Source organism: Choloepus didactylus, chromosome 3, assembly GCF_015220235.1.
Source record: "Choloepus didactylus isolate mChoDid1 chromosome 3, mChoDid1.pri, whole genome shotgun sequence".
Lineage (NCBI taxonomy): Eukaryota > Metazoa > Chordata > Mammalia > Pilosa > Megalonychidae > Choloepus > Choloepus didactylus.
The window spans coordinates 189036880-189108968 of record NC_051309.1 but is presented as its reverse complement, the minus strand read 5'-3'; the positions used below and the strand labels follow the sequence as shown (position 1 = coordinate 189108968).

Here is a 72089-nt window from a genome sequence, read left to right as displayed (position 1 = left end):
CAAAGGAAAAGTCGAATAAAAACTAAGGCAAAAAGCCCACTGCGAACTGTTTGATTATTTTCTCTTACTTTGGCGTTTGATTTGAACCTGCCTCATCAGAAATAAAAATAAATAAGAACACTAAACTTTGGGTCTACAGCACTGAATGTGTGCATGGTTGATAGAGAAAAGAAAATAAACGCTGGTTACTTAATGAAAGGAAGAAGAAAGTAATTTGTGTAAATAGAGGTTTAGGAAAAGAAATAGAACACGCAGGAAAAGGCTGCGGTGACCAACGGTACCTTCGCAGACGCGCGGGGACTGGCAAGCCCAGCGAGGGCGTCATCGCGGACGCCGCAGTTCTCCCGCAGCCTTTTAAGAAACTGGACCGAGCCGCACAGTTCATAACGGGGAGCTAGACTTAATTTTATTTGATCATCAAAGCAAAGGCTACCTCAGCAAAGTATCTGATGTCTGCAGCCTTAGAGCTGAGAACTTTAGAAAGGTGTTTGCACGTGGGAGTGGCTTCTGAACATGAGGAAAATGTGCAGAAGAGAAGGCACTTACCTGCAAGAAGGCATAGCTGTTCCTTGCGTGGACGTGATCACGCTACATGCGGTAGACAAGGGTGCGCTCGGACACGCGCACAGTCGGGGATCTGCAGGGCTGTGGACACGCGGGCGGAGACCCTTCCCACGGAGGTGGTGCCTGCAGAGTGTTGGGGACCCAGAAGGCCGTTCTTCAGCTTCAAGTAGCATCCTGGATGTCTCTCTGATGGTCTGACAGTGTTCTGGGATCACAGCCTGCAGAAATGAGAAAATGCACGTGAAAGCACTTTGTCAGCGGTAAAGGATTAGATAGCAGTAATACTATGGCTATATGAGAATTCCATATATAAATGGACAATTGAAAAAAATAAAACAGCCACTAGATAAAATTCTGGCTTCCTATTATATTGGTTCTCTACCACCCCATCGTTTAGCTCCCACTCTTATTGGAAGTGGATATTTACTGTAAAATAAAATACAGTGTTGCTTTCTTCTTCCTTTGGTAAAATAAGTTGCCTGAAAATTTGGCTTTAGAATTAACCAGACATCACCCTCACTACAGGAGCACAAAATGACTGTGTGTATGGGGGTATGCTTGAAGGAAACTGCCTTTAGTGCAGGCCTCTATATGTGCAATAATAATTTGTACATAGTGAGTCACAGCTATTCTTATCGCTTTAATGAAGTGATGAAGCTAGAGCCAGTAGTCTTTTTTTCTCTTCACTTTGCAAGTTGTGGAAGTTAAATAAATCCTTTGCCCATACCTTGCTATAGGGGAGAATATAATTAGGGAACTTACAACATAGCATTTTACCTTAACACCCAGATGATCCGTTATTGGCAACTTTCTATGCAAAAAAATAGGGGCATAAAAGGTCAATGTATGTAACAAATTTTGTGCAGAGATTTGGGAACTTTCCTGCCTGGGATTTGGGGAAGAAAAGGAACTTGTTTTATGAAAGAGAACTCAGAATATATGTTAAGTATTATTATTACCTAACAAGGTATCAGTGACAACTGAAGCCTTTTGGAGTAAAATTCAGTTAAAGCTATAATATTCTTAGTTGACATGATCAGAAGAATAAAGGACTCATATTGGAAAAGGAAAATCTATATTGGTCAGGAGGTATGAGTTCTGCTGACAAAGAGGAGGGATCAAATGAAGACAGCACCCCTCCCCATCCTTTATTATGCACTCAGCCCCTCCTCTCTATTGGCCCACAAACCTCAACTCTGACAGCCTAAGTTTTTATCACTGCTGTCTACCACTCAAGGTTTCATTCTTTCTCTTCCTGTCCCTTCTGCTTCACGTCCCAACCAGAGTAACGTACTGTTCCCTGCAGTGATGACCCAGGAAACATTTCTTTATCATTTACCCTACAAATCTTAATGGGGTTTTCCTGGACCCCATTGGGTCCCAAGAGCTAATAGACATTTATTTATATAGAGATGCTAACAGATAGACTTAATAATGGGTTCTCCCTATCTAACCCACTACAGCTGCATTAAAACTGTTTTCATTGCCTTAAAGAAGAAGGTGAAGCTAAAAGTGGAAAGTTTAGGCAGCTTTGCCATGAGGGTAATTATTTTTTGGGCAGAGAAGTTTGCTTGTAAAGGTCCTGTAAGTTCCCTGTGTATGAACTGGCCTGAGGTCACCTCTAGTACAGAGCAGTTATCCTCTAGTTCATTAATGAAACCTTTCTTTAAGTGGAATTTTTCTTGGAAGTCCAATACATGGAGCAGATTGAAGAAGAGCTTCCCTGGTTAAAGGTAGGGTAATGGACCTAAAACCCTGAAAAACCAAGCTAGTAGTAGAACCCTACCCCTCCATCTTTCCTATTACTTTCTCCTGGGGTCCTGGGAGTACAGTTTGAAATTATTGCTTTACATGAAGTCAGTCTGGAAAATACAGACATAATTATAGACATAAGAAATAGCTAGATGAAGGTAGAGAGAAATTGGATAAGTAGAACTATCAGCAAACATAAATGAGATTAATTATATATGTACTATGTAATATGCATGGAATTAACAAATCCCATATTCATAGATTCATAAATATATTTACAAACAATGATTACTGGAAAAAGTTCACTTTTATATATTCCTTGAACCAAGGATCTAATAATGTCACCATCTGCGCTGAGGAACGTACACTAGAAAATCATAATGCAAGGTCTGGGAAGAAAGCCACAAGAATGAAATGCTGTGGAAGTTGTGGAGATATTTTCTCCTGTTATCCCCATTCACAACAGATCAGGCTGCACTGATAACAGCTGCAGAAACAATTGAATACTTTATTCATAAAATCAAAGGCAAAATGCCAGATGGCAACCAACCAAAGGAATTGAGGATGGAGAGGATTACTAAATGCTGGTGAAACAGGGAACAGATCCCTTGGGGAATAAGCATATCTCTCTCTCTCTCTCTCTCTCTCTCTCTTTCTCCCTCTCTCTTTCTCCCCCCCCACCCCATGTTTTTGTGAAATGTAGAAAATATTTTTTTTTCAAATTTGTCATCAGTATAGTATAAAATAAAAAACAGTGAGTTTTATAAATTAAAAAGGTTATCCTTGGAGAAAAACAACTTTCTTAATACAAAGTTTGATGGGCTGTTCAAGCTGCTGTGTCATTTTTCTTGTCCCTTTTCATAATCTCCATGTAATCCAGAAACAGTAAAAGAAGAGAATATCTGCTTCTTTAATTACTTCCTGTAAATTCGACAACTACCTCAATCTCACTGGCTATTCTACTTATAAATAGGCCACTCTTTCAAAGGCAGCATAATTATTTTGGTACATTTACTTCCCTAGCTATATACATGATATACATGTCATGCCTATCAAATCTAAGCTCTTCCAACCTATCTTAACAATGTCTTAACCATCTCTTTCAAGCAATATGTTTAACTACTAAAGGTTCCTTAATTTCTTTGTTGGTAAATATTCAAATCTTTTATGATAATATATATCCAAAATTAGTATAAAACCCAAACCAAAATTTATCAAAATTGAGGATACAAAATTAGTCAATCTTAGGGATTAATCATAATAATTATTGATTCTACTCAAGCTCACTCACACCTGAATTGCTTGTAACTTACTATGAATTTTACACTTATGGGGTTCATCTGGATGAAAGGCCCAACTGAGACAAAGTAAACTTATGAAAATCATGTTTTATGTCATTAAGAAAAATAACATATATCAAACTATGTTAATAATTCTGGTGTTTAATGAATCAAGTCTCAAATCCTATTATTTTGCAAAGAGATCTGAGAGAAACATTTTCACCTTTTTTAAAAGTATCAATGTTGTTATAGATAAAAATAATCTAGATGACTATATAAAAACACAATTTTATTTATTGGGTCACAATAAATTTTTCTAAGAAAAATTATCTTTGTAATTAATATTTAAACCTTGGAATTTGATTTAACTGTAAGTCAAAATTAATTGAAAAGAAATATCCTAATTTAAGGACATGCATGAGCATCCATTAAGATTCTGTTTTGTACAGTGTGAAGGAAAGGGAATATCTGGCACCTGTCCAATTAGTTTGACCATGAAAAATAGCCAATTTGATAGTTAAAGATTCTTTAATGAATGGATTTTGAGTGATTCTAGCCTATGTGGCTTGGCTCTCTATTAACCAAATAAACCATTTGATTCCTAACTTATCCAGTTTATTATACACTGTATAATGCTTTAAATTTGCACTACTAGGTATGATTTTAATTATGAAGAGAACTTTCTTTCCCTCCAATTCTTGACTCTTCTTAGGTATTATTACTTATATTAAAAATCTTATTGGGGCTTTATCAATTCACAGTTTGGTATATACATTTAAAATAATTATAAGAAACTATAAAGCATTTAAGAAGCTGTGATAAGGTGGGTGGGCTCATGTCATTTCAAATATGTGTTATGTGAAATGGAGATGGATGCAATTATGGAAAAAAAACTCAATACAAAACATACCGTCAGTGAACTCGGAATGCTGCGAGAATGGGTGATTTCTAAAATGAAACAGAATCATCCATTCCAAGCCAGTAATTCTGTTAATCTTTGTATCAGCATGTGTATCAGAACTAAAGGAAATATGGTAAAGTCTGCTTGTATCTGGAATGTATTAAACTATCATAGTAAGATAAAGTACATCTGCATATGTGATTAGTCAGGCTTTAATTTTCCTTTAAAAGTTGTGTATATGGAGGAAGTGTTTGAGAAAGCCAACTGCTTACTTTCTTATCCTTTTTAATTGAAGAGGAAAGTGGTGGATATTCAGTCTTAGTTTTGAATAGTCTGTATCAAACTTGAAAGAAAGAATTACACAATCAATCAAGGAACAGTTCTGTGACAGACCTTTCTATAAAGAAGCCAAGGCACACAGGATCTCTGTAAATGAGAAGATATGTAAGTACATGAAATGCTAAATATCCACAGAGGGAGTAAATAAATGTTTTCGTTGTTTTGGCTGCTAAAGCAAATACCACATAATGGATTGGCTTACACAATGGGAATTTATTGGTTTTGAGGCTAGCAGAAGTAAAAATGGAGGCATTATCAAGGCAATGCTTTCTTCCAGAAGACTGTGGTGATCCTTTCTTATAGAAGACCAGGTGATCCTCGGTCCTTGGATTTTCTGTTACATGACAATGTACATGGTGGCCTCTCCTGGCTTCTATTGGTTCCATTGGCTTCCTGCTTCTGGCTGCCCCCTGTCCAGCTTGCTTTCTATGTATCTGAATTTCATTCTGCTTATAAAGAACTCCAGTAATAGGATTCAGACTCATCCTTATTCAGTTAGGTCACACCTTTACTGAAGTAACCTCATCAAAAGGCACTACTTAGATGGGTTCACACCGACAGGAATGGATTAAGATTAAGAAAGTGTTTTTCTGGGGTTCATAGTTCTAAGTCACCACCATAAATGTATACTTATTTGGGACAAAATGCTAGATATATTGAAAGTTAGTAAGTTATATTTGCTTCTAATGAATCTCTCTGGTAGGAAACACAAGAATCTGATAACATTGGTTGTTTCCAGGATAGAAATGAGGTGGCTGGAGGACAGGGATAAGAAATAGATATACATACTTTTTTTCTTTTTTTTGGTAAACATTTTGATATCCTTTGAATTTTGAAAATAACTAAATGATTGGTTTCAAAGTAGTGGCTGATGTGGACATCATTATATCTTGGAATTCTGTGGATGCCTTAATGAAGAAATAGTAATCAGGAGTAAATTTTGGGAATCTCCCTAAATTTATGTGAAATAATCATTTACAGTTTACTGAGGAAAGGATACAGTTAAGAGTTTTTGAAGTAGCTACAGTGTGTTTGGAAGGTGTTTGGGAGGATAAGAAGGACTCAGGAGATGGAGTCATTATAGGCTTGAGTCAGGGGATGGAGTTGGGTTCCCAAGCCTGGTTTCAGATAAAAGCAACCGGGAAATGGGAAAATACCTTTGTGACTGATCGCCCCCGGTAACAGACAAGACTGATATATTGGGAGTGGCAGCAGTAAGGTCTGCTCTGGGGCAGCTGTGGGTATAAAAAAGCAGACAAGCAGCAAGGTTACCAAGACGTCTGATTTACACTGCTTTCTCCTGGCCAGGGGCAGCCTTCCTTCTTTACGTGGCCAAATTAGAAAGCCCACCTCTCAGCAGGCCTGGGAGGATATAGAATGCGAATCCCAAACCGTGTAGATGATAATTGGGATTTGCACTAGTACACTGAACACATTTCATAGTTTGGGGAGTGTAATCCAGATTTGAGTATTTAGAAAAAGGATGTCTGGCTAGAGACAGAGAGGTATAAATCAAGCAATTCCCTGAAACTGCAGTGTTGATGGGGCCATGGTAATCCATGAATAGATATTTTAACGAGAAAAAGCTACATATTATATCATATGCTTTCTGCAAAAATATCTTTGTTATTTAGTTGCAAATTTATTTCCATTTTATATCATTTTATCATTGTATATTGTGATAAACTGCAGTTAGATGCAAAGAGTTATTGCAATTTAAAAAGATATATAATTCTATTATTGCCACATTTTACAGGGCATCAGAAGTCAGTCTGTCCTTGTTATTTTATTTTTTTAAATTGAATCTGTCTGTCAGATAACCTAAGCCTTTAAAGCCATATATCCTATTTTAATTAAAAAAATTCTGGTTGTGATCATTGTATAGAATTAAAATTCCACGTAAAATATGGTACGAAGGGAGGTAAGGGGAGGTCATATAGTGTTACCTGATAAAAGAGACAGTAATATTTAAAATGAGGTAAGTGTTGCACCGATTTATGATGTATTTTATCTGCAGGAGAAACCATAGTTTATTGTGGTGTCATTCAGCTCGAATCGTCAACTGTATATCTTTGACTTTTTGAATGTAACTGTTGAAAGGAAAAGACTTTCAGAGATGTGAGCTATGTGACAGATCAAAAGCTTAAAACAATTTTGCTTTGCTAGTTCAAATATATTTTTATTGAAACATATTTTGTTGTCATGCATGCATACATATTATATGGTATTAGTTAAAGAGAGTGAAGGTCCCAGAATTGCTGGGTGTTGTTAACAGAAAGACAAGTAAGAATTTAAATATCCCTATAACTTAAATTCTTTGCTATATATTTCTTTATTTTAAAATCTAATTTTGCAGTATCCATTCTTATCCATAGATACTTTCAACTGTAGAAATAAAAATAAGTTTGTGATGTTACATTCACAGACTAAATTTAATAGTTAATGTAAGGAATATAAATCCTTATGAAATAATGGGAAACACTGATTAGAGTATCTTAGGAAACTGATTATAATTTCATATCCTATATGAGCCAATATATTTAACCTGTACTGTTAGTTTTTGTTTTTTAGTTTATTTTTGCTGTCATCATGTTTTTATTTATTTGTTGTTTTCAACTGGCAGCACTGTAAATAATCATGAATCAATTAAAACTTGTTAATCAATACTTTGATTTGACAAAAATTTGTAAATTTGAGTTCAGTCTATTATCTTAACTTCAGTTTCGGATTTTACTATATTAGCATTTCTTCCTCTTTAAATATTTTTAGAAACCAATAAAATATTTTTCTTCAACTATTGGGATATATTTTTATACTTAACATTTCCTTTCAGATGTCAATTTTAGCTTAGAATTGAATAATAAAAATAAACTATTTAAAAGAGCCCTTACAGTTTTTAGGAGCAGGTTTGAACTAGCAATATGGTAGTCTGAAGACAGGAAGGAACTTAAGTTCTTTAAACAGCTTTTGCATAAATTTATTAATCCCAAAGGGTTTAAATTATTTAATTCAAAAATATTTGACAGGAAAGACAGGTGAGAGTAAGATGAGGTGTGCTCCTGTATATTTTATACACAAAATCTATCATCTTTTCATTTTAGTTTTAAATGACTACAGTTAATAATTAGAGGATAATTGGCTTTTCTGTGTCCCCTTTACTTAATAAATGCCTAGGATGTGCTCATACTTATATCTTTGCTACCCTCAATAGAGTTGATGATTTGAGGTTTTGAAGAGGGGAAAACAAAGAAAAAAAAAGACTCATAAATTAAGTATAATGACCCCTCTCTCCAAAAAGCATGAGCTTCAGGTAAAGTATCTAGTCTTCATTTTCTATGCTCGAACTCACCTCCCTTGTAAAGTGGAAGTTTAACAGAGCTTTTCTTCAAGGATTTTTAAAAAATGACAAAGCAGGCTGGTGTTTTGAGTTGGGTAGCAATTTATATAAGGAACTTAGACTTTCATATAGTTTTTAGTGTTATTTAGGGAACAGCAGCTTAAAGGGTTCTGATGCCTTGTATATCTTACCCAGGCTTTATTAAAATGTTTACAAAAGGGCTCACTTCATAACTCACATCCTTTCTTAAAGCAGTAACTATAAAGCAGCAAACATATGACAGACATATGTTTGTGTGTCTTTTCTCCATTGTTTAGCTTTTCTAGAAAGTTTTTTTTTTAAAGAAAATCATTAGTGGAGGATCATTTCACATTAAAATGCTTTCTTTTATTTGCATTCTTTTTAAAAATATGGTTAAATATTATATTTTCATTAGGTCCATCAGAAGAAATATTGTGTAGCTCTATATTTAATTTAGGCCACTCTAGGCTAAATTAATATTTACTGCAGCTTATGGTAATGAAATACTTTGAAACATTTTCACCATATTTTATGCTTTACTGTTTCAAATACTTCTTTTAAAATGTCCCTTTGTCTTTTTTTTCTTTTTTCTTTTTTCTTTTTTTTCTTTTTTTTGCACTTAGCAAGGTGAACGTCTTATGGAACAGAGGTTTTTAAAACCCAAAAGCATCTTATGAAAAGTCTTAGGGAAAATGAGTCCCAGAATTTCTTATATTTAAGCAGACTATTATAATTAGTGTAAGTGTCCTATATACATACCGAATAAAAGCAGCGCATGAGGGTAGAGTAAATGCTAAAAGTAATGCTGAATACTAGTTTCTAATAAAAAATCCATCTATTAAGAATGAATTTATTCATTCATGAAATTTCTTAAATGTCTTTTATGTGACAAATGTTGCATCAAATATTTAAATTTCCCAACATATACAAAGCTATCAACTATTTTTATTTTTTATGTTTTTCAGATAGGAATTGAGTACGCCACAATGGTAACTATATAACCATATTCTACTCATCAATGCCATGATTGGATTCAACATCAATTAATTAGTTCCACTAATTGGAATTACTAACAATTCAGAGCAAAATAAGCCTATTAAAATGATTAAGATGGTTAAAAAACTTAATTTTGTGAAAATGTTTGAGTCCATGTCTGAAAGAAAGGAACAGAAATAAGAAACAAGAGGTTTCTGCCTTGTGCTCTCAATGTTGGGCTGTAGCACACTTTTTTATATTACAAAAATTTTGTGTTAATTATATTGGTTACAGTACATTCAATTCTAATGTGGACTATAGTATTTTATTATAGCATACTTATAGTATCATTTTAATATTTCATTATATATTTTAATATATTAATCTAATTTGAATTATTAACAATCATATAGTGAATTTTACTGTATTCAGGAATCATAAATAGCCACGATACAATTTTGACTTGAGACAATTCAACTGGTGTTGAACCTAATTTTTCCTTTCTGCTCTGCATTCTTCATTTTTTAGGGAAGTAATTTTTCTTTGTTTTTATCATCCTCATTTCATTTGTAGGCTTTTGCTTTCCAGATAAATTTAAAAGTTTTCTCTCAGTAAATTCTTCTAGGAGATTATATAGTGTCAGTTTGCATTCTGTTTTTGAAACTTCTTGATGGTTTAGAAGAGAGATTTTCTGAAATCTTCCTAACTTTCTGATTAACTGAAATCTCCAAATTTTTGATAACTTTTTAATATAAGGGAGTAACACTTTCTGTATGATTCCACTAAATGGAAACATTTTTAAAAAGTAAACATTTTAAATAATAATAGGTGGTCACAATGATTTTAATGATCACGTTAATGTGTCTAGTGATTTGTAATCATCTCTTGAAACATTTTTCTTAGAACTTTCATTTGCAATTACTTAAGAGACATATAACAGTTATAACATATGACCTGATACTACAATTACGCTGGTAGACTTATTCTGAATGGTTTCGGGTAATTAAATTAAAAATGCTATCCACAAATGGAGGCTTTGTGAGTAATCAAAAGGAAAAAAAATGAATCCAAATGAGGAATTTTCAAAGGATGCTTTTAAAATCCATCTGATTTTGCAGCATGTTCTCCAACATTTCTTCTGTTTAATAGTTTAAAGTTTATAGTTATTATATTCTAAAAAGAAACAAAAAGCAATGAGGCTGTCTCATCTTTATCTCCATATCTATCTATCTAGTCATCTATCTATATTTATGTCTATCTATCCATCCATACATCCATACATCCATCTACTTATCCACCTACCTTGCTATCTATCAAAATCTATCATTTACTAATATGGACAAAGATGATTCTAGGAATTATGGCTGGCCAGTTCTAAATGCCAACTTTATATTATTTGCACTTCAGTTTAGTAGTGACTACATTTGAGGCAAATACCACACTATGCCCTCATATTTCACAACCATTAAAAAAAGTAAAACTGTTCTATTTTAGATAGCATTAAAATTGCATTATTTGAGTTTTTAAATAACCAAAATAAAATATTTGTAACAACTAAGCATGCTTCCAATTAAATTATTAATAAGTTTATATTAGTACTTAATGTCAAAGTAAAAATTCAAGTCTAAAAGGTACAAACAGAAAAGTTACCTGAAACCAACCAATTTATTCATTATTACAGGACTTATTATCTTTTCCTAGGAGCCAAAATGTCTTCATGCTGATTTTATGTTATCATTATTAAGCATATTTTTCTACTCATTCAATATAGTTGCTTTAAAAAGGATGGCATTTTATGAATTGAAATAAGTCATTGGTGAAAGGCAGAAGACATTGTCAACTTTTATTCTATTTAATAATTGAGAACAACTGCAAAAATGTATTATCATTTTGAATTTTGATCATGTACTTTTTATTGCTGTAAAAAACTAAGCCTTTGTGCCTCTTACATTGCTACAATTTTTCCAGCAGTAGACAGGACTCTGAAAATCTGCAATAGCCTTCAATGTGAGTTGATGAATAGCAAGAGAGCTTAGTGGAAATGTTGAACTCCTTCATGATTAAAAAGCAAACCTTTAATGTAGTTTTTGTTTACCATGTCATAAGTGCAGTGTTGGAAGTTACTGCCAAAGAGTCACTGGAACAGGCATCAGTAAGGCAATGTCAGCCAGCCAATGCTTTGAAAATGATTCAGTTCCTCTAGCCTTATGACTAAAATAATATCCAGTGGCTCCAGCCCCAAGCCTGGTTAATGCATCTGTCCAGAACACATAATTACTTGGTCATAACATTCCCCCGGCCACCAGCCAACAAACCAATCAGCATTTCTTCCTAACTCACCAGAATTTTTGCTGTGTCAAACTGTTTGATCTCTAGGTAGTAAAAATGCAAAAAATGGAAGGACACTGCACTGGAAGGTTTTAATTTAGAATAGTTTCTCATGGAAATTAAATTTGAAGAGAAACATGTTTTTGTTGTCATGACTGAAGTTGAAATTTTAATTTAGTATCCCTTCACATATTGTGTAGTTTGGTTTTTCATCATAGGCTACACTTTTAATCATTTTAGTGAGGAAATATTCTAACACCAGAATAATGGCAAAAATATCTCCAGTTATTATTAAAAATGCTTTTGGTTCCCAAACGTTAGCAAATATAATGGTAAAGACATTATCTTTTTGGTTAATACAATGTACTGCATGTGCATATATTTACGTGTATGTGTATGTATAGAATTCCTCATATCACTTTCAAAAGAGCAAGGATGTATATATATGTGCTCCAGGTTTTTACACAAGCTCATTCGATTTTCATAATTGTTCATGAAATTCTTGAAATTGCTCTAGACTAAATTGAATTATTTTACCATGTTTCCTACACTCATCTAAAAATGTTAAAAAATGGATTACAAAAAGTCATTTTTCTGAGGTGAGGGTTCACTGAGTATGTGCAATTTTAGCTTAGTTATAAAGAGTAAATAAGATTTAAACAATCAGAAGAAGTGAGGAAGAACCCTCCGAAGGAAAAGGATGCTGGAAGGAGTGTAAGTGTGAAAGAAAATGGCATGCTCCAGAAAGCAAAAGAAGGTTGATCATTCTGTAGTGAAAAGGTCTGGTGTGAGAGTAACGAGAGAGGAAGTTGCAATGGCTGGCATGGGTTAGGCTGTGAATCATCTTAATATACAAAACTAATATTATGGGTTGAATTAAGTCCCCCAAAAGATATGTTGAATCTTAACCCTCTGTACCTGGGAATAAACCTTATTTAGAAATAGTGTCATTTCAAATGAGTTAATTAAGTTAAAATGAGATCATATTCAAGTAAGGTAGGCCCTTAAATCCAATATGACTGGTGTTTTTATAAGAAGAGGAAATTTAAACACAAATACATAGAAAGAAGATAGGCATGTGTTGGTGGAGGCAGAGGTTGAGTTATGCTAGAAGCCAAGGAATGCCATGGATTTTCAGCCACTGCCAGCTGCCAGGAGAGAAGCATGGAAAGAATCTTCCCTACAGATCTCATGGTCCCTTTGACACCTTGATTTCGAACTTCTATCCTCCAGAGTGGTGAGAATAAATTCTCTTGTTTCAAGCCATTCAGTTTGTGGTACTTTGTCAACGGCAGCCCTAGGAAACTAAGATAGAAACTTGAGATATTGGGACTGGTTGTCTGAAGAAATGACATTGGAATACTTCAAAGAGTTAATTTATGGACACATGAAAACCTTTTCTCACATTTTTTATCTCCCCTTGACCTCACCTTCCTGCACCAGTTTAGATGCAATGTGCCCACTGGGTTATATTTCTGGCTTCATGCTTGAGATGAATAGAAAGAGTTATAGAATTACTTTGTTTCTACAGCTGGTAAAATTTATGTAGCATCATTTTTTTGTCTCAGGCACACTGACCTGGAAGAGAATAGAGCCTGAAATAAACATGAACATAATGACATGGAACACATTTTGCCTTCCAAATAGCTGGTTACTGAGCATTTACAAGAAGGAGCATAGCAAATGTCTTTTTGAGCTCAAGAGAGGAGAACTGTACATATGCAAACACCTATACATGTGAGCACAATGCTATCTACCTAGTTTCTCCCTAGGATCTGCAGCATTGTCATGCATGTTTGTGTGTGGATGTTCACATTTACAGTTTACGGGGTGGTCTTCATGTCTCATTTCATCTCCCAGTGACAGTATTGTTCACATGTCAAAATCTTTGACATATGTGCCAAGAAGCTGTAATAAGTAACAAACATGAGCCACCTGTTCAGCTCCCTCGTGGTAGACCCTTAGCAAATACATGTGGAATATTGATTAAAGACATGCTTAGCAGAAGAGTATTTGATAAAGACAATTAAGCAATTGAAATTTAGAGTGGTAGAAATAGTTAAGATTTAGTGAGAATTTACTATCTGCCAGACACGGTGGTAAGTTCTTTGCAACTGCTTTCTCTTTTAGCGTTTCTGATAGTCCGATTGTTTGGTACTACCACAGACTCAGTTTTCCATATGGGGAAGCTAAAGCTTCAAATGGTTTAACACTTCTAGAATTCACTGACAATACTTAGGTTCTTAAAAACCAACTAACTGCTCTGCCTCTCCAAAGCCTTTTTTTTTTCTTTTTCTTTCTTTCTTTTTTTTTTGTATTTCTATTTTATTTAGTTTTGTTGGTCATGCTATTATTATTCCTTACTCTTTTAGATCTAGGAAGAGCATCTAGGGAAGTTATGGTTTTCAATGTCTTCATCTATCTGCTCATTTCCCTAACAGCTTCTTTTATAGGGCACTTCTATTATGTTCCTGTCTCCATTTAGCATTACTGTTTTTCACAATGCTAGCAATGTCATCTAGCTCTTAAAATCTAAGGAAAAAGTCTGTAGTTTTTTCTGTAAGGGATGCAGAGAAAAGAGGAATAAGAGTTAGAAACTTAAAAAAAATTGTACAGCACTGCAATTTAAATCACAAATATGGAAGAAATGTCTACTCAATGGTCCTGACACTAAGAAAGTATAGAAAATATGTTTACTCTGTTCCACCTCATATACTGAACAACTGAGAAGTATTTAAAAATGTTAAACATTGATTATTACTGGAACTAAAGAGAAAAACATCCTGTTATTTCAGGTTAATTATCAAAATCAATAAGCTGATTCTCTCCTGAGGAAAGAAAAATGTGAATTCAAGTAGACAGTTAAAAGCAATACCTTGTAAAATATCTTAATCATCTCAGGAAATAATATATGATTTCATTAGATTATCTAGTATATCTAGCCTGTTTTTTTCACCTTCAAGTCAGCTGACTGAAACAGATTAAAGTTTAAATCAGAAAATTAAAAAAAATGACATCTGTTTGTCTGAAACAATGAAAGTGGTACCATCATATTGACTTTACTCTTTTTACTAAAAATATGATTTAAATTGACATCATATTTAGCAAAATGCCTCTAAATCAGGAAATGCATGGCATTTAAATTACAATCAGAAATATTCTCTGAATCCATTTGCCCTTAAAATGGATTTTAAGTGGGTAGTCATGTATCTCAGTAGGAAATCTGACAAGTCAGCCATATGCATAATTAAACTGCAACATTCAATGCATATCTATCTTGTGCTTATTATTTGCTAGGAAATATTTTAGCTGCTAGAAATATGAAAGTGAACAAGACAGACAAAATCCCTGCTCTCATGCAGCCTACATCCTAGTGAAGGAGACAGTAAAAATATAAATAAGTAAAATAAATTTCAATTTGAGATGAGTACTGTGAGAGATAATAAACCAGGGAGGGATGACAGTGCTTGATGAGGTGGTGGCTATAGGGAGTCAAGCATTTAAGTCAGAAACATCTTTTTAAAGAATTCATATTCTCAAGTACAAAATGTTTTTGATGATCAGGACCTAAAGATTTACTCTTAAGTGCCACGGACCTCCACGAATATAGATCAACACAGAATCACAAAGGTGGAATGGTTTTCATAAAGTACCTTTTCTAACCTCTTGATGTTATAGTGAGAATGTAAAATTTCAGTTGATTTTACCCTCATTTATACATAGGGGCAAGGCAAGTATCCTTTTCTTTTGCACTTTTATTCACCCTGTTTCTGTGTTAATAAAGGAGAATGATGAAATTCCAGTCATCCATAAACTCAGGTCTCATACTCTTGAGATCTTCATTCCAACTTCTCAATCTTTTTCTGCTACTTTATCTAAAATTGTAACCCCACTACATGTTGGGAGATAATTCTCCAAGAGTTGCTTTCATTTTGGAATGTCTTGCAAGAGAGGCACTGCCTGCCTTTTGTTCCAGACTATCCTTTCAGGGATGTCCATGAAAGATAGAGACTGTGTCACCCTACAGAGCAAAGGGCTTACAACCTTGGAAGACAGAGGTATTATCTCCCTCCGGAGTAAAGGGCAAACATTCAGGTTCCTAAACTCAGCATCCCTCTCTTTAACACAACCCAATGCATGTGCAGTTGTCATTAGGCTTTATATGCTATGGAAACTGGGGCTTGGGGATCAGTGCAAAAATTCTGATTGTCTAGCTACTGCTGTTGTAAAAAAATTGTTCATCTCTGACCCAGGAATCTTGGGTTTTCTACAAGTATTAATGAAATTGTGGCAGGCTAATAAGTTAGCCTGCAAGTAGGGTAAATTCTCAGATCTCTCACCATTATTGACAGTTTTTGCAACATGAATAGGACGCCAACAGAGATATGATATTCTTAAAGTGTAAAGAAGAGGGATTCATAGGCTAATTGACAGAATTAGCCCATGGAAATTGGTAGCAAACTGTATGGTCAACCAGGCAATAAAGGGTCCTCTCCTTTACTGCCAGCTAATGAGGAGGACTTGGGGAGGTGGTTACAGGCTGAGTACCAGGAAGCAGACTTAAAGGCAGTGGCTCAAATGCTGCCCAGGTTGTTGCTAATTCTCCTCCCTGCAGAGTGACTTCCTCACTCATCTCATTAGCCGTTGGCCTCGGGTTCTCCCCACAGTGACAAAATTCATTTGGGTGGCCAGAAAGTTCCACCCTCTTTCAGTTACAGAGATGTGCACTTACACTGAGTGTGAAAGGAGAGAAATTCACACTTACTATGGGCAGATAGTCAGAAACCAGGTGATGAGTTAGAATTCTGGCTGGTTCATTTGATGAAGGGACAGAGTGCATAATGCTCCTCAAAGAAGCGCGACGACAGCCGAGGTGTTTTACAGCCCAGCCTCTTTCACATTCTCTCAAGCCAACTTAGATCCATTGAGAAACAATGACAAAATGCCCCAGAGATTTTTAAAGTCAGTCCTGGTTGCTACAAGAGAGATTTGGCCCCTTTGGGGAGATTTCCCAGAGACACACAGACTCATTTGGGAAGCCATCGGTGAGGCATTGACTAGTTAGTATTTGGGCCCTCGCTGCCCTATGTTGGGTTTGCAGTGCTAATGAAGGTGACTTATAGAGAATGAGAAAATGACACAGATGAATCTGGATAATTTCAAAGGTCAGGGCCACAGCTTCCCTGGAAAACTCTAGCATTTATGTTAAAACTAGGCCCAAAATAAGAGACATTACCATGATAATGGGGCAGCAAATGCCCAGGATTAAGGTGAATTCCTTAAAAAAAATAAAAAATAAAAAATCACTGCCAGTGCAAGTAAAGGTTGCAAATTCCATGGAATCAGCTGGAAAGCAATGTGGCTGTGGCTGCTGTGTCAACGACTCTCTAAAGCTGAAATAGATGGTGCTGTTAATGATGACTTTGCTGCCTGTTATAGGTTTTGGGAGGATTGAAAATATCGTTAATTTGTTTGGTTGAGCTTCTAGCAGCCACTGGACTGCACCTTAATTACTTTTGTGGAGATGCTTTCTTACTCCTCAACCACAAGCTCAGTTGCTTTAAGGAGATAGATGGTTAGGTTGGGCTGAGGTCTATCCATATTCAAGGGGGACGAAAGGCAATATGTACTCATTTGAGTATGCTGAGGACTTTTTTTTTTTAAAATTCAGTTTTATTGAAATATATTCACATACCATACAATCATCCATGGTATACAATCAACTGTTCACAGTATGATCATATAGTTAGGCATTCATCACCACAATCTATTTCTGAACATTTTCCTTACATCAGAAAGAATCAGAATAAGAATAAAAAACAAAAGTGAAAAAAGAAAACCCAAACCATCCCCCCCATCCCACCCTATTTGTCATTTAGTTTTTATCCCCATTTTTCTATTCATCCATCCATACACTAGATAAAGGGGGTGTGATCCGCAAGGTTTTCACAATCACACTGTCACCCCTTGTAATCTACATTATTATATAATCGTCTTCAGGAGTCCAGACTGCTGGGTTGGAGTTTGGTAGTTTCAGGTATTTACTTCTAGCTATTCCAATACATTAAAACCTAAGAGGTGTTATCTATATAGTGCATAAGAATGTCCACCAGAGTGACTTCTCGACTCCATTTGAAATCTCTCAGCCACTGAAACTATTTCGTCTCATTTTGCATCCCCCTTTTGGTCAAGAAGATACTCTCAGTCCCACGATGCCAGGTCCACATTCATCCCCAGGAGTCATATCCTGCATTGCCAGGGAGATTTACACCTCTGGGAGTCGGGTCCCACGTAGGGGGGAGGGCAGTGAGTTCACCCATCAAGGTGGCTCAGTCAGAGAGAAAGAGGGCCATATCTGAGCAACAAAGAGGCACTCAGGGGTAGACTCTTAGGCACAACCATATGCAAGTTTAGCCTCTCCTCCGCAGCAACAAGCCTCATAAGGGCCAGTCCCACGATAGAGGGCTCAGCACATCAAACTGCCAGTCCAGGTGAGGAAGTCCAACACCTCTGCACCTTCCCCCAGCTCCTTGGGGCTGGGTGGGTGGTGGGGCTGTAAATATATTTCTTATTATCTGCCCAAATTACTTTGGGATGTGTCACTATTTCACTCTAGCCTATACTAACCTACCTTATCTCACTTCCTATTCAAAGTTCCATGTAATAGTGGTGTTTGAACAAACCGACTGTAGAGTTGTACTGTTTAGAAAATATAGATCCTGTACCAAATAGATATCTCTTCCCTTGGTCTCATATGGAAGTTGAAGTTTTAAAACACAGTCAGTTTCGACCTTTACCCTTTGGCCGGATTTGCCCTAGTCTTAACCAGACCTGCTCCTTTCATATCACTAACTGAAGTCTGGGCTCTTTTTCAGCTTTTTTTTTTCTTTTTTTTTTGACAGTGGCTGTATGCACTAATACTGACATTCATATCTGCCGAGCTCTAGCTCTGAGTTTCAGATGTCTCAGAGATATACATTGTTCCAGAGACCAATCAGGTTATACACTAAGGGATCATGCTGGGGACTTTTTAAGGAAGGGAGAGACTCAAAATTTTATGGCTTTCTTGGGCACAGAAAACAAAGTCACCGTCCTACAACATACCTTAATGTGGGGGACCTGGTGTCACCCAGCTTCAGCTAATGGGCTTAAGACAGGGTTCCCTGTGGTAAGGGAATATAATGGGACCTTTTGGGCCAATTCAGTACACTGTTGTTTTTGCTTCTACATCTAAATGTACAGTAGGAATTGATGTGTTATATGATTTCCAGAGGGGATTCTCCAAATTGGTAAGAGCCAAAATATACAGAAGTTCTAGAGATACTCTCTTGCTGTTTGCCAACGAGCAGATGGGTCAGGATTTAGCTCAAGTACCCCTACCTTCTGATCTCCAAAGTTTTCATTATAAAGTCCTGTCCTGTTCATTGGCAGGACAGAAGCCTCAGTCTCAAAGGCCTTAATTGTGGGATTTTCATACCTGCTCTAATAGGGGTGGCTGATAAACCCTGACACAATTCAGGGGCCTGTTCACCAAGTAAAGGTTCTTGTTACTCTGTGGGTAGATTCACATGCTCAGTCCTTGTAGAAGTCAAGAAAAAAAACTCGCTCTTCAGTTCCTTCACCACCAAAAAGGAGACCCAGTATCTTATTAGACTCTTTATATGTTGGAGCGAGTATGTGCCTCGCTTGGACATCCTACTTAGTCTTTTGTATTGCTTAACCCGCAAATCAACATTCCTTGAATGAGGCCCAACCAGCAGTCTGCTTTGGAAGCAGTACAGCATGTTGAAGCATACTTTCTACCTTTGTAGTCCCATAACCCAAATGCCCCCTTTAAGCTACAAGTCTCTGAGACAGATGATTTCATTAATTGGAACCTCTGGCAAAGGGAAGCAGCCTCTATCAGAAGGTGTGCCTTGGAATTTTGGACTCATTACCTCCCTGACATGTCTACCAGATACCCAATTTTGAAAAGCTATTAGCTTTTACTGGGTTCCTGTCAAAACTGAAAGCCTGGTGCATGTGGTCTTGAGACTCTCTAGTCTGACATTCCCATTTTGTGGTGGGTCAAATTGGATTCAGTGACTAATATGCTGCGAAGGGCCCAGTAAGCCTGTTTGTCAAATGGAAATGATATAATTAAGAATACCACTGGGCAGCCCCAGTGGCATCTGTGTGAACAAGTGGTAGCTATTTGGTGGAATCTTTAAAACCACTCCAGCACATGAAACAAAGTTCCTGGCTCGGTGGTGCCCTGGATTTCACAGAGTCTCCTAAATCCTAGGTCTGGTTCATTGATGGTTTGACTAAGCAGAAAACAGATGGGCTGCTGTATCTATTCAGTTTTAGCTATGCGGTTCCTAAAGGGGTCATGGTCAGTCCACTCAGTGAGCAGGATTCAAGGCCATTCTCATAGCTTTTATCAATACTTCCATTGATGAACCTTGTTATATTTTTACAGATCCTTAGGCTATTACCAGTAGCCTAGCAGTTTGGTCTGTCACTTAGAAAACTACAGACTGGCTGATTAAATAATCCCTCTTCATAACTGCAAACTCTGAAATAAATGGATCCTAATCAAAATGTCTAGGTTGCTGGTGAGATGCCTACAGTAAGAATGTTTTGTTTGTTTTGCCTGTCTTGTTAGAGAAGTTGTGGGTTTAGAGAAAAATCACGCATAAAATACAGGATTCACATATACCACCCTATTAAGATTTTGTATTGAGGTGGTACATTTGTTATAATTGATGAAAGCACATTTTTATTATTGTGCTATTAACTAAAGTTCACAGGTAAGCTTAGGGTTCACTGTGTTGTGCAGTTCCATGGAGATAAATTTTTTTTTAATTCTAGTAACATAAACACAATCTAAAATTTCCCCTTTTAACTGCATACAAGCATATAATTTGGTGCCGCTAATTGCATTCACAATGTTGTGCTACCAGCACCACTATCCCTTACCAAAATTTTTCCATAGTCCCAAAAAGAAACTCTGTTAATTTTAAGCATTAATATCCCATTCCCTATTCCTACTCCATTCCCTGGTAACCTACATTTTAGATTCAGACTCTACGAGTTTGCGTATCCTAATTATTTCATGTTGGTGAGATCATACAATATTTGTCCTATTGTGTCTGGCTTATTTCACTCAACATGTTGTCTTTAGGGTTCATCTATGTTGTCTCATGTATCAGAATGGCTGAATAGTATACCATTGTGTGTATATAACACATTTTATTTATCCATTCATCAGTTGATGGACACTTGCACTGCTTCCATCTTTTGGCAATTGTGGATAATGCCACTATGAACACCAGAGTGCCTGCTTTTAATTCTTTTGGATATATACCTAGAAGCAGAATTTCCAGTCATATGGTAATTCTATACATAACTTTCTGAAGAACTGACAAACTGGCTTCCACAGTGGCTTTACCATCTAACATTCTCAGCAACAATGAATAAGTGTTCCTATTTCTCCACATCCTCTCCAACACCTGTAATTTGTCATATTTTTAAATAGTACCCATTCTAGGGGCATGACAATGTATTTCATCATGATTTTGATTAGCATTTCCCTAGTAGTTAATGATGTTGAACATGTTTACAGGTGCTTTTTGGCCATTTATATATCTTCTTTGGAGAAATGTCTATTCAAGTTTTTTGCCCATTTTTAAATTGAGTTACCTTTTATTGTTGAGTTGAAGTATTTCTTTATAAATTCTGGACATTAAGCCCTTATCAGATATGTGGTCTCCAAATATTTTCTCTCATTTTGTAGGTTATAATTTTACATCCAAGATAAACTTCTTTGATTCACAAAAGTTTTTAAGTTTGATGAGTCCCCATTTATCTATTTTCTTTTCATTGCTTGTGCTTTGGACATAAAGTCTAAGAAACCAATGCCTAACACAAGGTCTTGAAGATGCTTTCCTACATTTTCTTCCAGGAGTTTTATAGTTCTGGCTATTATATTTAGGTCTTTGATCCATTTTGAGTTGATTTTTGTGTATGGTATGAGGTAGAGGTCCACCTTCATTCTTTTGTGTATGGATTTCCAGTTTTCCCAGCAACATTTGTTGAAAAGACTATTCTTTCCCAATTGAGTGGTTTTGCTCCCTTGTCAAAAATCAGTAGACCATAAATATGGGGGTGGGTTTCTGAACTCTCAATTTGGTTCTATTGGTCTATATGTCTGTCCTTGTCCTGGTACCATGCTGTTTTGATTACTGTGGCTTTGTAAAGAGTTTTTTTGTTTTTGTTGTTGTTGTTTTTAGCAAAGTGTTCAGCTTTTTATTGAACATGTTACAAAAGGAGGTTAGTAAAAAAGACCAAAGCCCATGTAATCATCAGCTTCCTCAGATTCTTCTTTCTTTACTTCTACTTTCTTCTCCTCAGCTGGAGCAGCAGTGGTAGAGAAAGTAGGATTTCCTGCTGGTGCAGCACCTGCTGCTGGTGTAGGTCCACCAGCCTCTACATTGCAGATGAGGATCCTGATGTTGACGTTCGCCAGGGCCTTTGCAAGGAAGCCAGGCCAGAAAGGTTCAGCATTTACACCAGCTGCTTTATGGAGGGCATTGATCTTATCCTCTGTGATGGTGACTTCAATGTCATGGAATATGAGTGCCAAGTAGATGCAGGCAAGCTCAGGAGACAGAGGCCATGGTGATGGTGAGTGTTGGGCAGGCAGCTGCCAGGCAGGGTGCTAGTCACTGGATGAAGTGAGTGTCTCACCCAACGTGGACTTACCTTTCTCGGAAGATCGGAGCACCTTGGCAGCAGCTGAGGAGAGGCTGTAATAAGTTTTAAGATCACAAAATGTGAGTCCTCCAACTTTGTTCTTCTTTGTTCAAGATGTCTTTGGCTATTCAAGGCCCCTTACCATTCCACGTAAATTTGATGACTGACTTTTCCATTCCTGCAAAGAATGCTGTTGGAATTTTGATTGGGATTGTGTTGAATCAGTAAATTGCTTTGGATAGAATTGGCAACTTAACAATATTTAGTTCTCTAATCCATGAACACAGAATGTCCTTCCATTTGTTTAGGTCTTCTTTGATTTCTTTTAGCAATGATTTGTAGTTTTCTGTGTACATATCCTTTTCATTCTTGGTTACATTTATTCCTAAATATTTCATTGTTTCAGTTGCTGTTATAAGTGGATTTTGTTTCCTGATTTCTTCTTCTGATTGTTCATTATTAGCGCATAAAAACACTGTAGAATTCTGGATGTGGATCTTGTACCCTCATCCATACTTGGCTGAATTCATTTATTAACTCTAGGAGATTTTTCAGGATTTTGTGCATGTAGAACCATGTCACCTGCAAATAGGGAAAGGTTGCTTCTTCCTTTCCAATTTGGATTCCTTTTATTTCTTTTTCTTCCCAAATTGCTCTGGCTAGTACTTCCATTACAGTGTTAAATAACAGTTGTGACAGTATACATCTTTGGTTTGTTCCTGATCTTAGACAAAAAGCTTTTAGTCTTTCACCATCAAATATGATGTCAGCTGTGGGTTTTTTATATATGCTCTTTATCATATATCCTTGATATATGAAGGATATTGAGGATATCCTTCTATTCTTAGTTTTTAAAGTGTTTTTATTAAGAAGTGCTGCTGGATTTTGTCAAAAGCCTTTTCTCTGTCCTTTGAGATGATTATTTCCCCCCTATTGTTCTGTTATGTGGTATGTTACATAAATTGATTTTCTTATATTAAACTAACCTTGCATATGTGGGCTAAATCCCACTTGTTTATAGTGTATACTTCTTTAACTGTGCTGTTGGATTTGGCTTGCTAGTATTTTACAGAGGATTTTTGCATCTATATTCATAAGAGATGCTGGTTTGTTATTTTCTTTTCTTGTGATATGTTTTATCTGATTTTGGTATGAGGGTAATGTTGGTCTCAGAATAAATTAAGGAGTGTTCTCTCCTTTTCAATTTTTTGCTAGAGTTTGAGTAATATTGCTGTTAAATCTTCTTGGAATGTTTGGTAGAATTCACCTGTGAAGGCATCTGGTCCTGGGCTTTTCTTTTTAGGGAGGGTTTTTATTACTGATTCAATCTCTTTACTAGGAATTGGTTTGTTGATCTCTTTTATTTCTTCTTGAGTCAATATAGGTAGTTTGCGTGCCTCTAGGAATTTGTCCATTTCATCTAGTTTATCTAATTTGTTGGCACACAGTTGTTCATAGTATATTTTTACTGTTTTTATTTCAGTGGGATCTGTAGCAGTGTCCCCCTTTTCATCTCTGATTAGTCAGTGTCCTCTCTTTTTTTGGTCAGTCTAGCTAATGGTTTGTCAATTTTACTGATCTTTTCAAAAAACCAACTTTTTGCCTTTGTTGATTCTATTGTTTTTTTTTTAATTCTGTATTTCATTTTCTCCACTCTAATCTTTGTAATTTCCTTCCTTCTGCTTGCTTTGCATTTAGATTGTTCTTCTTCACCCAGTTCTTCCAGTTTTGAAGTTAAGTCCCTGATTTGAAGTCTTTCTTCTTTTTTTAATGTCAGCATTTAGAACTTTAAATTTTTCTATCAGCATTGCCTATGCTGTATCCCACAAATTTTGGTATATTGTATTTTCATTTTCATTCACCTCAAGGTATTTTCTCATTTCTTCTGTGACTTCCCCTTTAACCCATTGGTTGTTTAGAAGTATGTCGTTTAATTTCCACATATTGGTGAATTTTCTGTTTCTCCCTCTGTTATTGAATTCTAGCTTCATTTCTTTGTGGTTGGAGATAATACATGGTATGATATCATTTTGGAATTTATTGAAATTTGTTTTATAACCCAAGATAATGGTATACTGTGGAGAATGAGCCATATGCACTCAAGAAAAATGTGTATTCTGTTGTTGCTGGGTGAAGTGTTCTATATATGAATGTTAGGTCTAGTTGGTTTAGAGTATCTTTCAAGTCTTTTATTTCCTTATTGATCTTCTCTCTGGATGTTCCATTATTGAAAATGTATATTAAAATATTCTGCTATTAATGTAGAACCATCTGTTTCTCCCATCATATCTGTCAGTATTTGCTTCATTTATTTTGGGGCTCTGTTTTTTTTTTTTTTTTGTTTTTTTTGTTTCTGTTTTTTTTTTTATCTTCATTTTATTGAGATATATTCACATACCACGCAGTCATACAAAACAAATCGTACATTCGATTGTTCACAGTACCATTATATAGCTACATTCATCACCTAAATCAATCTCTGACACCTTCATTAGCACACACACAAAAATAACAAGAATAATAATTAGAGTGAAAAAGAGCAATTGAAGTAAAAAAGAACACTGGGTACCTTTGTCTGTTTGTTTCCTTCCCCTATTTTTCTACTCATCCATCCATAAACTAGACAAAGTGGAGTGTGGTCCTTATGGCTTTCCCAATCCCATTGACACCCCTCATAAGCTACATTTTTATACAACTGTCTTCGAGATTCATGGGTTCTGGGTTGTAGTTTGATAGTTTCAGGTATCCACCACCCGCTACCCCAATTCTTTAGAACCTAAAAAGGGTTGTCTACAGTGTGCATAAGAGTGCCCACCAGAGTGACCTCTCGGCTCCTTTTGGAATCTCTCTGCCACTGAAGCTTATTTCATTTCCTTTCACATCTCCCTTTTGGTCAAGAAGATGTTCTCCGTCCCACAATGCCAGGTCTACATTCCTCCCCAGGAGTCATATTCCACGTTGCCAGGGAGATCCCTGGGTGTCCGATCCCACGTAGGGGGGAGGGCAGTGATTTCACCTTTCAAGTTGGCTTAGCCAGAGAGAGAGGGCCACATCTGAGCAACAAAGAGGCATTCGGGAGGAGGCTCTTAGGCACAAACATAGGGAGGCCTAGCCTCTCCTTTGCAGCAACCGTCTTCCCAAGGGTAAAACCTATGGTAGAGGGCTCAACCCATCAAACCACCAGTCCCCTATGTCTGTGGTCACGTTAGCAACCATCGAGGTGGGGTAGCCCAATACCCCTGCATTCTCCACAGGCTCCTCAAGGGGGCACTACATCTTTTTTTCCTTGTTTTTCTTTTTTCTTTTTTAACTTTCCCTTCTTTTTTTTTTTTTTTTTTTTTTTTTTTTAAATCATCATTTTATTGAGATATATTCACATACCACGCAGTCATACAAAACAAATTGTACTTTCGATTGTTTACAGTACCATTACATAGTTGTACATTCATCACCTAAATCAATCCCTGACACCTTCATTAGCACACACACAAAAATAACAAGAATAATAATTAGAGTGAAAAAGAGCAATTGAAGTAAAAAAGAACACTGGGTACCTTTGTCTGTCTGTTTCCCTCCCCTACTTTTCTACACATCCATCCATAAACTAGACAAAGTGGTGTTTGGTCCTTATGGCTTTCCCAATCCCATTGTCACCCCTCATAAGCTACATTTTTATACAACTGTCTTCGAGATTCATGGGTTCTGGGTTGTAGTTTGATAGTTTCAGGTATCCACCACCAGCTACCCCAATTCTTTAGAACCTAAAAAGGGTTGTCTAAAGTGTGCATAAGAGTGCCCACCAGAGTGACCTCTCGGCTCCTTTTGGAATCTCTCTGCCACTGAAGCTTATTTCATTTCCTTTCACATCCCCCTTTTGGTCAAGAAGATGTTCTCCGTCCCACGGTGCCAGGTCTACATTCCTCCCTGGGAGTCATATTCCACGTTGCCAGGGAGATTCACTTCCCTGGGTGTCTGATCCCACGTAGGGGGGAGGGCAGTGATTTCACCTTTCAAGTTGGCTTAGCCAGAGAGAGAGGGCCACATCTGAGCAACAAAGAGGCATTCAGGAGGAGACTCTTAGGCACAAATACAGGGAGGCCTAGCCTCTCCTTTGCAGCAACCGTCTTCCCAAGGGTAAAACTTATGGTAGAGGGCTCAACCCATCAAACCACCAGTCCCCTATGTCTGTGGTCATGTTAGCAACCATGGAGGTGGGGTAGGCGAATACCCCTGCATTCTCCACAGGCTCCTCAAGGGGGCACTACATCTTTTTTTTTTTTTTTCCTTGTTTGTCTTTTTTCTTTTCTTTTTTTTTTTTTTTTTTTAACTTTCCCTTCTTTTTTCAAATCAACTGTATGAAAAAAAAAGTTAAAAAGAAAACAAACATACAATAAAAGAACATTTCAAAGAGACCATAACAAGGGAGTAAGAAAAAGACAACTAACCTAAGATAACTGCTTAACTTCCAACATGTTCCTACTTTACCCCAAGAAAGTTATCTAATATAGCAACATTTCTGTGAACTTCTTCCTACTATATCCATCAGAAATTAACAGACCATAGTCATTCCTGGGCATCCCCAGAACATTAAATAGCTTATCTGTTCTCCTTGGATTATTGTTCCCCCTTCCTTAATTGCTCTCTATTGCTAGTTCCCCTACATTCTACATTATAAACCATTTGTTTTACATTTTTCAAAGTTCACATTAGTGGTAGCATATAATATTTCTCTTTTTGTGCCTGGCTTATTTCGCTCAGCATTATGTCTTCAAGGTTCATCCATGTTGTCATATGTTTCACGAGATCATTCCTTCTTACTGCCGCGTAGTATTCCATCGTGTGTATATACCACATTTTATTTATCCACTCATCTGTTGAAGGACATTTGGGTTGTTTCCATCTATTGGCAATTGTGAATAATGCTGCTATGAACATTGGTGTGCAGATATCTGTTCGTGTCACTGCTTTCCGAACTTCCGGGTATATACCGAGAAGTGCAATCGCTGGATCGAATGGTAACTCTATATCTAGTTTTCTAAGGAACTGCCAGACTGACTTCCAGAGTGGCTGAACCATTATACAGTCCCACCAACAATGAATAAGACTTCCAATTTCTCCACATCCCCTCCAGCATTTGTAGTTTCCTGTTTGTTTAATGGCAGCCATTCTAATCGGTGTGAGATGGTATCTCATTGTGGTCTTAATTTGCATCTCTCTAATAGCTAGTGAAGCTGAACATTTTTTCATGTGTTTCTTGGCCATTTGTATTTCCCCTTCAGAGAACTGTCTTTTCATATCTTTTGCCCATTTTATAATTGGGCTGTCTGTACTATTGTCATTGAGTTGTAGGATTTCTTTATATATGCAAGATATCAGTCTTTTGTCAGATACATGGTTTCCAAAAATTTTTTCCCATTGAGTTGGCTGCCTCTTTACCTTTTTGAGAAATTCCTTTGAGGTGCAGAAACTTCTAAGCTTGAGGAGTTCCCATTTATCTGTTTTTTCTTTTGTTGCTTGTGCTATGGGTGTAAAGTCTAGGAAGTGTCCGCCTAATACAAGGTCTTGAAGATGTTTTCCTACATTATCTTCTAGGAGTTTTATGGTACTTTCTTTTATATTGCGATCTTTGGTCCATTTTGAGTTAATTTTTGTGTAGGGTGTGAGGTAGGGGTCCTCTTTCATTCTTTTGGATATGGATATCCAACTCTCCCAGCCCCATTTATTGAAAAGACCATTATGACTCAGTTCATTGACTTTGGGGGCCTTATCAAAGATCAGTCGGCCATAGATCTGAGGGCCTATCTCCGAATTCTCAATTCGATTCCATTGATCTATATGTCTATCTTTGTGCCAGTACCATGCTGTTTTCACAACTGTGGCTTTATAATAAGCTTCAAAGTCAGGGAGTGTAAGTCCTCCCACTTCGTTTTTCTTTTTTAGAGTGTCTTTAGCAATTCGAGGCATCTTCCCTGTCCAAATAAATTTGATAACTAGCTTTTCCAAGTCTGCAAAGTAGGTTGTTGGAATTTTGATTGGGATTGCATTGAATCTGTAGATGAGTTTGGGTAGAATTGACATCTTAATGACATTTAGTCTTCCTATCCATGAACATGGAATATTTTTCCATCTTTTAAGGTCCCCTTCTATTTCTTTTAGTAGAGTTATGTAGTTTTCTTTGTATAGGTCTTTTACATCTTTGGTTAAGTTTATTCCTAGGTACTTGATTTTTTTAGTTGCTATTGAAAATGGTATCTTTTTCTTGGGTGTCTCTTCAGTTTGTTCATTTCTAGCATATAGAAACATTACTGACTTATGTGCATTAATCTTGTATCCTGCTACTTTGCTAAATTTGTTTATTAGCTCTAGTAGCTGTATCATTGATTTCTCAGGGTTTTCTAGATATAAGATCATATCATCTGCAAACAATGACAGTTTTACTTCTTCTTTTCCAATTTGGATGCCTTTTATTTCTTTGTCTTGCCGGATTGCCCTGGCTAGCACTTCCAGCACAATGTTGAATAACAGTGGTGACAGCGGGCATCCTTGTCTTGTTCCTGATCTTAGAGGGAAGGCTTTCAGTCTCTCACCATTGAGTACTATGCTGGCTGTGGGTTTTTCATATATGCTCTTTATCATGTTGAGGAAGTTTCCTTCAATTCCTACCTTTTGAAGTGTTTTGATCAAAAAGGGATGTTGGATTTTGTCAAATGCTTTTTCAGCATCTATTGAGATGATCAATTGATTTTTCCCTTTTGACTTGTTAATGTGTTGTAATACATTGATTGATTTTCTTATGTTGAACCATCCTTGCATGCCTGGAATGAACCCCACTTGGTCATGGTGTATGATTTTTTTAATGTGTCTTTGGATTCGATTTGCAAGTATTTTGTTGAGGATTTTTGCATCTATATTCATTAGGGAGATTGGCCGGTAGTTTTCCTTTTTTGTAGCATCTTTGCCTGGTTTTGGTATTAGATTGATGTTAGCTTCATACAATGAGTTAGGTAGTGTTCCATTTTCTTCAATGTTTTGAAAGAGTTTGAGTAAGATTGGTGTCAGTTCTTTCTGGAAAGTTTGGTAGAATTCCCCTGTGAAGCCCTCTGGCCCTGGGCATTTATTTGTGGGAAGATTTTTGATGACTGATTGGATCTCTTTGCTTGTGATGGGTTGGTTGAGGACTTCTATTTCTTCTCTGGTCAGTCTAGGTTGTTCATATGTTTCCAGGAAATTGTCCATTTCTTCTACATTATCCAGTTTGTTGCCATACAGTTGTTCATAGTATCCTCTTATAATTTTTTAATTTCTTCAGGATCTGCAGTTATGTCACCTTTTTCATTCATTATTTTGTTTATATGGGTCTTCTCTCTTTTTGATTTTGTCAGTCTAGCTAGGGGCTTGTCAATCTTGTTGATCTTCTCAAAGAACCAACTTTTGGTGATATTTATCCTCTCTATTGTTTTTTTGTTCTTTATGTCATTTATTTCTGCTTTAATCCTTGTTATTTCTTTTCTTCTACTTGGTTTAGGATTGGTTTGCTGTTCATTTTCTAGCTTGTTCAGTTGATCCATTAGTTCTTTGATTTTGGCTCTTTCTTCCTTTTTAATATATGCGTTTAGTGCTATAAATTTCCCCCTTAGCACTGCTTTTGCTGCATCCCATAGGTTTTGGTATGTTGTGTTCTCATTTTCATTCGTCTCTATATATTTAGCCATTTCTCTTGCTATTTCTTCTTTAACCCACTGATTGTTTAGGAGTGTGTTGTTTAACCTCCAGATATTTGTGAATTCTCTAAGTCTCTGATGGTTATTGACTTCTAATTGTATTCCACTGTGGTCAGAGAATGTGCTTTGAATAATTTCAATCTTTTTAAATTTATTGAGGCTTGTTTTATGTCCCAGCATATGATCTATTCTGGAGAAAGTTCCGTGAGCACTAGAAAAGTATGTGTATCCTGGTGATTTGGGATGTAATGTCCTGTATATGTCTGTTAAATCTAATTCATTTATCAGATTGTTTAGGTTTTCAATTTCCTTATTGGTCTTCTGTCTGGTTGATCTATCTATAGGAGAGAGTGATGTGTTGAAGTCTCCCACAATTATTGTGGAAACATCAATTGCTTCCTTTAGTTTTGCCAATGTTTCTCTCATGTATTTTGTGGCACCTTGATTGGGTGCATAGCCATTTACGATTGTTATTTCTTCTTGTTGAATTGCCCCTTTTATTAGTATGTAGTGGCCTTCTTTGTCTCTCAAAACATCCCTGCATTTAAAGTCTAGTTTGTCTGAGATTAATATTGCTACACCTGCTTTCTTTTGACTGTAGCTTGCATGAAATATTTTTTTCCATCCTTTCACTTTCAGTTTCTTTGTGTCCCTGTGTCTAAGATGAGTCTCTTGTATGCAACATATTGATGGTTCATTTTCTTTGATCCATTCTGCGAATCTATGTCTTTTAATTGGGGAGTTTAATCCATTTACATTCAATGTTATAACCGTGAAGGCATTTCTTTTATCAGCCATCTTATCCTTTGGTTTATGTTTGTCATATTTTTCCCCTCTCTCTATTAATATCCTTTATTGTACCCATACCGAATCTCTTTAGTACTGAACCTTTCTCCAAGTCTCTCTGTCCTGTCTTTGTTTCTCTGTCTGTAGGGCTCCCTTTAGTATCTCCAGTAGGGCAGGTCTCTTGTTAGCAAATTCTCTCAGCATTTGTTTGTCTGTGAAAAATTTAAGCTCTCCCTCAAATTTGAAGGAGAGCTTTTCTGGATAAAGTATTCTTGGCTGGAAATTTTTCTCACTCAGAATTTTAAATATATCGTGCCACTGCCTTCTCGCCTCCATGGTGGCTGCTGAGTAGTCACTACTTAGTCTTATGCTGTTTCCTTTGTATGTGGTGAATTGCTTTTCTCTTGCTGCTTTCAGAACTTGCTCCTTCTCTTCTGTGTTTGACAGTGTGATCAGAATATGTCTCGGAGTGGGTTTATTTGGATTTATTCTATTTGGAGTTCACGGAGCATTTATGATTTGTGTATTTATGTTGTTTAGAAGATTTGGAAAGTTTTCCCCAACAATTTCTTTGAATACTCTTCCTAGACCTTTACCCTTTTCTTCCCCTTCTGGAACACGAATGAGTCTTATATTCGGACGTTTCATATTATCTATCATATCCCTGAGGTCCATTTCGATTTTTTCAATTTTTTTCCCCATTCTTTCTTTTATGCTTTCATTTTCCATTCTGTCATCTTCCAGGTCACTGATTCGTTGTTCAACTTCCTCTAGTCTTGTACTATGAGTGTCCAGAATCTTTTTAATTTGGTCAACAGTTTCTTTAATTTCCATAAGATCATCTATTTTTTTATTTAGTCTTGCAATGTCTTCTTTATGCTCTTCTAGGGTCTTCTTGATTTCCTTTGTATCCAGTACTATGGTCTCATTGTTCATCTTTAGTTCTTTGAGTAGCTGCTCTAGGTGCTGTGTCTCTTCTGGTCTTTTGATTTGGGTGCTTGGGCTTGGGTTATCCATATTGTCTGGTTTTTTCATATGCTTTATAATTTTCTGTTGTTTTTGGCCTCTTGGCATTTGCTGAACTTCATAGGGTTCTTTTAGGATGTGTAGACCAATTGAAGTCCTTATCTCTAATTTATCAGATCTACAGCTTTGTGGAGTACACTTTCTCTAACTAACCAGCAGGTGGCGTCCACAAGCCACCTGTTCTCCACAAGCCAGTTCTCCCCTGGTTAGCCTTTTTGGTGAGTGGGGGAGTGAGTCTTGTGGGGTCCAATTGGTGTACCAAGCTTGCGTGTGTAGTTGGTGTTGCCTGCCCTGTATATGGGGCGTGTTTCTGGGCAGTCAGGGAGGGGGGGTGGCTCTAACAATCAAATCTCCCTGGTGATCCTAGAGTTTTAAGGCTGCTGCAATAGTCTAATCCTTCAGTTCAGTCCTGCCACAGTTTGTCTCTGCCACTGACCCACAAGTCCTTGGTATTGGCATATGGCTCCTGAGACTTGCAAGTGGGCCACTCTTCCAGGCTGTGCACCCCCTGGTCCTCTGTTGAGGGATGACTGTGCTATGTCACAGGTGAGTGCCGTCCCCCCAGGGCAGTTCTGGGATGCTGGGCTGTGTAGGGAGGCTCCCAGTCTGCTGAAATGATGGCTGAATGGGGCTTTGTTAATTCACACTGCTCCACCTTCCCAACTCTGGGACAATCAACTGAGGTTGCAGGGAAGGCTAATGTCCACGCCCAGTTTTGTGGTGTGTGCCTGTTATTTGAAGCGCTTCTGTCACACTGGGTTGTCTGGGGCAGCTCTGGGCTATGGGGCTGGCGATGGGCAGGAGTGTTTCCTGTCCACCAGGATGATGGCTGTGAGCGGACACCCCCCTTTTCTTGGGAAGTTGTGGTGTTTAGTGAATTTTCTCAGCCACTGGATTATTGCCTTTTGTCTCAGAGCTCTCTTAGTTCTGCTCTTGTCTTGACCTCCCCAAATTGCAAGTCTTTGAAGCTTTCTGTATTGGGCTTCTTAGAGTAATTGTTTTAGAAAAAGAAAAAAGGATTAAAAAAAAAAAAAAAGGGCCCTCCTCAGAGATCTAATGGGTTATTGAAATGCTAATAGACAAAGCAATTAGGGCCATTAAGGAAAGGTCCACAGGGCAGAGAGTTCATCTTTTCTTCGGGATTTGCATATGAGCCTCAGGGCCTGAGCTCTGCCTTTCCCCTTTCTATGTTCACCAGAACTCCAAAAATCCTCCGCTTTTATTTTGGAGTTTTTCGTGTTGTTTTTTTCTATGCCTGTCTCCTCTCTGCTGGGCTGGCTGCTCTTAGATTCTCTGGTGTCTGGTCTCAGTCTATCTATGGTTGGAGTTTGGATCAGTAGAATGAGTTTCCGATAAGGGCTGCCACTGCAGTTCTCCCTTCTCCTTCCCGGAGCTGACAGCCCCTCCTCCCATGGGACTGAGCCTGGCAGGGAGGGGTGTGGGTCCCCTGGCCATGAAAACTTACAGATTTTGCTGATCTCAGCAGTTCCACGTTTTCATGAGTGTTGTATGAAGGATGCCCAAAGTCAGATTGCTCTGTGGTGTCCAGTCCACGCAGTTCCTGGCTTTCTACCTACTTTCCTGGAGGAGTAACTAAAACATACAGCTCACCAGTCCGCCATCTTGCCCCGCTTCGGGGCTCTGTTTTTAAAGGCACATGTGTTTATAATTATTAAATCTTCTTGTTGAATTGGCCACTTTATCTGTATATAATGACCATCTTTGTCCCTTGTAACAGTTTCTGATTTAATTCTATTTTATCTGATAGCAATGTAGCTACCCAGCTCTGTTTTGGTTACTATTTGCATGGTATATTTTTTCCCATCCTTTCACTTTCAACTTAGTTATGTCTTTGAAATTATGGTGAGTCTCTGGTAAACACATGTAGTTGGATCATGCTTTTTAATGCATCCTGCCAATCCCTGCTTTTTGACTCAAGAGTTTAATCCATTTATATTTAAAGTCACTAAAGATAATGTAGGACTATCTTCTGCCATTTTGCTATTTAGTCTTCGTAAGTCTTATATCTTTTTTGTCCCTCAGTTCTTCTGTTAATGCCTACTTTCATATTTATTTGATGTTTTGTATTGTACTATATTGAGTCCCTCCTCATTTATATCTGGATACATTTTTCACATATTTTCCTTGTGATTACCATGACATTAAAATTTAACATCTTAAATATATAATAATCATATTTTATTTGATACCAATTTGACTTTAATAGCATACATGATTCTGATATCCCTCCAATCCCCACCTTTTTCATACTTGTTACAAATTATATCTTTTTACATTGTATGTCCAAAGCCATAGATTTATCATTACTTTTTGTGCACTTGCATTTTCGCAGCTGTAGGAAGTAAGATATTATTATGTACCAAATTTATCATTACTTTTTGTGCACTTGCATTTTCATAGCTTTAGGAAGTAAGATGTTATTATGTACCAAAATTTACAATACAATAGGCCTGGTATTTATAATTACTCAAATGGTTACTTTTATCCGAGATCTTTATATCTTTATGCCACTTTGAAACACTGTCTTGTGTCCTTCCCTTTCACTCTGAAGAATTCCCTTTGTCATTGCTTGTACAGCAGATCTAATGGTGATGAACTCCCTCAGCTTTTGTTTATCTGGGAATGTCTTAATCTCTTCCTCATTTTTGAGAGAAAATCTTGCTGGACTGGCAACTGGCAGTTGTTCCCTTCAGTACTTTAAGTATTTCAACCCACTGCCTTCTTGCCTCCATGGTTTTTGATGAGAAATCAACACTTAATGTAAGTGGGACTCCCTTGCCCATAACATATTGCTTTTCTCTTGTAGCATTCAGAAATCTCTCCTAGTTTGATCAGTATGTGATGTGGTAAATTTTTATTCAAGTTTATCCTGTTTGGTGTTCTCTGGACTTCTTGGATATTCATATTCACATCTTTTGCTATGTTTGAGAAGTTTCCTGTCATTACTTCTTTTAATTTTTTTTGCTCCTTACTCTCTTTCTTTTCTTTCTGGACCTCCTGTAATGCATATATTGATACACTTGATAGTGTCACAGAAGTCTCTTAGTCTATTTTTGCTTCATTAATTCTTTTTTCTTTCTGCTCTTTAGACTTGTCTTTGCATTTACTGTTCTTTCTTTTGCCAGCTCCAATCTGCTGTTGAAACTGTCCTCAGAATTTTCATTTCAGTTATTTTGGTTTTCAACTCCAGTACTTCTGTTTGATTCCTTCTTTTAAAATTCAGTTTTATTGAGATATATTCACATACCATACAATCATCCATGGTGTACAATTGTTTGATTCCTTTTTAAACATTTCTATTTTTTGAGATTCCCATGTTGTTGTTTATTCATTGTTTTCCTGATATCCTTTTGTTCTTTCTCTGTATTTTGCTTCATCTCCATAAGCATTTGACTATTTTCCTGATATCCTTTATTTTTTTCACTCTATTTTCTTTCATCTCCTTGAGCATATTGCAGAGCATTTTTTTACAGTCTCAGTCTGGTATGTCCACAGTCTGATATTCTTTGTTAATGTTTTCTGGATTTTTAGCCCCTTCCTTTGGGTGGGCCATCATTTTCTATATTTTTGTTTGTGTTGTAATCTTTAGTTGCACACTATACTTTTTAATATTTTAAAATAGTGACACTACGATTTATTTCCTGCAATATCTGTTTCTTGAATTTGTATCCAGCTAGTGATATGACAAAGATTTTCTTGAGTGTCAGGAGCTAACAAAACCAAGCAAACCTAGGCAAAAAAACACTTCCACCATCTTTGCCAATTGGCTTTGCTTTGGCTGGTGCCCTCTGTTGGAGTTCAGCCCTCCTTTCGGAACATCAACCCAAGACAAATGCAATGTGAAGGACACTCTCTTTCTTTTCTGGGCCTCTGCTTGCTGGTGGCCTTGGGAGTTCCCCTATTTACAGGAGTTTGAATGCCCCCTCTACTTCCCAAGAAACAGGCCTTCTACCTCTTCTGGGACTTAAAGTATGTATTCCTTTTGCTCCAGGTTACCCCCTCAATTATTTGTCACACTGCTTTCATTATCTTAAGCTGCTTTTGCCTGTACTGTAGAGCAAATGTGGGGGAGGGGCGGGGCATGCCAGAGATGTATTTCCCAAGTCAGTCTGTCCTGCTGGAACAAAACAAGAAACCCAGAGGGAGTACTGGCCAGCTCCACACTTCCTTTTATTTAAAGAGTTGTCTTCATCTTTAAAAACTCTTGCAGGACAATGAAATGGAAAATTTACAAGAGAGCAATCATTTTTAACATGTTATATAGGTCTGTTTATCATCTCAAGTTATCTGTTTGCTTAGATGAATAAGGAAAATATATTAATTCAAGTATTCAATTGTAAAGTACTGGATAAATTTGGAGTGAGATTCTTGAGAGTTGGAACTCTTCATTTTGAGAAGATTGAAGGAATTTAGATGGTAGAATGAAAGTCTCAGAGGCATGAAGATAGTATTTTGTTGTTGTTTCTTGGTTGGAATTTCTAAATTAGGCTTTTTTGTCATTGTGTTGGGATTCCTATGTCAACTGTCAAATTTTATGATGAATATTTCTGAGGCTACAAGTCCAAAATCAAGGCACGGGCATGAGCAACAAGAAAACACAAGATTCTTCCACAGATCCCCAAATCTTACTTTCTTGTGCTTAGCATCTACCTAGCAAATGCAGCCCTTCAACTGTTCTCGGCAGCTCTGAGGAATGTACCACCTTTAAGTCTCCTCTGATACCTTTGTCCAGGGCAGGTTGGAACAATGGCTCAGTGCTGGGCCCCCAGCAATGCAAAGTAGTTAATCAAAAGCAGTGATAAGTGAAAGACTGGGCACATGTTTCTGATGCAGAGTCTACCACTGTAGGCAGACCTGTAACTCCTGACAAAATAACTTGTTTTTTTTTTTTTTTAAAGTGTAGTTTTTTTTTTTTTTTAATTCAGTTTTATTGAAATATATTCACATACCATACAATCATCCATGGTATACAATCAACTGTTCACAGTACAATCATAGGAAAATATATTAATTCAAGTATTCAATTGTAAAGTACTGGATAAATTTGGAGTGAGAGTCTTAAGGGTTAGAACTCTTCATTTTGAGAAGATTGAAGGAATCTATTTCTGAACATTTTCCCTACATCAGAAAGAATCAGAATAAGAATAAAAAATAAAGTAAAAAAAGAACACCCAAACCATCCCCCCCATCCCACCCTATTTGTCATTTAGTTTTTGTCCGCACTTTTCTACTCATCCATCCATACACTAGACAAAGAGAGTGTGATCCACAAGGCCTTCACAATCACACTGTCACCCCTTGTAATCTACATTGTTATACAATCGTCTTCAGGAGTCCAGACTACTGGGTTGGAGTTTGGTAGTTTCAGGTATTTACTTCTAGCTATTCCAATACATTAAAACCTAAGAGGTGTTATCTATATAGTGCATAAGAATGTCCACCAGAGTGACTTCTCGACTCCATTTGAAATCTCTCAGCCACTGAAACTATTTCGTCTCATTTTGCATCCCCCTTTTGGTCAAGAAGATACTCTCAGTCCCACGATGCCAGGTCCACATTCATCCCCAGGAGTCATATCCTGCATTGCCAGGGAGATTTACACCTCTGGGAGTCGGGTCCCACGTAGGGGGGAGGGCAGTGAGTTCACTCATCAAGGTGGCTCAGTCAGAGAGAAAGAGGGCCATATCTGAGCAACAAAGAGGCACTCAGGGGTAGATTCTTAGGCACAACCATATGCAAGTTTAGCCTCTCCTCCGCAGCAACGAGCCCCATAAGGGCCAGTCCCATGATAGAGGGCTCAGCACATCAAACTGCCAGTCCCAATGTTTGTGACAACATCAACACCAGTCCAGGTGAGGAAGTCCAACACCTCTGCACCTTCCCCCAGCTCCTTGGGGCTGGGTGGGGGGGGGAGGCTGTAAATATGTTTTTTATTATCTGCCCAAATTACTTTGGGATGTGTCACTATTTCACTCTAGCCTATACTAACCTACCTTATCTCACTTCCTATTCAAAGTTCCATGTAATTGTGGTGTTTGAACAAACCGACTGTAGAGTTGTACTGTTTAGAAAATATAGATCCTGCACCAAATAGAAATCTCTTCCCTTGGTCTCACATGGAAGTTGAAGTTTTAAAACACAGCCAGTTTCGACCTTTACCCTTTGGCCTGGTTTGCCCTAGTCTTAACTAGATCTGCTTCATTGATATCATTAATTGAAGTCTGGGCTCTTTTTCAGCTTTTTTTTTTTTTTTTAACCGTTGCTGTAAGCACTAATACTGACATTCATATCTGCCAAGCTCTAGCTCTGAGTTTCAGGTGTCTCAGAGATACGCATTGTTCCAGAGACCAATCAGGTCATACTCTAAGGGATCAGCATCTCATAGTTTAGAGATAGGCATTACAATTCAGGAATAGAGTTGACTGCTGTAAGAGCTTACAATCTAGGGACATTACAATAATCAAGTCCATATTAGGCTATGTTCTGAGATTCAATTCTGAGTTTACACATTGTAGTTAGTCCATATTGGCGAGGCATTATAGTGCCTGCCTTTATTTCTGGCGTACTTCACTCAAATACTGTGTACAGGATCCATTCACCTTGTTGTGTGTCTCACAGCTTCACTCCTTCTCGTAGTTGCTCAATATTCCATTGTATGCATGTGCCACAGTTCACCATTCTGTTCCTCAGTCTATGTACCCTTAGGTCACCTCCACCCATTGCAAATCATGATTTCTGACTCCATGAACACCAGTTTGCAAATGTCCATTCATGTCTCTGCTCTCAGATCTTCAAATGACATACCCCATAATGAGGTTGCAGGACCTTATGGTCCCCACATACTTAACTTTTTGTGGAGCCACCACACTGACCTTCAGAAAGGCTACACTATTCTACCTGCTCATCAACAGTAGATAGGTACATCTCTCTCACCATGTTTTCTCCAATACTTTTACTCATATATATAGTTTTTCCTACAATTTTATAGAGTTATATTCACATACCATACATTTATCCACAGTGCACAATCAGTTGTTCATGGTATCATCATAAAGTTGTACATTTATCACCACAATCAGCACTTGAACATATTGATTACTACAAGAAAAATTGTTTTTTTTTAAAGCAATAATAAAAAAGATGATAAAAAGAAAAATAACAATAGTAAGGACAGAAAATAACACCACTACCAAGAATCCCATATTTCTCCCCTATATCCCCCTCTGATATACACTTAACATTGGCATATTGCCTTTGTTACCTTTAATGGAGGTATATTACAATGTTACTGTTGACCATAGACTCCAGTTTGCTTTCATTATGTTTTTTCCCAAATACCATCCCTTTTTTTTTTTTTTTTTTTTTTTTTTTGTTTTGTGACTTCCTTTTATTCATTCAACAATATGCCATGCCTTGGAGATACTTCCATGTTATTACATATATATCTACCCTATTTTTAAATGCTTCATAATATTTTGTAATGTGGACACAACAAAGATTATTTAGCTATTTCCCCTATTGGGTTGTTTCCAAGTTTTTGCTCTTATAAACAATGGTATAACAAACTTTTTTGAATGTAACTCCTCATAAACATAGGAAAGTGTTTCTCTAGGATAAACACTGAGAGATGGAAATGGTGGCATATAAGGGTGTACACATTTTCAATATTAATAAACACTGCTAATTAGCCATCCAAAGTAGCTGAAACTAGTTATCACAGAGTATCCATATTTTCACACCCTCTCCAACACTTGATATTATCAAACTTTTAAATCTTTACCAATCCAATGGGTGAAAATTTGTGTTTCTAATTTGATTTCCCATGATTAAGCATCTTTTTGTACATTTATTGAATTGTCTGTTTTTTTTGCCCATTTTTCTAATGGGTTGAAATTTTTCTCATAGCAATTTTTCAGAGTACTTTTTATAAATTCTGGATACTAATTATTTTTTTGTTAAATATGCTGTAAATATTTTTCTAGGTATGTCATTATAAGCATTTTAAAGACTCTTGATACATGTTTCCAAACATCCCTACAGCAAAGATGTTACCAATTTACACCCCCACCAGCCATATAAGTTGTTTTCTACAATGATTTCTGTCTCATGTTCTAGAATTTAACAAGCCTTTTAGCATACAATATTTCAATATATCTTTTTTTTTTTTTTTTTCATCTTTTTTTTTTTTTTTTCCCTTGTTTGTCTTTTTTCTTTTTTTTTTTTTAACTTTCCCTTCTTTTTTCAAATCACCTGTATGAAAAAAAAAGTTAAAAAGAAAACAAACATACAATAAAAGAGCATTTCAAAGAGACCATAGCAAGGGAATAAGAAAAAGACAACTAACCTAAGATAACTGCTTAACTTCCAACATGTTCCTACTTTACCCCAAGAAAGTTACATAATATAGCAACATTTCAGTGAACTTGTTCCTACTACAACCATCAGAAATTAACAGACCATAGTCATTTCTGGGCATCCCCAGAACGTTAAATAGCTTATCTGTTCTTCCTGGATTATTGTTCCCCCTTCCTTAATTGCTCTCTACTGCTAGTTCCCCTACATTCTACATTATAAACCATTTGTTTTACATTTTTCAAAGTTCACATTAGTGGTAGCATATAATATTTCTCTTTTTGTGCCTGGCTTATTTCGCTCAGCATTATGTCTTCAAGGTTCATCCATGTTGTCATATGTTTCACCAGATCGTTCCTTCTTACTGCCACGTAGTATTCCATCGTGTGTATATACCACATTTTATTTATCCACTCATCTGTTGAAGGACATTTGGGTTGTTTCCATCTCTTGGCAATTGTGAATAATGCTGCTATGAACATTGGCGTGCAGATATCTGTTCGTGTCACTGCTTTCCGATCTTCCGGGTATATACCGAGGAGTGCAATCGCTGGATCGAATGGTAGCTCTATATCTAGTTTTCTAAGGAACTGCCAGACTGACTTCCAGAGTGGCTGAACCATTATACAGTCCCACCAACAGTGAATAAGAGTTCCAATTTCTCCACATCCCCTCCAGCATTTGTAGTTTCCTGTTTGTTTAATGGCAGCCATTCTAACCGGTGTTAGATGGTATCTCATTGTGGTCTTAATTTGCATCTCTCTAATAGCTAGTGAAGCTGAACATTTTTTCATGTGTTTCTTGGCCATTTGTATTTCCTCTTCAGAGAACTGTCTTTTCATATCTTTTGCCCATTTTATAATTGGGCTGTCTGTACTATTGTCATTGAGTTGTAGGATTTCTTTGTATATGCAAGATATCAGTCTTTTGTCAGATACATGGTTTCCAAAAATTTTTCCCATTGAGTTGGCTGCCTCTTTACCTTTTTGAGAAATTCCTTTGAGGTACAGAAACTTCTAAGCTTGAGGAGTTCCCATTTATCTATTTTCTCTTTTGTTGCTTGTGCTTTGGGTGTAAAGTCTAGGAAGTGGCCTCCTAATACAAGGTCTTGAAGATGTTTTCCTACATTATCTTCTAGGAGTTTTATGGTACTTTCTTTTATATTGAGATCTTTGGTCCATTTTGAGTTAATTTTTGTGTAGGGGGTGAGGTAGGGGTCCTCTTTCATTCTTTTGGATATGGATATCCAACTCTCCCAGCCCCATTTGTTGAAAAGACCATTATGGCTCAGTTCGGTGACTTTGGGGGCCTTATCAAAGATCAGTCGGCCATAGATCTGAGGGTCTATCTCTGAATTCTCAATTCGATTCCATTGATCTATATGTCTATCTTTGTGCCAGTACCATGCTGTCTTGGCAACTGTGGCTTTATAATAAGCTTCAAAGTCAGGGAGTGTAAGTCCTCCCACTTCGTTTTTCTTTTTTAGAGTGTCTTTAGCAATTCGAGGCATCTTCCCTTTCCAAATAAATTTGATAACTAGCTTTTCCAAGTCTGCAAAGTAGGTTGTTGGAATTTTGATTGGGATTGCATTGAATCTGTAGATGAGTTTGGGTAGAATTGACATCTTAATGACATTTAGCCTTCCTATCCATGAACATGGAATATTTTTCCATCTTTTAAGGTCCCCTTCTATTTCTTTTAGTAGAGTTATGTAGTTTTCTTTGTATAGGTCTTTTACATCTTTGGTTAAGTTGATTCCTAGGTACTTGATTTTTTTAGTTGCTATTGAAAATGGTATCTTTTTCTTGAGTGTCTCTTCAGTTTGTTCATTTCTAGCATATAGAAACATTACTGACTTATGTGCATTAATCTTGTATCCCGCTACTTTGCTAAATTTGTTTATTAGCTCTAGTAGGTGTATCGTTGATTTCTCAGGGTTTTCTAGATATAAGATCATATCATCTGCAAACAATGACAGTTTTACTTCTTCTTTTCCAATTTGGATGCCTTTTATTTCTTTGTCTTGCCGGATTGCCCTGGCTAGCACTTCCAGCACAATGTTGAATAACAGTGGTGACAGCGGGCATCCTTGTCTTGTTCCTGATCTTAGAGGGAAGGCTTTCAGTCTCTCACCATTGAGTACTATGCTGGCTGTGGGTTTTTCATATATGCTCTTTATCATGTTGAGGAAGTTTCCTTCAATTCCTACCTTTTGAAGTGTTTTGATCAAAAAGGGATGTTGGATTTTGTCAAATGCTTTTTCAGCATCTATTGAGATGATCAATTGATTTTTCCCTTTCGAGTTTTTAATGTGTTGTAATACATTGATTGTTTTTCTGATGTTGAACCATCCTTGCATGCCTGGAATGAACCCCACTTGGTCATGGTGTATGATTTTTTTAATGTGTCTTTGGATTCGATTTGCAAGTATTTTGTTGAGGATTTTTGCATCTATATTCATTAGGGAGATTGGCCGGTAGTTTTCCTTTTTTGTAGTATCTTTGCCTGGTTTTGGTATTAGATTGATGTTAGCTTCATAAAATGAGTTAGGTAGTGTTCCATTTTTTTCAATGTTTTGAAAGAGTTTGAGTAAGATTGGTGTCAGTTCTTTCTGGAAAGTTTGGTAGAATTCCCCTGTGAAGCCATCTGGCCCTGGGCATTTATTTGTGGGAAGATTTTTGATGACTGATTGGATCTCTTTGCTTGTGATGGGTTGGTTGAGGTCTTCTATTTCTTCTCTGGTCAGTCTAGGTTGTTCATATGTTTCCAGGAAATTGTCCATTTCTTCTACATTATCCAGTTTGTTGCCATACAGTTGTTCATAATATCCTCTTATAATTTTTTTAATTTCTTCAGGATCTGCAGTTATGTCACCTTTTTCATTCATTATTTTGTTTATATGGGTCTTCTCTCTTTTTGATTTTGTCAGTCTAGCTAGGGGCTTGTCAATCTTGTTGATCTTCTCAAAGAACCAACTTTTGGTGATATTTATCCTTTCTATTGTTTTTTTGTTCTCTATGTCATTTATTTCTGCTTTAATCCTTGTTATTTCTTTTCTTCTACTTGGTTTAGGATTGGTTTGCTGTTCATTTTCTAGCTTCTTCAGTTGATCCATTAGTTCTTTGATTTTGGCTCTTTCTTCCTTTTTAATATATGCGTTTAGTGCTATAAATTTCCCCCTTAGCACTGCTTTTGCTGCATCCCATACGTTTTGGTATGTTGTGTTCTCATTTTCATTCGTCTCTATATATTTAGCAATTTCTCTTGCTATTTCTTCTTTAACCCACTGATTGTTTAGGAGTGTGTTGTTTAACCTCCAGGTATTTGTGAATTTTCTAAGGCTCTGATGGTTATTGACTTCTAATTGTATTCCATTGTGGTCAGAGAATGTGCTTTGAATAATTTCAATCTTTTTAAATTTATTGAGGCTTGTTTTATGTCCCAGCATATGATCTATTCTGGAGAAAGTTCCGTGAGCACTAGAAAAGTATGTGTATCCTGGTGATTTGGGATGTAATGTCCTGTAGATGTCTGTTAAATCTAATTCATTTATCAGATTGTTTAGGTTTTCAATTTCCTTATTGGTCTTCTGTCTGGTTGATCTATCTATAGGGGAGAGTGATGTGTTGAAGTCTCCCACAATTATTGTGGAAACATCAATTGCTTCCTTTAGTTTTGCCAATGTTTCTCTCATGTATTTTGTGGCACCTTGATTGGGTGCATAGACATTTACGATTGTTATTTCTTCTTGCTGAATTGCCCCTTTTATTAGTATGTAGTGGCCTTCTTTGTCTCTCAAAACATCCCTGCATTTGAAGTCTATTTTATCTGAGATTAATATTGCTACACCTGCTTTCTTTTGGCTGTAGCTTGCATGAAATATTTTTTTCCATCCTTTCACTTTCAATTTCTTTGTGTCCCTGTGTCTAAGATGAGTCTCTTGTATGCAACATATTGATGGTTCATTTTTTTTGATCCATTCTGCGAATCTATATCTTTTAATTGGGGAGTTTAATCCATTTACATTCAACGTTAAAACCGTGAAGGCATTTCTTGAATCGGCCATCTTATCCTTTGGATTATGTTTGCCATATTTTTCCCTCTCTCTATTAATATCCTTTATTGTACCCATACCGAATCTCTTTAGTACTGAACCTTTCTCCAAGTCTCTCTGTCCTGTCTTTGTTTCTCTGTCTGTAGGGCTCCCTTTAGTATCTCCAGTAGGGCAGGTCTCTTGTTAGCAAATTCTCTCAGCATTTCTTTGTCTGTGAAAAATTTAAGCTCTCCCTCAAATTTGAAGGAGAGCTTTGCTGGATAAAGTATTCTTGGCTGGAAATTCCTCTCTCTCAGAATTTTAAATATATCGTGCCATTGCCTTCTCGCCTCCATGGTGGCTGCTGAGTAGTCACTACTTAGTCTTATGCTGTTTCCTTTGTATGTGGTGAATTGCTTTTCTCTTGCTGCTTTCAGAACTTGCTCCTTCTCTTCTATGTTTGACAGTGTGATCAGTATATGTCTCGGAGTGGGTTTTTTTGGATTTATTCTATTTGGAGTTCGCTGAGCATTTATGATTTGTGTATTTATGTTGTTTAGAAGATTTGGGAAGTTTTCCCCAACAATTTCTTTGAATACTCTTCCTAGACCTTTACCCTTTTCTTCCCCTTCTGGGACACCAATGAGTCTTATATTCAGACGTTTCATATTATCTATCATATCCCTGAGGTCCATTTCGAGTTTTTCAATTTTTTTCCCCATTCTTTCTTTTATGCTTTCATTTTCCATTCTGTCATCTTCCAGGTCACTGATTCGTTGTTCAACTTCCTCTAGTCTTGTACTATGAGTGTCCAGAATCTTTTTAATTTGGTCAACAGTTTCTTTAATTTCCATAAGATCATCCATTTTTTTATTTAGTCTTGCAATGTCTTCTTTATGCTCTTCTAGGGTCTTCTTGATTTCCTTCATATCCCGTACTAGGGTCTCATTGTTCATCTTTAGTTCTTTGAGTAGCTGCTCTAGGTGTGTCTCTTCTGGTCTTTTGATTTGGGTGCTTGGGCTTGGGTTATCCATATCGTCTGGTTTTTTCATATGCTTTATAATTTTCTGTTGTTTTTGGCCTCGTGGCATTTGCTGTCCTTGATAGGGTTCTTTTAGGGTTTGTAGACCAGTTGAAGTCCTTATCTCTAATTTATCAGATCTACAGCTTCGTGGAGTACACTTTCTCTAACTAACCAGCAGGTGGCGTCCACGAGCCACCTGTTCTCCACAAGCCAGATCTCCCCTGCTTAGCCTTTTTGGTGAGTGGGGGAGTGAGTCTTGTGGGCCCAATAGGTGTCCCAAGCTTGCGTGTGTAGTTGGTGTTGCCTGCCCTGTATGTGGGGCGTGTTTCTGGGCAGTCGGGGAGGGGGGGTGGCCCTAACAATCAAATCTCCCTGATGATCCTAGAGTTTTAAAGCTACTGCAATAGTCTAATCCTTCAGTTCAGTCCTGCCACAGTTTGTCTCTGCCACTGACCCACAAGTCTTTGGTATTGGCGTATGGCTCCTGAGACTTGCAAGTGGGCCCCTCTTCCAGGCTGTGCACCCCGGGTCCTCTGTTGAGGGATGACTGTGCTATGTCACAGGTGAGTGCCGTCCCCCCAGGGCAGTTCTGGGCTGCTGGGCTGTGTTGGGAGGCTCCCAGTCTGCTCAAATGATGGCTGAATGGGGCTCTGTTAATTCACACTGCTCCCCCTTCCCAGCTCTGGGACATTCAGCTGAGGTTGCAGGGAAGGCTAATGTCCACGCCCAGTTTTGTGGTGTGTGCCTGTTATTTGAAGCACTTCCGTCACACTGGGTTGTCTGGGGCAGCTCTGGGCTATGGGGCTGGCGATGGGCGGGAGTGTTTCCTGTCCACCAGGATGATGGCTGTGAGCGGACACCCCCCTTTTCTTGGGAAGTTGTGTTGTTTAGTGAATTTTCTCAGCCACTGGATTATTGCCTTTTGTCTCAGAGCTCTCTTAGTTCTGCTCTTGACTTGACGTGCCCAAATTTCAATTCTTTGAAGCTTTCTGTATTGAGCTTCTTAGAGTAATTGTTTTAGAAAAAGCAAAAAGGATTTAAAAAAAAAAAAAAAAAAAAAAACGGCCCTCCTCAGAGATCAATGGGTTATTGAAATGCTAATAGACAAAGCAACCAGGGCCATTAAGGAAAGGTGCCCTGGGCAGAGAGATCAGCCTTGCTTCGGGATTTGCATATGCGCCTCAAGGCCTGATCTCCGCCCTTCCCCTTTCTGTGTTCACCAGAACTCCAAAAATCCTCTGCTTTTACTTTGGAGCTTCTCGTGTTGTTTTCCTTCTATGCCCGTCTCCTCTCTGCTGGGCTGGCTGCTCTCAGAGTCTCTGGTGTCTGGCCTCAGTCTATCTATGGTTGGAGTTTGAATCAGTAGAATGAGTTTCCGATGAGAGCAGCCACTGCAATTCTCCCTTCTCCTTCCTGGAGCTGACAGCCCCTCCTCCCCCGGGACTGAGCCTGGCAGGGAGGGGCGCGTGTCCCCTGGCCGCAAAAACTTACAGATTTCGCTGATCTCAGCAGTTCCACGTTTTCATGAGTGTTGTATGAAGTATGCCCAAAGACAGATTGCTCTGTGGTGTCCAGTCCACGCAGTTCCTGGCTTTTTACCTACTTTCCTGGAGAAGTAACTAAAACATACAGCTCACCAGTCTGCCATCTTGCCCCGCCTCTCACCATCCCTTTTTCAACACGCTACATGGTTGACATTCATTTGCTCTCCCACATGCAAAAATATTTTTATATTTGTATATTTATTAACAGTCATTGGTCACTCCAGTTTTTGCCAAGTTATACAGTCCCAGTCTTTATCATCTATCTTTACCTCTGGTGTCATACATTCTCCGATCCCACCTCTTTCAGCTTTACTCATGGACATCTTTGTTCAGTGTACTTACAATACTGTGCTACCATCACACAATATTATGTTATCTATTTCTGGATCTATACTATCAATCCTGCTAAACATTCTGTAGTCCTTCAGCATCAAATGCCTGATCTCTACCCTCTTTCTATCTCCTGGTCGCCTGTGTTGTCAGCTTTTAACTCCCGAAGTTTGTTCATTAATGTCTGTTCATATTAGTGAGACCATACAGAATCTGCCCTTTTGTTTCTGGCTAACTTCACTCAACATGATGTCCTCAAGGTTCATCCACGTTATTATATGATCCATGTCTTTGTTCTGTCTTACAGCTGCATAATATTCCATCATGTGTATATACCACAGTTTGTTTATCCACTCATCCGTTGACGGACATTTGGGCTGTTTCCATTTCTTGGCAATCGTGAATAATGCTGCAATAAACATTGGTTTACAAATGTCTGTTTGTGTCTTTAGTTTCAGTTCCTCTGAGAATATACCTAGCAATGGAATAGCTGGGTCTTATGGCAAATCTATATTTAGCTTCCTGAGGAACCTCCACACTGTCTTCCAGAGTGGTTGCACCATTCTACATTCCCAACAATGAATAAGTGTGCCTCTTTCTCCACATCCTCTCCAGCACTTGTCATTTTCTGTTTTTTGGATAACGGCCATTCTGGTAGGTGTGAGATGATATCTCATTGTGGCTTTGATTTGTATTTCCTTAATAGCCAGTGAAGTTGAGCATTTTTTCATATGTTTTTGAGCCATTTGTATTTCCTCTTCGGAAAAATGTCTGTCCATGTCTTTTGCCCATTTTTTAATTGGATTCTTTGTCTTTCTGTTATTGAGTTGTAGGATTCCTTTATATATTCGGGATATTAAACCTTTATCTGATCTGTGGTTTCCAAATATCATCTCCCATTGTGTAGGTTGCCTTTTTACTTTTCTGACAAAGTCCTTTGATGTACAAAAGTGTTTAATTTTTAGGAGATCCCATTTGTCTATTTGTTCTTTGGTTGCTCGTGCCTTGGGTGTGAGGTCTAAGAAACCACCTCCTATCACAAGATTTTTAAGATATTGCCCTACATTTTCTTCTAAGAGTTTTATGGTCTTGGTGCTAATGATTAGGTCTTTGATCCATTTTGAGTTAATTTTTGTATAAGGTGTGAGATAGGCATCCTCTTTCATTCTTTTGGAAATGGATATCCAGTCCTCCAAACACCATTTATTGAAGAGGCTGCTCTTTCCCAGTTGCTTTGGCTTGACTGCCTTATCAAAGATCAGTTGTCCGTAGATGCGAGGGTCTACTTCTGAATACTCAATTCAATTCCTTTGGTTTGGTATATCTGTCCTTATGCCAGTACCATGCTGTTTTGAGCACTGTAGCTTTGTAATATGCTTCAAAGTTGGGTAGCGTGAGACCTCCCACTTCATTCCTCTTTCTCAAGATATTTTTGGCTATTAGGGGCACCTTGCCCTTCCAAACAAATTTGGTTATTGGTTTTTCTATTTCTGTAAAGTAAGTTGTTGGGATTTGAATTGGTATTGCATTGAATCTATAAATCAGTTTAGGTAAAATTGCCATCTTAACTATATTTAGTCTTCCAATCCATGAACATGGTATGTTCTTCCATTTTTTCAGGTCTTGTTCAATTTCTTTTAGCAATTTCTTATAGTTTTCTGTGTGAAGGTCTTCTGTGTCCTTGGTTAAGTTTATTCCTAAATACTTGATTCTTTTGGTTGCTATTGTAAATGGGATTTTTTTCTTGATTTCCTCCTCTTGTTACATGTTACTTGTGTATAGGAACACTACAGATTTTTGCATGTTGATCTTGTAGCCTGCCACTTTGCTGTATTCATTGACTAGTTCTAGTAGCTTTGCTGTAGATTTTCTGGATTTCCTACATACAGAATCATGTCATCTGCAAATAGTGGAAGTTTTACTTCTTCCTCTCCAATTTGGATGCCTTTTATTTGTTTTTCTTGCCTAATTGCTCTAGCTAGAACTTCCAGCACAATGTTGAATAACACTGGTGATAGTGGGCGTCCCTGTCTTGTTCCTGATCTTAGAGGAAAGCTTTCAGTCTCTCCCCATTGAGTGTGATGTTAACTGTGGGTTTTTCATATAACACCTTTATCATGTTGAAAAAGTTCCCTTCTATTCCTATCCTTTGAAGTGTTTTCATCAGGAAAGGATGTTGAATTTTGTCAAATGCCTTTTCTGCATCAATCGAGATGATCATGTGGTTCTTCTGCTTTGATTTATTGATGTTGTGTATTACATTAATTGATTTTCTTGTGTTGAACCAGCCTTGCATACCTGGAATAAATTCCACCTGGTCATGGTGTATAATTCTTTTAATGTGTTGCTGGATTTGATTTGCGAGTATTTTGGTGAGGATTTTTGTGTCTATATTCATTAAAGAAATTGGTCTATAATTTTCTTTTTTTGTAGTATCTTTGTCTGATTTTGGTATTAGGGTGATGTTGGCTTCGTAGAATGAGTTAGGTAGCTTTCCCTCTTCTTCAATTTTTTTGAAGAGTTTCAGCAGGATTGGTACTAATTTTATCTTGAATGCTTGGTAGAATTCACATATGAAACCATCTGGTCCTGGGCTTTTCCTTTTTGGCAGCTTTTTGATGACTGACTCAATCTCTTTACTTGTGATTGTTTGTTGAGGTCACCTATTTCTTCTTGAGTCAATGTTGGTCACTCTTTGCTTTTCTAGGAAGTTGTTCATTTCATTTAAGTTGTCTAGTTTATTAGCATATAGTTGCTCATAGTATCTTCTCATTATCTCCTTAATTTCTACAGGGTCAGTAGTTATATTTCCTTTCCCATTTCTGATTGCATTTATTTGCATCTGCTCTCTCTCTCTCTCTTTCTTTTTTTTTTTTTTTTTGTTAGCCTAGCCAGCAGTACATCAATTTTATTGATTTTCTCAAGGAACCAACTTCTGGTTTTGTTGATTCTCTCTATTGTTTTCCTGTTCTCAATTGCATTTATTTCTGGTCTAATCTTTGTTATTTCTTCCTTTCTGTTTGCTTTGGGGTTAGTTTGCTCTTCTTTCTCTAATTCCTCCAGGTGAACAGTTAACTCTTCAATTTTTTGCTCTCTCTTCTCTTTTAGTATAGGCATTTAGGGCAATAAATTTCCCTCTCAGCACTGCCTTTGCTGCATCCCATAAGTTTTGATAAGTTGTGTTTTCATTGTCATCTGCCTCGAGGTATTTACTAATTTCTCTTGTAATTTCTTCCTTTACCCACTGGTTTCCTAAGAGGGTGTTGTTTAGCCTCCATATGTTTGTGAATTTTACAACCTTCTGCCTTTTATTTATTTCCAACTTCATTCCATTGTGGTCTGAGAAAGTGTTTTGTATAATATCAATATTTTTAAATTTGTTGAGACTTGCTTTGTGACCCAACATGTGATCTATCCTAGAGACCATTCCATGAGCACTTGAGAAAAAAGTGTACCCTGCTGTTGTTGGATGTAGTGTTCTATAAATGTCTGTCGAGTCTAGTTCATTTATCATACAATTCAATATCTCTGTTTCCTTATTGATCCTCTGTCTAGATGTTCTATCCATTGATAAGAATGGTGTATTGAAGTCTCCAACTATTATTGTAGAGGTGTCTACTTCTCCTTTCAGTGATCTCAGTGTTTGCCTCATGAATATTGGGGCATTCTGGCTTGGTGCATAAACATTTATGCTTGTTATGTTTTCTTGATGAATTGACCCTTTTATTAATATACAGTGTCCTTCTTTGTCTCTTTTAATTGTTTTACTTTTGAAGTCTAATTTGCCTGATATTAGTATAGCTACTCCTGCTTTTTTCTGGTTGTGGTTTGTGTGAAATACCTTTTTCTGCCTTTCACTTTCAGTCTATTTTTGGCCTTGTGTCTAAAGTGAGTTTCTTGTAGACAGCATATAGATGGGTCCTGTTTTTTAATCCATTCTGCCAGTCTGTGTCTTTTTATTGTGGAGCTTAATCCATTTACATTTAGTGTTATTACTGTAAGGGCAGTACTTTCTACTACCATTTTGTCTTTTGGAATTTATATGTCATATCTTATTTTTTCCTCTCTCTCCTTTTACCTTTCCTGATAATCCTCATTTCTGCACTCTTCTCCAACTCTCTTTCTCCTGTCTTTTCCTATCAGCCTGTAGCACTCCCTTGACTATTTCTTGCAGTGCTGGTCTCTTATTCACAAACTCTCTCATTGTCTGTTTGTCTGAAAATGTTTTAATCTCTCCCTCATTTTTGAAGGAAAGTTTTGCTGGATATAGAATTCTTGGTTGGCAGTTTTTCTCTTTCAGTATCTTTAATATATCATGCCACTGTCTTCTTGCCTCCATGGTTTCTGTGGAGAATCTGTGCATAGTCTTATCGAACTTCCCTTGTATATGATGGATTGTTTTTCTCTTGCTGCTTTCAGCATCTTCTCTTTGTCTTTGACATTGGACAATCTGATCAGTGTCTTGGAGTATGTCTATTGGGATCTGTTCTATTTGGGGTACACTGTACTTCTTGAATCTCTAATTTTCTGTCTTTTATAAGAGTTGGGAAATTTTCAGTGAATATGTCTTCTATTACTCTTTCTGCCCCTTTTTCCCTCTCTTCTCCTTCTGGGATACCTATAACACATGTATTTGTGCATTTCGTGTTGTCACTCAGCTCCCTAAGACCCTGCTTGTATTTTTCAATTTTTTTCACTATCTGTTCTTTTGTGTGTATAAATTCAAATGTCTTGTCTTCCAGTTCACTGATCCTTTCTTCTGCCTGTTCAAATCTACTGTTGTGTCCCTCCATTGTGTTTTTCATCTCCTCCATTGTGGCCTTCATTCCCATGAGTTCTGCCATTTGTTTTTTCAAGTTTATGAATGCTTCTTTATGGTCACCCAGTGTGTTTTTTATAGCCTTCATCTCTTTAGCTATATCTTCCTTCAGCTCATTTAATTTATTTAGCATTAGTTGCCTCAACTCCTGTATCTTGGTTGAACTATTAGTTTGTTCCTTTGGCTGGTCCATATTTTCGTGTTTCCTGGTATGGCTTGTTATCTTAAGTTGTCTAGGCATCTAATTTTCTTGATCACTTTATTCTGGAGCTTGTTTTCTATCTTTTACCTAGGGGTTTTCTTGTTGGTTGGCTTTGTTCTCTGGACTCTGTCATTCAGTTCAACTTATTCTAGACCTCTAACTTAGGTTCTGTTTAGTTAATCAGAATTTTTCCCCTCTTGTTTTTTCTGTTTCTTGCCCTGACTCTACGTAGCCTTTTTATGAGAGGGTCTCCTTAGATATGGTTGACCCCAGTCAGATTTTCCCAGTCTACAGAGGCCCAGGTCTCATTGGGAGGGTATGTGGTTTTCCTGAGAATGAGACCCTCCTCTGAGGCCTTTAGAATCGGTGCTTTTCCTTTCCTGTCCAGCAGGTGGTGCTTGCCAGCCTGCAGCTCCCCCACCAGTGTAAGGAGTTATGTAGACTTTAGTTCTCCTGGTGACTCTGATCCTGTTGGAGGCTTGGCTGACTGAAGCTGGAATCTGAATTCCAGCCCCTGGGGTCTGAGTTCCCAGAAGGAGGACTACCAGTTAAGCTGGACCTCCCTCCACTCTCCCAATCCTAGGAACTCCAGTTGTCTCTCAGGGGCACTATTCCCTTCTGCCCTCTCCTCTTTTGGGCATATCCAGCTAGATTCCTTGGTCAACCTGAGTTGCCAATTAAAGACGGGGGTGGAGACCTTCAGAAGTGAATCCGGAATCAAAGATGCTGTGGGTACTCTGTCTCCCCCCAAGCCCAGCCTAGTCCCTCAATCTGGGCTTTCTGATAGAAAATAACCACATATGTTACTTTTAGATTAAAAAAATAGAAAAGAAAAACAAGAAAAAGAAAAAAGAAAAAAAAAAAGGAGTCCCTTTTTAAAGTCTTTCCCCAGCCTGGAAGTTTTGTCAGTGTCAGAATAGAGCATTTAAAGATGTACTTTGGGCTATTGTCTGATAATTACTCTCCAACAGCTTCAATTCCACCCCTGCTGGGGGCTATTGAAATGCAAAAAGATAAGGAATCAGTGAGAAGCCAGAAGGGACAAAACATTGGGGGGAAAATGGCTCTTCTAGAGCCTGGGAATAGGTGTCTGCTTTTCTGTGCTCCCCTCTTTCTCGGAGCCCAGTACTTCTTTAGCAACCCCAGTTCCCAAAATTAGTTATTTAATTTGTTAATTAATTCTGCAGTTGAGGCTGGGTTGAGTCCTCTTTCTTGCCCTCAGCAGATTGCTGTTTTTTTTTTTTTTTTCCCCCTTTCAGGGAGCCAGCAGCAAGACAGTCTGTGAGGTCTGGGTGGGGAGGGGCACCAGACCCCTGGTCCGGGGAACTTACAATGTTCTGCTGCAATCTCAGCTTTTCCTCCAATTCCAAACTTGCATCTGATGTGTGACTGGTTACTGGAGACCCCAAAAACACTGTTTCATATAGTTCTTGGGTAATTGCCAGCTGCTCTAGGGGAGAGACGAAATTCTGCACCTCACCACTCTGCCATCTTGCCTTGCCTCCCACTGGTTTGTTTTATAGATTGGCCACATGGAACCTATGACCCCCTCTTGGAGCTATCAGAGCTCCCTCACTGCTCTTGACACTTTTTTAGTTTATGATGTTGCTCTTCTTGGTTGATCAGTTGACTCTGGATAATACTACTGTGGGTCTTGAAACTAGTCTGTGCCTTGTTTTCAGTTTCCTGGACCAGTTGCAATATCATAGCAGTGAGTCTTTCACTGCAAAAGCCACTCAACAATGAATGAAGAATCAAGGAGTTATAGACCAGTTCTAGTTTGCTAATGCTGCTGGAATGCAAAACACCAGAAACGGATTGGCTTTTATAAAAGGGGGTTTATTTGGTTATCCAGTTACAGTCTGAAGGCCATAAAGCATCCAAGGTAATGCACCAATAATCGGGTACCTTCACTGCAGGATGGTCAATGGCATCCGGAAAACCTCTGTTATCTGGGAAGGCATGTGGTTGGCATTTCCTCCAGAGTTCTGGTTTCAAAATGGCTTTTTCCCAGGGTGTTCCTTTCTAGGCTTCAGTTTCTCTCCAAAACTTCACTCTCAGTTGCTCTTGGGGCGTTTGTCCTCTCTTAGCTTCTCAGGAGCAAAAGACTGCCTTCAAAGGCCATCTCCAAAATGTCTCTGTAAACTGCAGTTCCTCTCTCAACTCCTGTGCTTTCTTCAAAGTGTCCCTCTTGGCTGTAGCAAGCTCATTCCTTCTGTGAGCTTATATAGTGCTCCAGTAAACTAATCAAGGCCCATGCTGAATGGGTGGGGCCAAATCTCCATGGAAATTATCCAATGAAAGATCTCACCCACAGATCAGTGATCACATCTCCATGGAAATATCCAATCAAAAGTCTCCAACCCAATCAACACCAATATGTTTCTTGCCCACACAAGCCTGCATCAAAGATAATGGTGTTTGGGGGGACATAATACATCCAAACCAGCACAAGACCCTCCCATGTTTTGTAGGCATCTTGCATTTTTGACTACTGGAAAAGCCTCCTTAAAAATGGACCATCTTAGCCCATGTGGCTCATAAGTTTTATAAAAATGCCTTTATCTCTCTTGATCCTGATCCTCTAAGCACAAAGTCTGGAGGCGAATAGATGATAGTAAAAAATGGTGAAGTTGTATCTATTGGAATGGGACATACTGTGGCATTGGATGGAAGAATCACCACTTTGGCCCTGGGGAGGGACACTTGCATCCCAGGATGTATGATGGAGGGAGGGACCTTAGTGATCTTTGTTCTCAGAATCACTCTTGGAAACTTCCTTATGAATGAAAATCCTGGTGCAGCTCTCCCAAACTCTTGCAAGCACCTTGCACTTAACTGATTGATGTATCTGCCATTCTCTGCCAGAAGCACTGAATATGATTTTATTTCTATTCCTTTTTAGCTGATTGAGAAATCCATTGAAAATGTCAGGTAATGGCCCCAACTCTTGCACTTTTCATGCAATCACCTGTCAATCAATACCTCTGAATAGAGTCTTTCCCAACCATTCCTGTAGCTGTTGCCCAGCCATTCAGTGGGGTGGAGGGCTGTCATGCAGCTGGTGATGTGGACAGACAGAACAGGTTTGAATGACTTCCTTCAGGACATTCATCAGAAAACAAGAACTAGACTCAACTATTTGAAGTGAAAAGGGTATTCATAAGGCTTCCAGCTGGTTGGGAAATCATGTTGAATGCACAGTCATCTTGTTCCCTGTGATGGATAATATTCCCACTTAGAGAGCCCCAGTTGTGCCCCCAGGAACTGTATTTCTTATGTAGAAGGCAGCATTAATCTGCCTTCTTCTCAAAAGAACAGTCAGTTGTACTTTCAGGTTAGTTATAAGTGACCTTCAAGGGCTTAAAGAAATACTGCCACTTGCTTATGTAACCTTAGATGACAGTTGAGAACTCTCCAAGTAAGCCTACCCTTGCTTTCTTGGGAGGTCTTCCCAGAAGGAAAAATTGCCTTAGACTTCTTCTCTGTGAGCCAACATGGATCCTGGGTCATCGCTAATGCATCCTACTGTGCCTAGATTAATCCTGAGGTCAAGTGGAAAGTTCAATATGGAATACCTTTAGGAGAAAGCCACCTGACTTTCTAAAGTAGATCTTGGGTGTTTTATGAAATTTGTTCATCTGGTTGGGTTCTGGTATCTAGGTGGCATGGTTGAGGTCAATATTGCAAGTTAGCTTCATCCTGCTTCTTGGAGTTCTGTTGATAGCAGACTTATTATGACTTCTTATATGTTGTATGAGACAAATAGAATGGATTTGGTCTCAGCCCTTGTTAGTCTTAATCAGGGTGGCCAATCGAGTGACATATTCATGGGAAAATTCAAGCCAAGACCATGTTGTCAAAATGAGGGATTGATATTATTGGGAGAAAATTCTCCAGGTGCCTCTCATGTACACCTTGTAAGTGAAGCACTGAGATTTTTCTAACATTATTTTCTGCCTCTTTTCTTTTCTTTTTTAGTATCTTTTTGCATACCATATAAATGCCCATTTGTCCCTTGTTCTAAAACCACCTAGAGTTTTCTCATCCCAGTTACTGCCTTAAAACTTTCCACTGTTCTTGTTATTTGTTACTAACCTTCTCAAAAGGATGATCCATGCCAGCTGCCATTGCCGTTCTCAATATCAATTTCACTTTCAATCTTTTGCTATTCAATTTCTTCACTCACCACCAAAGAATTTGTCCTGTAATTACCAACGATCCTTGATTTGTAAATCCAGGGATCTCTTCTCAGTCAGTCTCTTTCTTCCTCAGCCACTTCATAGTTTTCTCTACTTATCAAAATTATTTTCTTCCTACCATACAAAGTGATCTGTAGCTACCTTCTTATCTTATGACTGCTCTTTCTTGGTGTTTCTTTTCTTCTTTATTTGATATTCTACATATAGATAGTTATACATTAATTCAATGGAGATTTATTGACCGCTTACCATGTGCTGTAAGTACTTGGGCTACATCAGTGAACAAAACAAAATATTTAAAGATCCCAAACTTCACAAACTTATATTCTAACAAGAGGAGTCAGACAACAATAAATATGGTAAATAAATAAATTACATAGCATGTTAAAAGGCAATAGGAAAAAGAAGAATAGAGCGTGGTAAAGGGCATCCTGAGAGTGGGTAGGGGTGCAGGAGATTGGAAGCAGGGAGTGGGTAGTCTTAATAAGAGTAAAATTCACTGGGAAGATAGTCCATGAAGGGCTCATCTCTTTTTCCTCTGTACCATATCCCATGGGGGAACTTATCCACTTTGAATTCTGCAACTAGCACCACTATGTTGGTAATTTTCAAATCTACACCTAGAATACTGCTTCTGAAGTAGAGTCTTGTTTAAATCTTAACATATTTATTGACTCAAAATTGTTTTGAGCATCTACCTGCTTTATTCCAGAATTGGAAAGATGATGCCAAGATGAATAAATTAAAAATTCATTCAAGGAGCTCAAGTAGTAGGAGTCGGGGAAGGATTCCTGGGGAAGACATCAATTCAGTTGAGACTTAATAGCAGGAGTGAAGCAGGCAAAGAGGAGGTGTCCTAGTCTATACTTCTTTTATTCCATCTCAGTTGGATAATAACACTCCTTCCTTTGACCTCCATTCCCACCTCAATAGAACTTATATTTTCTTTTATCTCATAAGAGGGATTTCTTATACTACAATGTATTATAGTTATCTGTCTTCTTATCTGCCTACCAGATTGTAGGGTAAGTTTGTAACTTACCCATCTTTGTATTCACTGTATATCCATTCAGTACTTGTAAATATTTAAGGAACTCAATCCTATAAAGAAGTAGGCTCATGAATCCAATGGAAAATGAAAAGATTACCCTGTAGTTTTTACTTGTTTGTGTAAAGATACTTCCCTTATGAAAAGGAAGGAATCTCATTTAATGTAGACAAGGATGTAAGTTTAATGCTAGGAATCTGAAGCAAAGATTTTGCAATTTTTCCCTTTTTCAGTCTAGACTCCTCAGAAATTCCATCATCATATACCTGAGGAAATGACATTTTTTTCTGAAACCTTGACCATTCCAAGGGCCTCCCTCTGTGACAATGACTTCTATGTGACCTGGCAATTGTAGATTGATTGCAGGTTACATTTCTCCATTCCAGAATGAGGTCTAGGATAATTGCATGGCAATGGCTTTGATTATGTAGCTCTATTTCAACAGAAAGTTTCCATGGCACATTATCATTGTCATTATTCATATTAGTTGAACATGAGAGTTCAGCTTGCCGTTAAGAGTAGTATAGTGACATAAGTGACTCATCTCAGAGAAAATCACTTGGGCATGAAAAGTTATTTTTTATGATATTTTATTTGAGTAGAGAGCTGTGTATTATGGCAACATTAAAACAACCACCACAAAAACTATCACCAGCCAGCAGCACCCACATAGCACCCAAGTAGGGCATATACAACATCACGGAGAGGTTTTAAGTTGTAAAAAAGCATTAATTTCTGAGACTTAGTCAAAAAGCATTAATTCCTGAGACTTACCATATCCTGGTCAGTCTTCTCCCCTGTGTGGCCTGGATATTTGTCAGGAATGCCTACAGCTCAAATAACTTCAGAAATTCCAGTTCCAATGAACAGAGGGATTTCTTACTTTAGAGCTGGGATTGCAGGAGTCATTGTAAGTAAGCAATACATTTGGATGAACTTAATAAAAAAGAAGAGGCATATAATCATTGCCGGAACCACATTTTGTTTTAGAAATTTATGTTATCTAGGTTCTTGGTAGAACTCTCAATTCCTGATGTGGTTAAGAGTATTTTTACTTCTCTAGTATTTGTAACCATGAAGTACCAGCCTGTATGGGGGTATTTAAAAATCAGAGCAACTCCTAGATAAAGAATGTATTTTATATTAGGGTGGCAATATGGCATTTAAGAGCTTCAACTTTGGATTTAGACAAATGCTGTCTGAATCTTTAGTAGGCTACACACTGGCTGGGTACTTTGGATAAAATGTTTCAATTCTCTGAGCTTTAGTTTTCTCATCTGTAAAATGGGGATATTAGTGGTATCAACTTCACGAACTTGTTTTAGAGTATTATATAAAATAATATTGTTTCATAAAAAAGAGTTTTTATCTTATAGACATTATATATTGAGATATTATGGATAAATTGATATGAAAGATAGGATTTTTTCCAAAATAATACAAGAAAGTGAAAGTGGGTTAGGATATAGAAATAACTAGGTAGGCCATGGATGATGAGCACATAGGAGTTCATAATCCTGTTCTATTTTAATATATTTTTTGGCAATCTCCATAATAAAAAGATAAAAGATAATGCAAGTGGAGCTCTTAGCACGTTTGGTGCATATTATTATTGAATAATAATTCAATAAATTGAATATCATGATGATAATTATTACAAAGAAATAGTCTAATGACATGGAGAGGTGAAAGAAATATTGATGTAAGTATGTCAACTTTAAAATAAACAGTTCTAACTTAAAATATATATATATGTTTGGTTTTAACTTTTCCAAGTTATGTTTTGAACAAGATAGCAACCAGGAATATCTCTGCTATTTATCAACCATTTTCTGTTTTAATTGAATGAGATGTAATTTTCTCTTATTATCATGTCCGTTTTATAAGAGAGTGCTAATATATGTAGCACAGTACATACATATGTTACAGATAGTCCATTCTATAATTTAGAAATTTGTCCATCATTCAAAACAATTTTAATTATTTAAGGTCTCATCAAAATCTATGGCTGCTATTTAGACTCATCATATAAAATCAATCACTATATATTGAGGACATCCTGTTCCAGAAAGTTGTGTTGTAACCTTAACCCAAAACAACTGTATTAATCATAATCACCTGAACTAATCATTCAGCTTTTATCCTTTGCCATATGTTTGGAGTTGACATTGTTTCTTCTATTCTTTTTTCTTATTTTTATTGTAAGTCAGGCCACAAACAGATAAAGGACCTGCTAGAAATTTTTAAAAATCTAGTCTTAACCAAGATGTCTAGAATGGGTGATAAGAAAAACAAATTAGGCAATTTCCTAATGTTATGACATGATAGTAAAAAATTAAAAGCACCTGCAAAATTTTAAGGAAATCAAGAACTGTTTTAATTTGCTAAATTAATAAAGGCAAACTCAGTAATCACATAGTGTGTTTTAGAAGAATGATGATATATTAACAGAAATAAATTAACATTCATTTGTTTTGACTTACCCTTTTCTTGCTCATATGAAGATTGCATGCTGCTCTGCGGCAGAGGTAGAACATAGGCTTTTCAGTATTTCATGGTAGGTTTGGCTCTTCCCTGTCCACATTCCTGGGGTTCTCCAAATTACTGGAGTGACTGCTAAGCAGTAAGCCTTTCCTGGCCTTTCTGGGATATTCTCATGTATAGTAGATTCCCCATTCTCAAAGATAAAACAAACTATAAAACACACAGTTCCTATAGAACCTCACAAATCCTTTTCTTTGGAGATTTTCACTTTCCCTCACTGTCTGAAAGTGAAGCAAATCTCTGACACCCCGTGTCCTCCAATGGTCTCTCTCCTTTCAGTGACTTCTGGAAGTAATTATCTCTGCACTTCAGAGATGAAAGCTTCGTTAAATATGTGAGAGACCAAGCAGATGTGGCAGAACACATCGTGCTGCACATTGTCCCGTGTCACAGCTGTACGACTGATGAAGAGCTTGCCTGTGATGGTGTTGTTTAGGGATGACAGGAAAGATGGCTGTTTGGAGAAAGAAAATCAGGATCAGTGTTATCACATGATCTACTGGTGAAATCTAGGATACATGAATCCAGAGGATGTGGATTTTTTTATTTATTGTATTTTATAAAAATTAATCTGATTGAAGCATGATACAAAATAAAGCAGAGTAGAAAATTGGCAGTGTTTAGAAATTACTTACATCCTTTGTTAATACTCACTGTTTTACTTTCCTAGGCTGCTTAAGGCAGATACCATGAAACGGGTTGGCTTAAACAATGGGAATTTATTAACTTAAAGTTTGAGGCTTAGACAATGTCCAGATCAGGGCATCATCAAGGCAATGCTTTTTTCCTGAAGACTGGCTGCTGGCCATCCTTGGCGCCTCTGCCACACAGCAAAGCACAGTGCAAGGCACCTGGTGTTGCCCTTCTCTTCCGGGTTTCATTGATTTCAGCTTCTTGCTCTCTCCTTATCTGAATTTCATTCCTTTATGAAGATCTCCAGTCAGAGGATTAAGACCATCCTGATTGAGTTGGGCCACACCTTAACTCAGTTAACCTCATCAACAGGTCCTACTTACAATAGGCCCACACCCACAGGAATGGATTAGGTTTAAGAACATGTTTTTGTCAGGTACATACAGCTTCAAACCACCACACCCACAATCATATATGAAGCAATTATTTAATAAGAAACATTTGTGCCATTAGTTTAATAAAGAGTAGTGTAATGTATAGCCACACTGTGCACATTTACTTCTCATTATCAGGTTATTTTATTTTTAACATTAAACCTTTGATACAGCATTTTTATTCTCGATTTTTAATTCTTTAAAGAAAACAGGTTAGGATAGTAATACTGTAGATTTATATACTGCTTTACATTCAAATATTTTCATGTCTATGACATTATAAGATATTTTATAAAAATATTTTTTGAAATGTGATATTCAGTAAGGAAGTGTTCATTATGTGCTCCATATATCACATAGTACGCATCATTCCTGCACTGTATTTCATAATACACTGATGGTCGAAATTAAATAAAACATATCCTTTGTTTCCTCAAGGCTGCAAAAAGAAGCAGGAAAAACATGAAATTCTTGATGTTTAGATGAGAACTCTTATTGCATGGTGTCGGGATCTGGTGGCCATAGTTCTAGAGGCCATCAAAACTGTGGCTACAATGGCCAGTCCAGTTCCCTGGACATTGTTGATGATGGACCTTCAGAATGTGTGATGGAAGGGAGACAAAGCCCCATTTTGCTAAAGACCAAGTTTTGGAAGCCTTCCTGTAGCCATGGGAGAATAACTCCATCAGTTTGTCCATACACAGGGTCTCTGTCATTCTGTTCTCAAATATTTAAAAAAAAAAAGAAAGATGAAATAGACATGGATCAAACACCTCAGTCTGTGTGTGTGTGTGTGAAAACTGAGAAATGTAAGCATTACTTCCAATGTGGTGAATAGTAAGTGTCCATAAATGACCTTGTTACCAAGTAACGCATTTTTGAAAGTATTATTTTCTTTTCAATTCTGCTTTATTCAATCTCCCCGGCAACCCCAGGAAGTTGATGGAGCACGTTTTATTATCTCCATTTTGTAGAGAACATTCAGAAAGTCAAGTGACTTTCCTTGAATAACTCAGCTCAGTTACCTTGAGTACCTATGCAGGATTCACACTAGAATTGAGTCTACTCACTCTGGTCCATCTCACCGTGTTCACATTAAATGAACCTGAAGTACTCCTCATGTTTGGTGTAGTGCTCCAGTAAACTAATCAAGGACCATGCTGAATGGGCAGGGCCACACCTCCATGGAAATTATCCAATGAAAGATATTGCCCACAGTTGAGTGATCACATCTCCACGGAAACAGCCAATCAAAAGTCTCCAACCCAATCAACACCAATATGTTTCCTGCCCACACAAGACTGCATCAAAGATAATGGCATTTTGGGGGACATAATACATTCAAACCAGAACATTCCACCCCTTGGTTTTTATTCTAAATTATTGATACTGAGTGTGCACATGTTTAATTTGCATTTAAAAAAATGATTGCCCTTGCCTCAATATTTGTAGGGTTTGTCAACATTTGAGGATCTTGTATTTTAGGGCATTTTGTATTTTCTGGCTGGATAACTTCACATTCACTCCTCCTCCTTTCCAGTTCTTTGTGCTGGAAGTGCCCTCTTTCTTCCCACTGGTTCACATCCTGACCTTCCTGAACTGTTCTCTGCATTACTGAATCATCCTGCTGCTCTTTACACAAAAGCTGTCTTATTCTTTTGAGTTCATGTAAAACTTTGTCTTCACTGTCCTCTTTTAATTGAATTTCTCCCTTAAAATGGTCATTCATATCTTAGTTTCTTTATATGTTTCCTGAGGATTGTACAATTTATATCCTCCTACAAATTTATTGTCACTTTAGAAGGGGTTCAATACATATTTGTTGCCTGAATAGCAAATAGATTATTGTCAGTGTACTTTAAAGAACTATACAAAGAACAACTCTGTTATTACTGCAAAAATAATTATAAAAGGATCAGTAATCCATAAAAATAATAATAACTACATTATTTGGGGGGCTTTTTTTTTGGAAAAGTTTTTTTTTTTGGAAAAGTTTAATTATAGGATCAGTACTTATCTACCTTTTACAAGTTAAATGAGAATGAAGCCAGACTTTCCACAGAAGTTTCTTTATTGGTATACATACGTTATTATCTGTTCTGGGATATTTCTTAGCACTGAGACATTTAACATATACTATAAGTAAGCAAGTGCATTTTTGGTAAATGTTTTAATGTTCCATTATGATGAACAGTGACATCAGTTTGTTTCTTTAACTCATGGTTTGTTGGTAATTTGGAATATCCTTTCTGGAATCCTAGACCCTCTCTGTTATCCCTTCTTTCAAAAATGATCAAGCAAACCTACGGACAGGTATAGAAGAAGGGATGTGATTAAAAATGAAAGAAAACTATAGAAATACATTCATTTAGAGGGCTTAATATGTCAACAACTATATAAAATACTTATTTCTTTATCTTTCTGATTTCTTTCCTTCTTCCCACTGTTCCTGCATACCCATCCTTTATTTCAGGTGTAAAACTGAGTGACTAATGCAAGACCTAAGAAGCAGCATCTAACAATAAGATTACTAGGTAGGATATAGAACTTGGCATATATGTTGAGAACAATTCTAAAATTTCATTTTATCCAATGATCTCAAGCCAGCATACATTATTAAAGAAGATACACTATTCTACTTAAAACCAAAAATACTTATATTTTCACATATTTGAGGTTTCACTAAACTAACATTAATTGAAATGAGAGTTATTTAGACTTACATTTAACTCGATTGGTTTTTCAATTAATTAACTTTTTTAAAAATTCAGTTTTATTGAGATAAATTCACATACCATACATTCATCCATGGTGTACAATCAACTGTTCACAGTACCATCCTATAGTTGTACCTTCCTCACCCCAATCTATTTTTCAACATTTTCCTTACACCAGAAAGAATAAAAATAAGAATAAAAAATAAAAGTAAAAAAACACCCAAATCATCCCCCCCCCCATCACACCCTATTTTTCATTTAGTTTTTGTCCCCATTTTTCTACTCATCCATCCATACACTGGATAAAGGGTGTGTGAGCCACAAGATTTTCACAATCACACGGTCACCCCATGTAAGCTACATAGTTACACAATTGTCTTCAAGAATCACGACTACTGGGCTGCAGGTTGATTGTTTCAGATATTTCCTTCAAGCTATTCTGATACACTAAAACCTAAAATGGGATATCCATATAGCGCATAAGAACACCTTCCAAAGTGACCTTTCTACTCCATTTGAAATTCTTCAGCCACTGAAACTTTATTTTGTTTCATTTTGCTTCCCTCTTTTGATGAAGAAGATATTCTCAATCCCACGATGCTGGGTCAAGACTCATCTCCGGGAGTCACATCCTGCATTGCCAGGGAGATTTACACCCCTGGGAGTCAGGTCCCACGTGGGGGGGAGGGCAGTGAGTTCACCTGCCGAGTTGGCCTAGCTAGAGAGAGAGAGAGAGGCCACATCTGAGCACATCTCAGGGGAAGACTCTTAGGCACAACCACAAGTAGGCTTAGCCTCTCCCTTGCAGCAACAAGCTTCATAAGGGTAAGCCCCAAGATCGAGGGCTTGGCATACCAAAATTGTCAGTCCTGAATGTTTGCAAGAATATCAGTAATAACCCAGGTGGGAACGTCCAACATTTCTGCATTTCCTCTCAGCTCCTCAGGGAGGACCTGCATATATATTTTTATTCTCTGCCCAAATTACTTTGGGATGTAACACTATCTCGTACTAACTTGTACAAACCTACCAGATCTCACTTCCTATTTAAAATTCCATGCAATTACGATGTTTGAATAAACTGACCATACAAGTTAAATTATCTAGTGTGCTGTCAAAGATATATATACTTAACCAAATAAACATCTCTTCCCTTGGTCTCACACAGAAGTTGAAGTTTTAAACACAGTCAATATTGTCCTTTACCCTTTGGCCTGATTGCCTTAGTCCTAAACAGATCTGCTTCATTCATATCTCTAATTTAAGTCTGGACTCTTTTTCAGCTTTTTTAACATTGCTGTATGTGCTAATACTGACATTCATATCTACCAAGCTCTAGCTCTGAGTTTCAGGTGTCACACAGATATCCAAAGTTCCAGATACTGACCAGGTTATACACAAAATGTTCAGCATCTCGGAATCTGGAGATAGCATTACAATTCAGGAATAGATGTGACTGCTGTAAGAACTTACAATCTAGGGACCATTACAATTTGTGTTCCCCTGATAAGCTGTGTTCTAAGATTCAATTCTGAGTTTACTCATTGTAGTTAGTCCATATTGGTGAAGCATTATAGTGTTTACCTTTGTTTCTGGCACAGTTCACTCAAAATGCTGTCTACAGGATCCTTTCACCTTGTTGCGTGTCTCACAGCTTCACTCCTCACAGTTGCTCAGTATTCCATTGTATGCATACACCACAGTTCACTGTTCTGTTCATCAATTAATTAACTTTTAAAGCAATTGAATTGATCCTTACGGCAGTTATAGACACAATAGTAGTGATTATTACAAAATGGGAGAAACTCAATAATGGACATTATATATAATTGAAATATATCTGTATAGTTTATTCTGAGAAGTCTATGCTATAAATTTAACTTCTTTTGAGGATTTTTAGTAGTAATGCCTTTCTGGGGTAATAATTTTTCAATAAAATAAAAATTTGAATTACTTTGGACAATGTTTCATTTCTTTCAGAATAATTCACTAATGTGATATATATCTCATTATGATAAAAATGTAAATGTTTAGCCACATTAATGTTCACAAGTCATATTTAGGAGAATAAGCAAATTAAAGAGTCACTTGTAGAGGACATTTTCTACATTTTTCAACACCTGAAATACATTTAAGTAACACTTTACTGAACCTGCTCATTTTTATGTTTATTAATCATGAAGATAGTTGTGGCAGGATAATAATTCTGAGATATTAACAGATTCTTTCTTTTTTTTTTTTCCTTTACATTTGCTAGCTTTATACTTTTTGGCTAAACCCCCTACTCAAAGGCAAGCAAACATTTCCACCTTCATTGCCTTTGTGCATTTTGTGAGATTCTTCAAGCCCAAGATACATGTTCTGTTTGAATATTGAAAGCTTAGATTTGGGCCTTAAAAGTAGAAGCTTTGAAGAAGTTATAAGTTAGAGCACGTTTTCTGCTCCTTGGACAATGTTGGGATTGGAAGGTAGAGAGGAAAGTTCAGAAAGGAACTTAGACAGAATGCAGTGAAGAGCTTATGTACCCTGTGACCCTCTCCCCACCCTGGGCCCAGGCCAGAAGATGAGAGAATTACCTTTAAATTTCAAGGGTTGAAGAGTAGAGAGGCCTTTTCCTCACTATCCAGGTGAAGGCTGGAAGACAGAGAGCCTCTTTGGGAGGCCCTGCCCCCTTGCAGGGACTTGGTGAGCTTTGCCTGCTCAGTTTCCCACAGCTCCAGAGTAATATAGGAACACATATGCTGTGATTAGGGCTTAGAAGTGGGGGAGGGGGGAGAACAAGAGTGAAAATGAGAGAGGGAGAGAGGAAGAACTGGAGAGAGAGGCCAAGCAACACCTGTGGGGATTTTTCTGCAGATAAATGACAAGTCATCTGAGGCCTTGGCATGGCTGTCTCACTGAGAACCGAATGAGAAAGAGTTACATTTTAGCAGATGCCAGCATCCAGGAGGACCTCTCTGAGGCTCAGAGGATGTCCGCATAGAACAGAAACATGTAACACCTGAGGGGCAGAGGGACCCTCCTCACCATCATGGGGTGGCATACTTGAGCCACTTAAGGGTTTGGCACCAACCTAAGAAGTCAAAGAGGATGGGAGTCTATTCTGAATTAGCTCAAATTTAAACCAGAAATGACTGAAAAAAATCACAAATTCAGTTTACCCAGGAGTGACTTCCAGATGAATTTTTCCACATCAGCTAAAATAGGGCCTTGATATAAAGACAGAGCTACATTTTTGCATTCTTGACTTTGTTACTGAAATGTATACCAGCTCCATATCTATATGCCACATTATGCATCAGCCCAACCATTATTTTTTGAAAAGATGGGGAAAAAAGAACTATGAAGGTAATGTTAGATCAGACACAGAGATGAAAGAACAATAGAAAAGCACTGAAACTAGTTGACCAAAATAAACTTTCCTTGACGTATTTTACTATAGCTTGAAGTTCAAAGTCAGTTTGGTCAATAAATTGTTACACTGGAAATATTCTCCTTTGTTTGGATATCGTTTTTATCTTCAATTTGGAAATTCCTCCAAATATTGAAACATTTTCTACAGAATAAATGTGAGATGATATATATTTTTTTCAGTAGAGGTACTGGAGTGATACCATACAAAATGATTTAAATGGGTAACATTAAGGGTAAGACTACTTGTAATTGCTTTTCTTTACAAAGATTCAAGTGCCTAATTACTATGGCTAAAAAATCTATGGATTGCTGTAGTTATCCTGATTAATGAATGGACATGATTATATTCATTCAGGTGTAAAATCTGTTTTGAAACTTTGTACTAAAAATAACAAAAACTGAAACATGTTATTTGATGGCCCAAGAAATTATACTGTAACAATAGTCGCCATGACAACTATTTAGTATATAGGAGATATATTTTCTTTCAATAATGTTAAAACCGGATAGCAAGGTTATGAAATTCATTTAAAACTCCAGTCAGTACAACAAACACACATTTCTTCATGGTGCCAAAGTTTTTATCATCAGAGTAGAAAAACAAAACCTCAGTGGTACTAAGGTCCTTTTGCTGATAACAGTTCTTTAAAAATGAAGTAATGAACAAAGTCATCTGATTGAAAATCACTTATGATATCTCATCTATGTAGAGAAAGATTAACAGATTCAGTAAAGTGATGATGAAAAATAAAATTCTCATCTTAATCTCAAATGTGCAAAAAATCCTGTAACACAGCTACTTTGTCCTTGATTTGTTAAGCCTAAAACCATTATGGCTTCAAATTATATTACACAAGAGGGAACTAGAATGGGAAAGGCTAAAATTCTAGTTTTTAATATGTTTCAAACTCATGTGCATAATAGCTTTAATGATACCATTGAAAACCAGGATATGAGTATCTAACAGTCCCTTTCACAAGTCTGCTATTGTGCCAACTGAAAATATTTGCAGCTGCATCTGGAAGACGTAGAAAGGTTCAGCCATTTGATTTATGAACCCAACAAGTGGAGTGTCTAGGGCTGGGGCTTTTAGTCCCCAGTAAAGTCTCTGAATTCATAAACATCTTGCAAAATTCTAGTTGCAAACACAGAAAATGTTTTAAATCAACATCGGTTTGTAGAAACTTAAGCAAAGCAAAAGCCGTTGTTGAATAGTGAGGGCTAAAATACTCAGAACTGGCAAATGTTGTGAGGTTGTGGTTTACAGAAAGTATTTTCTTATCTGAACTTTTTTTCCAATTGAATTTGCCTATTTTTGCCACAAAGCAAATATTTAAGTTTCCCAAAATGTTTCTTGGGATATGAAATACCATTGTCCTAATGACTCCTAAGTAAATTCCAGAACTTAATTGCTCCATGATTTCTGTTTTTTTTTTTAAGACACATTTTGTCTCATGAAAAGTGCCTATTGCTATCAGATGCCCCCAACATGTTTAGGTGTCAGCAGGTGTCTGAGAGTCAACAGGTGAGCACATTTGTGTGAGCTGGAAGTTGTTCTGTAGATGAAGGCACGCATGTGGTCAGCTGGTGGCAGCTTAATGGGAATGTTCCTAGGAAATGTTAAATGCAAAGTCGGGTGGGGATGAGGCATCCAGGATTGTGCTTGGGTGGGGATGAAGTAAGGGTGTTTGCACATGTGTGGCATCAGACCCAAGCTGTGTATTCAGGTGGAGAATGGGAGAAAGATAGGAAGGAGACTGGATTGATGGGAATCAGCTCAGCCAATTTCTAGACTGTCAGGCTTCAGAGCAACTTCTTATGCCTCTTTTCCCCCCCTTTCTGCTTGGTCCCTATCTCTGCTCTCCATTCTGCATAGGCGGCTACATTGGCACAGGGGCCTTGTTTCCTCATCTTCGTAAGTCAGGAATTCTACTTTCCTTAATTCATCTGTTTTAGAAACTTTGTGTAGAGTATAATGAAAATGGGCCCAGAATATGGAAGAAGGCAGGTCCGGGTGATACATGGTTTGACTACTTTTCTGTGAGATGGACACGTTACCTAACCACTATTCCTCATCAGTGAATTAGGGATAATACTACTACTTATACCTCAGGGTCACTAAGAGCATCAGATGACATAAAACAGGTGGAGCTTTTAGTTCACTGGAGTGTCTGTCATAAAGGAACTGCTCAATTAATGATACTTTTTTGTTCTTTTTTCTTATCCCCAAACTAAAACACACTCCCATCTCTCAAGCACCTTATACCGAATCTTCCTTGTCTGGCCCAGGGGCAATTCTCCTGAATGTTTAGCAATTCCCTCCCCACTCTATAACAGCCCGCTCCTGGCCTGACAACTTCATTATCCAAACATAACTTCCTGGTGCAGTGGTGACCGGCCTTCATTTGAACTCAGACACCTGGGTACTTGGGGGAATCTGTGAATCTACTGGGAGCAGCATTGATACAGAGAAACTTGGGTATGTTGGGCACTTGAGAGAAAAAGAAAGGTAAGACTGGCATGAAATATGGAAGGTGAGAGGACTCAGGGCCACTTTGGTGGAGGCAAATGCTCTAGTGAAAGACTCGTTAAACAAACTTCATCCGAGGATGATCACTGCAAGTTATACCAGCCAGAGAAATCATGGTCCAATAGGCAAAAAAAAAAAAAAAAAAAAATTTGCTAAGTCTCTTAAGTCACTAAAGTGGATTACATGTATATAAACAGCACCATATTTTAAACTCCTCTTTCCTGCCTTTCCACCTCCCACATGCAAGGTAGTTCACTCATATTCTCTCTCCTCTTGTACTACTAATTCCTACAAGCCTCTAAGCTTCCACTCCAACATGCATATTATTTTCTGTTTCTTTTTCCTTGCCTTTTTTCCTGATCCTGTTGCCCATTTCTTCCTCTCGTAACTATTGGCAATAGCAACATAATCGGCGTGTCCTCTGTATTTTCCCTAGTTCTTTCTTGAATAGCATGAAGAATGAGTCCAGGAAAGCCAAATATGCAAAGTTATGAAGGGGATTGAAATGAGACTTAAATTCCCCTGCCCCTTTTTCATCATGAGGGTCAGAGCAGATGTCATTCAATATTATTGATAAACAACTGTGGCAACAACAGTTTGTGAATATTTGTACTTGATGCTAACTTGGTTGACAAATCTTTCCTTTGGAGAGTCTGTCACTGCATATAATCAAATTTATTTATTACTGTAAAAGCAGTTCCCATGTTCAAAGGAAAACAGCTGTGCTTACTCCTCATTTGGCTTCTTAGAAGAGAAAAATCTTAACATTAAGTGAAAACAATTTGAGGAAAAATAATGTTTGAGTTCAAATAATTGTTTTTCTTAGATTTTTATTAATGCCCCAATTATTTTGCCACCAAATGTAAATTAGGGACTTTGATCATTACATCACTCACTCTACTCTGACCACCTCCCCAAATAAAAAACAAACCACCCCTCAGCATTTAAAGAGGTTTCCATTCAGTGTTTTTGCCTGAATTATTAGGTGACTAATTTTTATATGACACATCTTATGTTCACTGAGACTATTTTCTGCTAAGTCTTGTATTTAGTACTTGAATATGTATTTCATTTAGTGCTTATTTTATCATCCAGTACAGCCTTGGTCAAAAGGTGAACAGAATTAAAAAATCAAAACCCTTGTTGGGCAGTCAATGGATAATTTACTTACAGTTCATGTTTTAATATTTGCTGAAAACATCCTGTTATACTGATGTGACTAATACAAGTTTTGGTGCTTCTAAAAAGCAACTCAGTTCCTCAAGTTGTATACAAAAGTCATGTTTTAATGGGAACAACTTGTTTTTTGGTTGTTGTTGAAGACTGAAGAAAATAATGAATTTCTTATCAGGAGATGTGTAAACACATTATATCTGACCTGCAATTACATTATACACATTAAGGAAACACAACCACTCAGATGTTATAGTGGGACTTCTCTCTATCTGAATACACATCAATATTCTTTAGTTTGACAATTAATGTGTATATTTTTAAGAGACAAATTTATTTAAGACTAAAACAGTGTCCATTGAATGCTAATTTCCTGTTAACATAGAAGTTGTTGAAAATGTAGGGAGAAAGCAACATCTCAGGTTTTGATAATACTCTGAATATCATAATTCTAGAATTTTAATAATGTTGACACTGATTATATTGTTTATATGAACAATTTGTATGACTTATCATCTCCTTGACAAAATGATGCATGAGACTGTCAATACTAATTTGATCTTTAAAATTATTATACGTAATTAAATTCAGCTACTTGAGTGACTGGCATAGTGTTGTGATTTTTCAAGGCACACATTATTTCTTCCCAAAACTCAACTTTATGTAGATTTTTATTTCTTTGTGAAAGAATTTATAAATGTGATAAAAGGCAACTATATTTTTAGGAAATGAAGAGAACATAGTGTTTGGGTACAAGATATATATAGCAACTTGAAAAAGATGTTTACAAGAGTCTTTTTGGTATGTACCTAATTTTGCTGCAGTACATGGAGGAGAAAGACATTAAACCAGATTTAGGAATATTTATTATTTTGTCTAACCACTATTCATTCTTCATTTATTTATTGGTTTAGTTTGCTGAGTTTCAATTTATATAAACACTGGAAATTACATATATATGTAATATACATATATTCTCCATTAGATGTGGCAATGTGGCAATGATATTTGTTCATATTTAGAGTAAAAAGCATGAAATTACATTTTTCTCATTGGTATAGACTGAGGCATTTTCTTTGATTAGAACTTTCGTTCAACTAATAAATGTATTTTCTTATAAAGTTTAAGGCACCAAATGCTTTTTGACATGCATATTGTTTCTATTACTTTAAATCTTTATGGTGATTTTATAACTCAGTACTCAACAAAGAAGAAATCCCACACTTTTCCATTGAGCACCTTTAGAATTAGAATATGCCCCTTTCTGTTTTGGGGGATTGGATCCTAAACTCCTTTCATCCT

At 37.3% G+C, this 72089-nt stretch overlaps 1 protein-coding gene across 1 annotated transcript; it reads right to left on the bottom strand.

The window, feature by feature from the left end:
• Positions 1–21812: 21812 nt before the first annotated feature.
• On the bottom strand, positions 21813–56223 carry LOC119530596 (60S acidic ribosomal protein P1-like). The gene is made up of 2 exons (XM_037831517.1): positions 56191–56223; positions 21813–22184 (listed from the first exon to the last, which is right to left on the bottom strand). Exons 1-2 carry the CDS (start codon positions 56221–56223, stop codon positions 21813–21815), a joined length of 405 nt encoding a protein of 134 aa, XP_037687445.1.
• Between the last annotated feature and the right edge of the window lie 15866 nt (positions 56224–72089).

Coding starts and splice junctions, on each gene's coding strand:
- LOC119530596 (XM_037831517.1), bottom strand. CDS start 56,223: ATGGCAGCTGGCATGGATCATCCTTTTGAGAAG. Junction 22,185..56,190: donor TGGATCATCCTTTTGAGAAG/GTTAGTAACAAA, acceptor CCTGCCTGGCAG/CTGCCTGCCCAACACTCACC.